Source organism: Colias philodice, chromosome 7, assembly GCF_061535455.1.
Source record: "Colias philodice isolate Cphi_HAF_F1 chromosome 7, ilColPhil1 Martin Lab GWU primary, whole genome shotgun sequence".
Classification (NCBI taxonomy): domain Eukaryota; kingdom Metazoa; phylum Arthropoda; class Insecta; order Lepidoptera; family Pieridae; genus Colias; species Colias philodice.
The window spans coordinates 10,777,749-10,839,613 of record NC_143092.1 but is presented as its reverse complement, the minus strand read 5'-3'; the positions used below and the strand labels follow the sequence as shown (position 1 = coordinate 10,839,613).

General features: G+C 31.5%; 1 protein-coding gene and 3 non-coding genes across 4 annotated transcripts; all 4 read left to right on the top strand.

Annotated features, from left to right (window-relative positions):
* The first annotated feature begins 37,384 nt into the window (after positions 1 to 37,384).
* Positions 37,385 to 45,497, top strand: LOC149487347 (uncharacterized). Its single transcript, XM_089697610.1, has 4 exons — positions 37,385 to 37,472; positions 39,780 to 39,957; positions 44,746 to 44,835; positions 45,047 to 45,497. The coding sequence occupies exons 1-4, from the start codon at positions 37,461 to 37,463 to the stop codon at positions 45,181 to 45,183; spliced, it is 417 nt and encodes a 138-aa protein (XP_089553736.1). The 5' UTR covers positions 37,385 to 37,460; the 3' UTR covers positions 45,184 to 45,497.
* An 8,601-nt stretch (positions 45,498 to 54,098) lies between these two features.
* Positions 54,099 to 54,170, top strand: TRNAP-UGG (transfer RNA proline (anticodon UGG)). The gene has a single exon. It is a non-coding gene; the product is annotated as a tRNA-Pro (tRNA).
* A 2,053-nt stretch (positions 54,171 to 56,223) lies between these two features.
* On the top strand, positions 56,224 to 56,295 carry TRNAP-AGG (transfer RNA proline (anticodon AGG)). Its single transcript has one exon. It is a non-coding gene; the product is annotated as a tRNA-Pro (tRNA).
* Positions 56,296 to 61,367: 5,072 nt separating this feature from the next.
* On the top strand, positions 61,368 to 61,439 carry TRNAP-AGG (transfer RNA proline (anticodon AGG)). Its single transcript has one exon. It is a non-coding gene; the product is annotated as a tRNA-Pro (tRNA).
* The last annotated feature ends 426 nt before the right edge of the window (positions 61,440 to 61,865 follow it).

The window sequence follows — 61,865 nt, the reverse complement described above, 5'->3', positions numbered from 1 at the left end:
GTTTACAAAGCGGGCATATTTTTTCAATATACGATCTCTTGTTCAATTTCATGAACGTGTTTTCTTCCGTTTTAATCGTAGTCGTACTTAAACCGGTTGTAGATTTTTGATGCATTTCGGTTTTATGCTTTTTGGAACTAAAACTGAAAATCTTTCGTTTCTTGTTCTTCTTGGGTGTTGCTAAGGGAACGTCCAATGAGGTCCTTGCTTGGTCATGGGAAAAAAACGGGATCTTCATATTTTTGAACGCACTGCAATCATCAATCAATTTATGTATCTTGCATTACTAATACAAGTTTTGATATCATTGGGTAGTAGTATTCTATCGTAAAATATGAGTAATTAAGTTTAACCATAGCTTTAGGAACATGTATGCATCTTACAAGTAATTTAAAAATATAAATTTAATTTGATGTACATTTTCTAATATTCATTTCAAATATTTTTTTTATAGGTAGTTCAGTTAATTTGTATACTAAAGACGCATTTTATGGATGCAAAAACAACAATGTATTATACAATGTATAATAGAAAATATTACCATTTCTTTTCTAGATGCCTGTTATCGTTGTAGAACTTAAGTATTTCTTTATTATTTATAAGCTTGTTCAGTTTGTGTGGATTGTTGGCTTGTTTATGCTCATTTGATTTTGTATTGTATGAACTTTCTTCCAAAGCATCATTATCAATATTATTATATTCTTGGCCTTTATCGTCATATTCTTCTAAGCTAGCGTCAACTAAGGATTCAAAACTATTTTTATTAGATGGATTTTCTCTGAAAATAAATATAAACAGATTAATAAAGTTCCAATTATAGCAAACAAAACCAAGAAAAAGTTTAAGATTACAAATTTAAGTGAATTGTGTGTTTCTTTTCTACAAATTTAGTTTATATCAAAGTAGTTATAGTTTCCATACTGTAGCTATCAAATTTTATGTTTTTATAATTTATTTTGCTGAATTAGTTATATTTTATTTGCATTCAAATTCTCGTAAAGAGCAATAATAAGCGCAATGAGAAGCTGTATTATTCCTAGTAGTAGTCAAAATGATAAATAATACATTATAATATTATTCTTATGCATTACATCTATTTATTACACGACTTGCTTTGCATTCTTTGCTCTCATACCTCTTAAACTGTTCCTCAAACTGGTAATTATTTCCTATCCTATCATAATCAGGACTTTGAATAAAATTGGCTATATCTATTTCTGCAACTTCTTTATCATTTGTCCCCTCATTTTGGTCACTATCCTCAAATCCATCCAGAACATCTGTGTTAGAACTCTTAGGTACTTTATGGACACGGTAATGTGGATTCACATCTAAATAGTCATAACAAAATGCAAAATTTATAAACAATAAACACAGAAAGTGAATATATCGTGACATGTTTGCGTGACATGCTTGGAAATGCGTCAAACTTTTCATGCAAGTCATGTTTTTTCGTTTACCTATTTATATGGGAACTTTTTGGGTTATTTTAAGAAAATTGGATGTGGTTGAGCTGTGTGGTAGGTATATGGTTTTTTATCCATTATCATTGCATGATTTGATATAAAATATTAAGCTCAATTACTTATTCGTTGCATGACATTATTATAACATTTATTACGTTTCTATTTTGCAATACTATTTATAAAAGAACTTCATCTACATCAGTAAACTTTCTGAATGTGTTATATGAATTAGTTCTACTTTCAATTGATGATTTGGATGAAACACATTCATGCAGTGAAGAAATATAGGTACTTACATTATTCTAAAACATCCTTAATTTATTTACATAAATTTTAGAATTTCTGTTACCACAATTCATGCAAATAGACTTTTAAAAGCAAAGTAGCAGTTTAAGTTACAGTTATATCATTAGTCACAGCTGCAATCAGGTTATCAAGCATAACTCAGTTCTACCATAGTAACTATTTAGTAGTATGTGGTTCTACGACATTCTGCTCCTCTTTACTCAGCAAGTTACCTATACTTATTGAACTATTCACGATAGCAGGATCAGGTAGGCCGCTATAAGCGATAAATCTTCGCAATTTATGGAGCACCTCCCCCTCAGTGTAATCTCGTTAAACGAATGGGAAGGGTTGGATAACATGTTATTCCTAATATGTAGGGGACCGACTCATTAACCTACTGAACAAATGACGCCGCGGTGTTCCGAACAAATTCAGCCTTCAGATAGAAACCACATTGAGTTTACTTTAAAATGTGTTACATTTCGTTTCACTGTTTGAAGTGAAATATCCTTAGGTAGCTACGTTGAGAGTAGAATTTCAAGGTCGCGTCATGGCAATACCGCCATGTTATGGAGTAAGACGACGATTTTGGTCGGTATCTATGAATCTTGCCAGAAAAATTTCACTTCTGAATTATTTTTATTTTTATGTAGTTGTCAAATGAGCTGATGATGATGAGTGATGGGGCACCTGATAGCAAGGGCACATATTATACAAGCGTAGATAGAATATTTTAAATCTGATTCTAGACTACTTGCAAAGGAATTTCGCTTTTGCAAATGCTTTGCCGAATTTTATAGGTATGGGATAAGGAAATAATTGACGTTGAGAATAAAAGAAAGGACTGGGATGGGTGAGAAAAAGAATACGCTAAATTCTTCAGCTACAAACAAATCTATATTCATTTAAATATTGGTAATATTTCATTTCTTCGTCTCACTGGACTCACTCTGAAGACTCTCACCTGAGTTCCACTAAACGTAATGCGATGGAACATAATATTTGTCGAAAATTTTGTACTTATGATAAATTCTTAATTATTGTCAAGAATAATAAATCTATTACAGCAACTCAATAGGTCGGATCGTATGTATAGAATCTTATCCATACTAATATTATAAATGCGAAAGTAACTCTGTCTGTCTGTCTGTTACTTAATCACGCCATAACTAAATATACCGGCCGAATTGATAACCGCATAAAATCGCATGGAGAGCTTAATTTTCATTAAAGGCTCTAATCGCACGGAAAGCTTAATTTTCACAAAAAGCTCTAATCGCACGGAGAGCTTAATTTTCACAAAAAAGCTCTAATCGCACGGAGAGCTTAATTTTCATAAAAAGCTCTATTCGCACGGAAAGCTTAATTTTCACAAAAAAGCTCCAATCGCATGGAGAGCTTAATTTTCACAAGAAGCTCTAATTACACGGAGAGCTTAATTTTCATAAAAAGCTCTAATCGCACGGAAAGCTTAATATTCACTAAAAACTAATCGATGGAGAGCTTAATTTTCATTAAAGGCTCTAATCGCACGGAGCTTAATTTTCACAAAAAGCTCTAATCGCACGGAGAGCTTAATTTTCACAAAAAGCTCTCATAGCACGGAGAGCTTAATTTTTCTCATAAAGCTTTAATCGCACGGAAAGCTTAATTTTCACAAAAAGCTCTAATCGCACGGAGAGCTTAATTTTCACAAAAAGCTCTATTCGCACGGAAAGCTAAATTTTCACAAAAAAGCTCTAATCGCACGGAGAGCTTAATTTTCACAAAAAACTCTAATCGCATGGAGAGCTTAATTTTCACAAAAAGCTCTTATCGCACGGAAAGCTTAATTTTCACAAAAAGCTGTAATCGCACGGAGAGCTTAATTTTCACAAAAAACTCTAATCGCATGGAGAGCTTAATTTTTACAAAAAGCTCTTATCGCACGGAAAGCTTAATTTTCACAAAAAGCTGTAATCGCACGGAGAGCTTAATTTTCACAAAAAGCTCTAATCGCATGGAGAGCTTAATTTTCACAAAAAGCTCTATTCGCACGGAAAGCTTAATTTTCACAAAAAGCTGTAATCGCACGGAGAGCTTAATTTTCACAAAAAACTCTAATCGCATGGAGAGCTTAATTTTCACAAAAAGCTCTTATCGCACGGAAAGCTTAATTTTCACAAAAAGCTCTAATCGCACGGAGAGCTTAATTTTCACAAAAGCTCTAATCGCACGGAGAGCTTAATTTTCACAAAAAGCTTTAATCGCATGGAGAGCTTAACTTTTTACAAAAAGCTCTAATCGCACGGAGGCTTAATTTTCATTGATGTAATTTCACTTATTTCGATGACATTTTTATGATTTTGAAATAAAAAATTGCGTATGGCAACGAAAAAAAAACGTCTTGCAATAACAAATTTATGTCTGATGGATCTATCTAAAGGCAAAAGATTAAAAATTACGCGTTAATAAATGACTTTAAATTACGGATATTTTCCTGTGCGCACTAATAAACGCAACCACTACCGCCAGCCAGACAGCGCGGACTCTAACCGAAATAGCAAGAGAAACAGTATATCAAAAATCCAACTTACTAAAATGACTTTTTTTAAAACGTTAATAGCTCCCGTACCATAAAAAAGATTTGACATTATTATTTACTACATATTATTTATATGTGCTATTTATTAAAAAGGTTTGATGTCGGTGCACGGGCTTAATACCACAGTTGACAGATATATACTACGTACATACAGTTAGGAAACTAAGCCCCCCCCATGAAATTATGACGTATAGCTATAGGGCTGTTACTTTTTGATATTTAACCGACTTGAAAAATAACGGAGAAGGTTATCAATTCGGCCTGTATATTTCTGTTTGCTTTTTTTCACAGTTGATTTTGTGGTAATTTGGAGATTAAAACACGTTAAAATACAAAAATGGTGTAGCCTAAATATGAATTTACAAGAAGAAACAATCCGAATTAATACAGCTTGTAAAAGTAAATACGTTTTTATCAGTGCTATATTTCGAAATCTAGTTTTGTTATGGACGCCGAAGGCTATTTAATGTACCTAAATTATTTATAATGCTTGATATTTGTATTATACATATATTCAATAATTATTTTAAACCAGAATTTACAATACTTGTATGTAGGTATACCTACTAAATTATTTTTAAAACGATAAATTAAATTAAATTAAAAACACAAAATATGCAAAAATAAATTAAAATTATTATTATACGAGCATAGAACCTCTACCTTTTTGTTTTAAGAAGAAAAAGAAAATAGTTTGACAGGCTTAGTGCTTGACAAAGTGGAGACGCCACGTATCGATAAAAATACAATAAGTAATTATAATATATATCTTTTTCTTCCCTAATATTTACGTAATTATGCACATAAATTTAAACAAGATTTTTTTAAGGTTTCCTTTTTTTATATTTTCGTGCTCTTCTAGATTGCGTAAAAAATAGATGCGATCTTTAAACAGACTGGACTCCTAATAGGTACTATTTGTAGCTATCATTTTGATAGAAAATATGTCAACATAATATAAAACTCAAATTCAAATTAAAAAATAGTCTCTTTTTAACTTGTAGTCAGATATGGTATTTACAAATATATTTATTGAAAGGGCTACAAACTGAAACAATCGATATTTATTTAATGTGAATTGACATCACTTTAAACTTTTTTCCATACTATATTCAAAATCTGTGGATGTGTCACCCGCTACTATCGATCCCCCTCAATACCCTTGTAAACACGCTTGATGGGGGGGGAGCCATTTCGAACATTTTGTATGAAGTTTCCTACTAAGTGCTTAATGTTCGGCACCAACTTCAAACCTATTTAATAAAGGGGAATAATAAAACGAGCGACTGAAAATAAAGAGAGCGACTGATTATGAGATACTGATTTAATAACTTGAGCGGTATGAATTTGAGTAATCGACAAATAAACTAAACAAGCAACGAAAATTAGTTGATAATAAAATACAGATTGAGTGTACTAAAGGAGGATTGTGATTAATCCATTTGATATATCAGAATTCTAACTGTGTGATTACATTACTATATGAGCGACTAAATTACTAGTTGAGCGAATAGATTACTAAGTGAGCGTCTAAATTACGCTCATCTAGAGCGACTAAAAACACCAGAATAAATTGTTCAAATAGTTATTTGATAAAACTTTCAAAAACAAATTGAACTGATAGTACCTACTCTGTCCATTATAGTATTTTTCAAAGTGATTTTTCTATTCGAAATGCCTCAATTAAGATAAAATGCCACTCAGTATAAATAAATACATATAAATCATATGCCAAATAATGAATATAATACAAGGCGTAATTTTGTCACTCAAACAATTATTAGGTCGCTCAAATATTATGAAGCTGCTCATTTTGTATTTTATGTAACGCAAATTAATGTTTGTTAGTTGCTGTTCTATTAATTTTTCATCGCTCGCAGTCAGTCGCTCACTTAGTAATTCTGTTACCCCAATTAATTATTTTTGATAACAAAAACTTTAATTTACAGTCACTCGTTTAAATACTACCCTTTAATAAATAGCACATCCATACTAATATTATAAATGCGAAAGTAACTCTGTCTGTCTGTCTGTTACTCAATCACGCCTTAACTACTGAACCAATTTGCATGAAATTTGGTATAGAGATATTTTGATTCCCGAGAAAGGACATAGGCCACTTTTTATTGCGAAATATGTACCACGGGCGAAGCCGGGGCGGACCGCTAGTCAATATATAATTAAAGTGTTAGTGTTCCAAAACTATATTAGATTACATTCAAAATTATAATCCCAATAATATTAATGTAGTTAATGAAATCATACTTAATCTACAGTTAGTTGTGGAACTTCATTTAATTTTCAAATGAAGGTAGACGTAATTTAACTAATTTGTGAGTTGTTTCAACATCTACATATTTGGCCAACTCCAATCTAGTCTAATAAGTAGTTTACTAAATTATTTGCTGAGTTAATTAGGTCTACTTCACTGGCATTTGTTACCTAGAATATGGATATTATTTTGTTTAATAATATTATGAAATAAACTCAAACTCATAAACGTTTTGTGTGTTTTTTGTAAGTGTTTATAAAACATGATTTTTTTTAATGATAACAGCTGATTGGTATTTTCTGTATGGTTGGTTCTATATAATAACAACCTAATTTGAATAAATAGATAAAGAATAATACAGGTAAGAGGTAGAGGCGTTTTCATAAGGAACTTATTCCCAGACAAGCCTTATCTAATTTCTAATTTTTTACCCAACCCGAAATTCAACCCACGACCTCTCCCTTTCCCAACTAGATACTTTTTGAGTAAAACAAAACTTAATACAAAACACATTTACACTCGCATGTGCCCCTATCAGGTAAAACTCCACAAACCTCATAAATAAATCCCTTTAACAAACTAAACAGCAAACTTTTGGAAATAAAAGAACATTAACAATTGGTACAAAAACGTTGAAAGCCCACCGCGAGTTTAAATCTAATTTAGAAAGGCTTTACGTGTCAGGAGTGAGCACCGGCCCAACAGGTAACTCAAACACCAACTTAATTTAAGATTCGCGACGAGGTTAGAACATGTACTAATGGAACTCGAATCTAGATTCACATTAGGCTCATTTGCGAGACGAACAACATACAAAACAACAAACTCATTTCCCGTCCGATTAGGGCCCTTCTGGCCTCCTCCACTCAAGCGACAGCTCAAGCCGTGGTTCGTGATCCCCGTCAAGGGGGGACGCCCTTGTGCATGTCGCTACCAGGGTGAACCTTCAGTTCACCCCCGCGTCCGCGTTAAAATGTAGAAGCCCTTCTGGCTAACATTGAGAGACACCACACAAAAAAAAAACTCATTTCTTTGTTGTTTCAAAAGAGTATCAGTTGATATAATATCACAGAACTATGTAGTATGTACAAGGAAAGAAAAAGAAAATACATTAGGAATTGATAATGTAGATTTAGGGATGCCGATTAAAAATGATAACGATTGTGGTGAGTTGCTGTTATTGATCATGATAGTTACATAGTTTAGATTGTACACGTTTCTACGCTACCTCTATTTTTCCAACTACATTGCCACTACATCTCAGCAATTTCCCTCAAAATTATATTTTAAACTAATTTATTATTCATTTCATTTATTCAACACCAATTTATTATTCATAAATTGGTGTACGTGACGTCATGCAATTCTCTCAGGTGAGATTAAAAGTGAGATTAAAACGAAATCACACAGTAGGAGTCATATCGGAGTGGTATTCAAGACGGTTTTTGAACTGCAACTCAAATAATTCGCCCATTTCGCTGTTAGAATTTTAGATTGGAAACTCGAAGGCAACTCACGCAAACTTAAGAGACTCTTTAAATATGACAGTGCCTTTGTTTTCATTTTAGGTCGAGCTAAAATCGAATTACTATTGAAAAACTCGTTGAAGTCCGGAAAAAGGTTTTCTAAGTACATGATTCGTAAGTAGGCCAGATTTACGTTTATTTATCTCGTTTAATGTTCTATGAGAGCTTATTGTACACATTATAAATCTGAAAAAAATAAAAATGTCAAAATTCTTAAATATTACGCCTTCAAAAAATAAAGAGCAATTCCGTCGAAACTTTACATTGCTATTTTGATGGAATTTATGTGTTTTGAACCTGCTGAAAATAAATTAAGTTGGTAGACATTTAATGCACAGGTAATCACTTTTTATGTAAAAATAATATAAATGAATAAAAATTGCAATCAATGCATGGCAGGAGTAAACCGTCGTTTTTGGGAACGTGAGCTAAAAAAAAACAAGATAGGAAATAATATTATAATGTATGTACTTATTATATTATATTATTAAATAAATTTATTTGTATAAATTATGAAAAATATATTGGCGTGGATGTGTAAGTATTTAGAATGAAGTGAATTAGAAGATTTGTTTATAATTATGTAAACAACTTGTTAGTTTAGTGTTAATTCAATAACACACGTGTGATATTTTTAATATTATCACCGATTTATGTGTGACCTCATTATCACATATTTTATTTTTATTTATAGCATCACTTCATATTAGTTCCAACTTTAATACTAGATGGCACTACCCTCCTCTTACATCGCGCTATTGTTTTGTTTTTGAAATAGCATATTATGTTTGACTTAAGAAATTTCAAATTGCCATCAGGAGGGTCTTAACTGACTCGACTGAACAGCGAGTGATGAAATGGGAAATGATCACCATTGATTACACCCCGCTCCCTTGTGTCTCAACTATCGCAGAGGCACTTGGTGAAGATCTGACGCTGTTTAATGGCCTAGATTAAATATTAAAAATATTAAATAAAAATAATAATAATAATATTGATGTTTTGCATTAAAACAAAACATGTATTATGTGTTGAATAAAACACACAGCGTTGGATGAAGAAGCTGTCTATGAATCCTATGAAATCTCTATAAATAAGGTCACCTTACCGACTTTCCGTGTATCTTTCACCTCACTAGCAAGTGCGCGTCCCTAGTAAATGTCATCGCTTTTGACGCGCCATCATCTTCAAATGTCAATCGGCATAGCATCTTCATCAGCAAGCAGTAAACTGCAACGCTGTGTGTTTTATTCAACACATAATACATGTTTTGTTTTAATGCAAAACATCAATATTATGTGTCTTTCTAAAACACACAGCGTTGGATGAAGATGTGTTTGATATCTGCTGGTGAAGAAAGTCATATAATAAACGCTATGTTGAAATTAAATTACAATCTTGTTAGTATTGTAATACCTAAGAGTGCTGTATTACAACTTAAATTTCATTCCTTACAGAATGATAAATGAACATGTTATTTTTTAAATTCTAAAAACAATACCAAAGGGTTATGTAGCAACAACAAAAAATTGTTCTTCTTCCATTTAAGAGCCATATATCCTCTAAATTTTAAATTGTTCTCCTCAGATAATCTTTGCAATAAAAAAAAAATACTAATGAACTGACTAAGTCCTAGAACCTAAGAACTTATCCTTGAACAAATCAAAGTTTAAAATATAATAAAATAAAAATAGCATCTTATAAATTATAACTCAGTAAGATCAATATCACCAAGGATAAACAATGGAGCCTCTAAGGCTAAATATTTATATATTTTATTTATTTAATCATCTATATTACAATGTACAGTATAATATATATTTGTATGGATGCGGGGTAAAGTAAATGCTACTGTAAATAACATCTGTATATAAAATAACTATAATAACGAATGTTAACACAACTGTTCCTTAAGCACTAAGCATGCTTGTTACACATTGATCATTACCAAATTAATGACACTGAATTAAATAATTAATTAAATAGTTTAAGGTTACCTTAAAGTAATCCAGACTCACTGACACTGGCTAAATTGACTGGTCAGCAGTAAATCTTTATTGAGACTGTATGCTCCTCCCACTGCCCCAACGGGATGGTGCCCTTACCACCCTCTTGGAGCCACTGCTGGACAGGGCTGCTATGTTTACTGTCTTTAAAATCTGGAAGGACCTTATCCAGCCATAGGTAAAGGTTTGTGTTGCAAGCTTAAAGGGTCCGCCCCTTTATAGATAAGAATCAACTATCTAATTCTAAGACTGAAAAGATTTTCAGTCTTATAAGGACAGATGTCCTTTGTTATTTGAATCAAGTTTACCACCTGGGTCATATGTGTTGATAATGTGTTGTTGTATCAGTATTCTGGCCAGGATATAATCCTACCTTGCTGTGATAAAAAACTCTCTTTTGAGATTTTCAGAAGTCATGTTCATGTCAAGAGCTTCTTGGTCTGACACCAGTAATAGCATAAGAGCTCCTGAGAGAACAAGGTCAGATTGTTATAGACCTAAGCTAATGAAATAGAATCTGTGTCTATTAGATTACACGCATTTTTTTTTTTTTTTTATTAGCCTTGTACTTATTGTATCATGCAAGTCACCTCCTGCTTGGAGGATCATGTTGGCACTGTGGAGGGGCACCTCTACTTAACAGCTCCTTCTTCCTTGCTTTACAATGGGCTGTTTTCTCCCCCCCCCCTTCTTCTGACTGAGCAGTTGGAAGGCAAGGCCATTCACCAATGCTCTGAGTGTTCCTGACTTTCGGGTCGGTAGTCAATAACCATAAGTCACCCTTGGGTGCTATGTATCTACCCCGGTCCTGGGGTACGAGGTGCGCTAGTACACTTGTAGGATTACCCTAGGAAGGGAATAGTCAGTCTAGGCGTCAGCTTCATCAACAACTGCAGATGTCGCAAAATTCGGAGCAGTCTTTGGACAATATGCCCTGGCACTAAAGCACTCCTTTGTGTAGCGAAATGGTCCACATCTGGAGCCTCCGAAATATATTTCCTGTTGTACAAGGCAGGAGAAGCCACTCTGGTACAGGTTGATTTCTTGAGAGGCAATCTAAATCAAAAGCCATCTAGGCGTCCTGGAAGCGTGCCAAGAGTTATCCTAACTTCTCAGCTAGGTAAAGTTACTCAGTTGTGAGAGCTAAGGGAGTAAGCAACCTTTGTATGTGGGCGACCAAAGTCTGATTGCTAGCTTGGGCTAAAGGATGTGCGCCCCCTTTCAATTTGCTCAGAAGCAATAAAGAATTGCATACCTATGGTACACTACATATAACTCAGAAATTTTAGTGCCAAGTCCCTTGCTTCCCTTTCCACTTCTCTGACAGGTAAGTACTGTTCAGATGTCCTACTCAGCCCGCATCCGCGGCATCTGAAGTTAGGAAGTGACGAACTTGTTCTTTTACAAAGACATTTCTGTTTATGTTTCTTTTCCACAACTCTTAAGTCTTGTATAGCATGTAGAGGGAGAAAGCCTTTCTCTCTTGGTCTGCTGTGAGCGAAACTCTAGAGAAATACCTGGAGGCGACAACTGTACAGTCTGCCACCTCTCAGTGTTAGATGTATAGAACTGTCTGCAACTCTTTTTTAGTGCAAGACATGATTACTAACTACAACAGTATGCTTTATCTTTGAGGCTTCTGGGACTGGCAATAACACAGACATATTTTCTATAGTGTCACCCATGAGGCACAAGTATCCAGGTTTACAATGTACATTTTGTAATTGATGTGCCAAACCTGCTTTTCCAAAATCTCTATGGTCTCCGCGACCTGAGAAGTTAAATTGGAACAATCCTTGAAGACAAAAAGATAATTGTCCAACTAGAAAGCTGTGGCCCATTCTGTGGCTTTACTAAAATCTCCATGGTCTCCGAGACCTCTGAAGTTAAATTAGAATAATCCAGGTAGTCTAACTAAATGGGCAGCCTGGAAGAGATCACTGATAAGCAATAAGGTTGCCTTATGGGCTATGAATGTTTCCTTTTCTTTTAATATTATGATCTGATTATAAAATTTGTAACGGTACATAAAACTGTTAAATAAATAAATCAGAAGGCTGTGACCCTTTTTGTGATTGGAGTACCAATCAAGCTTTACCAATATCTTCATGGTCTCCGCGACCTGTGAAGTTAAATTGGAATAGTTCTGGTAGACTAAAAGATAATTGTTTAACTAAACCAGAAGGTAATGGACTTTATGTGGCTGTAGAGCCAATCAAGCTTTTCCAAAATCTTCACAGTCTACAAGACCTGTGAAGTTAATTTTGTAATGGTCTTAGTAGACCAAAAGTTAATAGTTTAAATAAAACAGAAAGCGGACACCTTCAGCCTGTAGGGTCTCCGCGACCCATTTGAAATTGCTGCCATATGCAGGCAGAAAATAGGCCAATGATACCTGATTGTACAAGTCAATTCTGGCTTTATAAAAATTCAATTACTGCTACCAATGATGTATAATTTTACAAGCCAATTCTGGCTTTGTAAGAATTTAATTACCGTTATAACCTGTGATATGTATCAAAATTACCTGGTTAATACCTAGGTGTCTAGGTGTCTCATGTTGAATATCAACCTGGCGGAGCCATCAGCTTTTATTGACAGAAGCATTTCTGAATGTAAGTATGGCATATATTTTTCTGGGATTTTCTAAACCAGTTCCTTCAGCATCACTAACCATACTAATCATGACTGAGGACACCTTTCTTGAACATATTTTCAGTACATATTACATAATATCTTTGTAGAAGATACAAAATAAAAAATACAAAGATCTTGGTTACTTTACCGTTGATATTACAGAATTGTTATCACACCTGAGTGTGTTAATTCTAAGGCAAGCTCTTTCACTTAAGTAAGAAAGGAACTAGAAAAACATCAGTATCATCGGTAACATTATAACCAAGAAAGATGTCATTCAACTGTACGGGGATATGGTAAATAATAAATATGTGTCCTTGATGATGATAATGTATATAAACATATCTATCTCTCCTAATATGCAATGTCTATTTCTTATGATTTTTCAATACTATTCAAATAAGTACCCATAGAATCAAAGCTTATTCTGGTCTCAATTGACTATGAAAACAAGCTCTTTATGTTAAGAATTATTTACCCTAAACTAGGTAATCTCAACTTGTAGTAATCAGTAGCTCATACTGAATATTGTGTGAGACCGTTGTTCACATTATACATTCTATAATATCATATCTTAAGTAATGTAAAATCTATATGTGACATGTATCAATCTTGAAATGATATTACAATAGTTGCGTTATGTAAAATCTCTATGTGACATGTATCAATATTGAAATGATATTATAATAGTTAATTAACAATTTCTTCTCCTTAGAATATTGTGATAGACAGGTTTTGTACCTATCTAAAATCTAAGTACCTCTTAATAATTGTCCTGAATTATTTGTGTGGTCAGTGGGCACTAAGTAAGTAGTACCCACCCTTGTTGAGGTAGTTACAATTGAATGGTCAAAGTGATTGAGATGCCTCACTACCTGCTGAGTGTTGGGGCTTGTTAGCCAGAGGGGATCATGGCTGATTCCTTATACCTAAGTCCCTTCTACCTAGGTAGCCTAACGCTATTTCACAAGTCTGGTTAAAACTTAAAAGCAATACTTGACACAGTAACCAATGTGCCTGTGTATGATAAAGAAACCTGATGATAATATAGTGATCTCACTATAGGCATGCATTGTGTTTTATTAATTACCTACATCTAAATATTGAGGTATTTGTGTCAAATACTGTGAAATGTATGCCACGTGTTGCATGGAATTCTATGCACGAGTCCAGACATGTTATGACAAGTCTGATTGTACTTACGGAATTTCTCGTTTCCCGGTCTCTTGGGCAGTGACGAACCTTTGCTTCTCTCGTCTTCCGAGGACGAAAAATAGTTCCCGCCACTATTATACATACCAAAGCACCGGTTTTCGAATTTTCTTCCGACAATGTGGTCTTTTGTGCTTCCTATTGGAACTAATTTTTCGTTCCTAAACCACAAATTACTACTAAAATTTAACACTGTGTGTTTTATTTTACTATTAAGCTAGTAAATATGATTACTTTTACTAATAATTCGAGAATTACATTCTGCGCGATGTTAATGCGCACGAATTCATAAACGCTATGCCGATTGACATTTGAAGATGATGGCGCGTCAAAAGCGATGACATTTACTAGGGACGCGCACTTGCTAGTGAGGTGAAAGATACACGGAAAGTCGGTAAGGTGACCTTATTTATAGAGATTTCATAGGATTCATAGACAGCTTCTTCATCCAACGCTGTGTGTTTTAGAAAGACACATAATAATAAAATAACATATATATAAAACATAAATAATTACTAATTACATATTATAACCCCTAGGGCCTAGATACAAATGGGTAATTAATTACACCTAAGTAGGTAATATATTATATGCTAGGAAATGTCTCCTGTAACACAGGACATTTCCTAGCATAGGAGACATTGTTCAAATATTGCAATTAATTGTACCTACAGCTATGGTTTATGTTTTACTTAAATATGTAAGTTATCCCATAATTGCATGTACATGTGTACATGTATATTTTTTGTTGTCAAATAAAGAATTTATTATTATATTTATATAAGTTGGAACTAATATGAGATGGCAGGTCAAATACTTAAAAGAAAATTCTGTAAAAAAAATTCTGTTCACATTCTGTAAAGAATATTATTAATCATCGGAAAATAAATTTAGTTTTTTTTCTATTTCATACAGAGTGTCCCCTATTGGTATACTAAGCGCGAACGGACTAGTTACGGATAGTTTTGCATACACTGATCACGTATAAAATACTTTAACAACAAAATTACGTCAAAAATTGTTTGCTAATTTTTTCCTGAAAATCCATGTTTTCTTCTCTAGCTTAGCGCAGGAGGCATATACCGCTTCGCTAAAGTGAGCATTTCATCCATGGACGTATAAAAAAAGACGGACGGTATATCGCTTATACATGGAGTGAAGCTTAATAATGGCGGCGACACATCCATGTGTGTGTGCCATGTTGCCATGGCAACAGCTGTGTTGATGACAATGGCGGCTGTATTTTTTTCTATAAATTTTGCCGTAATAATTTTGTCATTAAAACATAAAAGAAATAACTTGCTTCCCTGTGGAATGAATCCCTTGTGTTTTGTTATTTAAAATTGTACTGTTGCGACACCATTTAACCACGCAAGACGGCATTTTAAATATTTTTTAATTTTTAATTAATATTTTTTGTGAAACAGTGACGCAGTTAATCAGTCGGTAGTTCACGACGTAATGGCGGCCGACTAGCTTACTATGGTGAGAGTGTGTGCGTGTTCATTGTCTTTACACGATCGCTAGCTTACTACGGTGGCTTCACGTTGTTTGTTCGTAAAACGGCGTCCGTCTTTTTTTATACGTCCATGATTTCATCTATAAAAACATAATTTTAAACGATAGCTCACGTGCGGGTGCCAAAGTTGAGCGGGTTGCTTGTTAGGGGTGTACAAATAGAGTTTTAAGAATTCATCTATTTGTTAAAAAAATTCGTGTTATTTTTTACGCATATGCAAAACTATACATAACCTCCTCGTTGCTTATACCGTTGTTGGGACACCCTGTATATAGGAATGCTCCACTTTAATAAGATTTTGCCATATTGGATATCTTCAAAATACATAAAAAGACGATTACGCATTGCTATGAGATGTTATATAAGTAATTAATTAAATCAAAGATCCTCTGTTAGCCTTCATTTTTAATTTCGATGACATAATTATGATTTTTAAGGCAGGAGGTCCAAGGTTCGAGCGGTAAAACACTAAATGTTATTTAAAACATAAATTACATACGAATGGAATTTTACTACATAATAATTATATTAATTTTGTTTTTTATAACGTATATAAAATAATTAATTAATTATTGGATCATCGAATCTGTTACTGATAGTTACTTCCTGATCTTATTTATGGTAATTATAGGTATCATTTTATGAAATCAAATTATAAAATTAATTTACTATAAACAGAAAATATTATGAAATTGATAACAGAAAACACTCAATATTCTTCATAATTGGTTATGTTTGATATAAGTCTCAAAAACGGCTGCACAGATATTGATGATTTTGTAGGTAGAAGATAGTTTTAATTCTCGTTCAGCAATATAGATTGCTATAATATTTGTAATACATCCATAATCCATACTTATATTCCTCTTTTATATAGTTTTTGAAAATTTTCGAGGATTGAGTAAAAAATGGATGTAATTTTAATTGTAAATTTACGATATAAATTTTTATTACGCTCTTGGCGTGCAAAATAATAATTAATCATTATTTGCTACTTTATGAGGAAAATTATTATGTAGAGCAATAAACCTTCTGTATAAATTACATCGAATAAATGAGTAATTATATCTGTAGTAGGATATAATATAAAAAATATTTTATTGATGACAAAAAATTGAGTCTAAATCTTCTGAACCTGTTTTTAAATACTTATTCGTAATAGGATTTATTATAGAACTAGCTAGCCCGCTTTGTCTAAAACATAATAAATTATATACTAAAACCTTCCTCTTGAATCACTCTATCTATTAAAAAAAAACCGCATCAAAATCCGTTGCGTAGTTTTAAAGATTTAAGCATACATAGGGACAGAGAAAGCGACTTTGTTTTATACTATGTAGTAGATGGAAAAATTCAATTATTTACGTAGGTACTTTATATCTAGACAATAACCGCATTTTAATCTTAATGAAAAATTTGTTTTTAACAAAAATTTACAAAAGTGCATTCATTTTAAACAAGTTTTGTCCCGCGGCTTCATCTGTGGATAAAACCACAGGCTATAAAACTCCCTTCTCCTATTTTGAATGTTTTAGGGTTATATAAAAAATAGTAACTTACGTTTATATTCAACTATTTTGATTCAAAATTTCATCCAAATCGGTACTGTAGTTTAATCTTAAAAGCGTAACAGACATACGTACAGTATTTTAAAATAGTAATAATATGGATATATAGAGCTATCATTCAACATCAATTATATTTAAGTACATATTTATAAGTTTTCATTGTCTTGATATTTCCGCATACGCAGTATTCACGTAGTCCGTGGAACTTTGTAATAAAAAAAATATGAAAATTATTGTAAATATTACAAGAATGAATGATTTAACTGAATTGAATCCATCAGGCCCCGGAATCACAGACACAATAGAAAATCTATTGTGTCGCGGTCGGATCTGGCCGTTCGGGGCTCAATGGGTTAAAGTGACATATAAATAAAGCTAAAGAAAATTGAAATGATTATTATTAAGGTATCCTATCCTATCCTATGAGGAAAGTATCTAGTAGATTGATATTTGAAAATTGTATAAAATTGACTGCATATTTTTCCTTGCAATCTAAAAAAATCTTTTTGTAAAAATGTAGAGTCAACGTGTTTGTGCTTGCTATTACCGAACCAAAGTTCTATTGATAATTTTATAGTAAATCCGTAACACCCTTTGCATATAAAATTTTATAAAAATTGGTCAAGCCATTCCAAGAAGTATTAATTAATTTTATTAATTCCTTACTATAGAGATAAATAGATAAAAATGATACTTTGGTTTTTTAACAATAGGACTAAAGGGTCTTCCAATCGTAAATACTTTTTAAAACCTTTGGTCTATAATACAACAGAATTAGAGCATACGAATCAGTGGTGCGTTGTATGTTACACGCAGGTTGCAGGTTCAAGGCCGTTCGTTAAGTTTGCAGAAAAAGAAGTACATACTTATATAAATTGCCTTGATTTCATACATAAAATTATTTTTAGTATACTTTACTAAGTTTATACGCTAGTTTTGAGTTTGAGTTTAAACTTAACAAATATTTGTGATTTTGTATGTATGTTTGAAATATTTTCACATCACATAAAAACTAGGTACTTGGCCGATTTTAAAAATTCTTTCACAGGCTGAAAGTGAAAGCTTCGTTTTTCCTAAGTCACATAGGTTTTATTTTATGAAGTGTTATTGGGTCAGCCCAGGCGGAGCAGGGACGAGCGGCCAGTTATAACAAAACAGGAGTAGAAATAGTATGAATACTGATTTCCGAATCGGTGGTAAATGTTAAAAATATGTAATGTCGATTCAAAAGTGCTTCTAGAAGAAGTCTAATTGAATAAATAAATGTTTGAGTTATGTATAAAAATAATATCACTACCATTCACTACGATCAACGAAAAAATGTTGCAAAAATAATAAAAAAATATTCCATTTGCACATAACGTTACGTGTGTCAACTGCAACTACTACGTTAATAAATATATAATATACGTGGTAATAATGCTATGACCTTAGGCTGACCTCTAGCAGAAAACCACTAAAACATTCTATTGTTTCGTGTAATTAGCGTTAATTAATTATCCACAAGTATGAGAATAATTACAAGGGACTTTCACAGGTTGATTATTTTTATAGGAAATCCTGGTAGTAGCATAATTTTTTGACAAAAAAATATGATTTTAATTACCTATCTGGTTTTATACAAATACAAAATTCTTTAGTTAGAGCCTTATAATATTAAAATAAACATATTTATATTTTATGTAATAAATGTGAAGTAATAATTCCTTACATCAATTCCTTACTCTATTTCAGTGAAAATCACAGAAAAGGCGATGAGCCTTTAATTATTGTATGTCTGTAGCATCGTACCTCCCAATCGAATGAACAGATTTGATTTGAGTGAGATGTATTCGTATGTACGCAAGAGCCAATTTAAAAAAAAGTCAAATAAATTACAATATATTTGTAGTATATTAGTGAGGGTAGACACAAATAATGTCATCAATCGTGTGTCAGTTTGTTGCCGTAAATAAAAGTGATTGCATCATCCGTGTGTTTCAATCTAAATGAAGCCTCCAATACCATAATATTATTATGTCGTGTTTTTATATTATATTTTATAAAAAAACAACATTAACCTCGACAATATATCTATTGAATTTGTGCCAGGGAATCAGCATTTTACTAGCCTCACCTATATGTTTGTATGTTAGACTTGATTTTGACCTACTTTAAACAGGCAGATTTAATTCAAACTTTGTACATTTATCAAGGATCGGTTAAAATACAAAAATTTTATGAGTTTAAGATTTTTTTAACTAGATTAATTATTTTTAATACAAATTATATTATCTTGGTACCTATATTCACAGTTGCAGTCATCAGTCATTATTCCATTGAAAAGTTACATTTGGGGTTGCATTTTTTAGAGGACGCAATTTTATTTTTTTGATGTGTAGGGGGGTTCAGTGTGAAGCTATCACCAAGTTTGTGGGGTCGCCACCCTTGTCCCACGGCCGCCATCTTGAAAATTGCGGTTGATATGGTTTTTACGATATATCTCTTTAACTATTTATTTGATAAAAAAAATTGTTAACATTGTTTGTTGCAAATTAAATTCTCTACAACTTTGATCCAGTAACTTTTTGTCGTAGAACTATAAATAAAAAAGTTATAAGCGAAAATGTTCAGAAATTAGAGATATTTATATTTTTCAATAAAACTTTTTTTTATCATTTTACGAAGAAATGATATAAGACCATTATTGTAGATTATTTTTTGAGGAACAACTTTTATATACAACATTTTTTCATTAAGTAAATAGCTAAGATTTTACAGCGCTCCGAAGGGAGTACTATTTTTCAGTACTCTTAACTATACAGTATACATATATTATGTGTGTACTAATAATAATTTGTCATCAGTAATTGTTTTTAATATTTTTAATAATTAATAATTAATTTTGCAATATTATTAATAATTAATTATTGACTGAACTGACTAGAAGTCTGGAAGCGCGTTTTTTTTACGTCGAAAAGCAGAGCTGAAATGTTCTGCAGTGTGCTTCCATTGTTCTGGAGTCTGGGAAAAGAGCCAATAGCCATTATATGTATAGTTAGGAGTACTGAAAAATAGTACTCACTTCAGAGCGCTGTAAAACCTTAGCTATTGACGTAATGAAAAAATGTTGTATATAAAAGTTGTTCCTCGAAAAACAATCTACAAAAATGGTCTGATATCATTTCTTCGTAAAATGATAAAAAAAAGTTTTATTGAAAAATATAAAAAGCTCTAATTTCTGAACGTTTTCGCTTATAACTTTTTTATTTATAGTTCTACGACAAAAAGTTACTGGACAAAAGTTGTAGAAAATTTAATTTGCAACAAATAATGCTAACAATTTTTTTTATCAGATAAATAGTTTAAGAGATATATCGTAAAAACCATTTCAACCGCTATTTTCAAGATGGCGGCCGTGGGACAAGGGTGGCAACCCCACAAACTTGGTTTTAGCTACTCACTGACCCCCCCTACACATCAAAAACATAAAATTGCGTCCTCTAAAAAATGCAAGGTTAGGCCTAAAAAAGGTAACATTTCAATGGAGTACATGGTTTTTCATGTTACACAATAAGTAAAATAATAAACTACGCAGTGAATGAATCAGAGTAACAAATGACAATAATAATTGTTGTAATATTGTCTACGGAAAAGCCTACAACATAATTGGTGTAATAACTTCTCACGTTATGTTTCGCTTCATTGAGCAGTTATATTTTATCGTGGCCTTGACAATGTAATTGTTATGAGTGACTCACGGTGTACTTTCGGTTTGAAAATGTTTTGTTTAGTTGCTATTTGTATTTGCGATCTATATAGTAATTTTAGATGTTTGAGTTTTGAGTTAGAGTTCGATAGAGTTGTCTTTGTAATTTGCCCCGCGGTTTTATCCACATTGTTCCACTTCTGTTGGTCTTAGTGTGATAATAAAGCCTATAACCTTCCTCGATAAATGGGCTAACGCTATAATTTTTTTTAATAGGACCAGTAGTTCCTGAGATTAGCGCGTTCAAGCAAACAGACTCTTGAGCTGTCATTTTGTTTGTTTAGCAATGCAGATATATATCAAAATAATATGTGTACAATAGCATGTAGAATTTTTAAAATATATTCCAATAATATAACATTATCCCAGAATTAGACGGGCAGCTGTGCATTAATGCATTTGTGTCCAGTTGTTTAATTTTTCTTGTTGTCTTCAAGATTATATCAAGGTTTTTGACCAAAGAGGTACAACCTTTCCGGAAAATATTGTGAAAAGAGTTTCAAAATTCGTTTCGGAATTAGGAATTAGTTAGAATACCTATAGAGTATTATACACAATCAGCCGTAAAATACCACTTCCAGGAAACCATGATGAAACTTTTTGTGAAAACCTAAAGCTAGACTTAAGTGTAATAACATCTATTTCCCAATATTTTTATACTAAGATTCAGGAAAATGCTTATCCCTTATTTTCATGTAATTTTCTCCACGTGTAAACATTGGGACAATAATAATCTATAGGTACTTCTTAATCTTAATCTTAATACTATTATAAAGGCGAAAGTTTGTATGGATGTATGGATGTATGGATGTATGGATGTTTGTTACTCTTTCACGTAAAAACTACTGAACCGATTACAATGAAATTTAGCACACATATAGAGGGTAACTTGGATTAACACATAGGATAGGTTTTATCCCGGAAATCCCACGGGAACGGGAACTATGCAGGTTTTCCTTTGAAAACGCGGGCGAAGCCGCGGGCGGAAATCTAGTAATATAATAAAGCTGAAGAGTTTGTTTGTTAGAAAGCGCTAATCTCAGGAACTACTGGTCCGATTTGAAAAATTATTTTGGTGTTAGATAGCCCATTTATCGAGGAAGGCTATATATCATTACCTACGCTAAGGCCAACAGGAGCGGAGCCACGCGGGTGAAACCGAGAAGCGCAGCTAGTCAAATTATAAAAATATATCCGAAATAGATCGTAATGGTGGTACACGGATGTAAAATTAAGCAAAAATAAAACATCTACAAAGAAATTAATTTGTGTTTCAGCAGCTTGATGTAATCCATTTCAATCTGGGGAAGTGCTTTAAGGGCTGGACCTCAAATGAATATTAATTTAGTATTAAAATTGGAAAGGCATCGGGCTAATGTATATGGTAATTCAATTGCGTCTAGATTAATGGATTTTTGGCTTCCCTGTTTCGGAAGCTTGTAAGTCATTGATGTATAGACTCTATAGAGTGTATTGTTTTGTATAGAAGTGTGCTTATGATGAGTGAGATAAGATTATTTAGAACTTGAATATATATTTCTGTTGAAATTTAAGATGAGTGAGGTTATAGATCTATGATCCCTTTTTTTTGGCAGGAATATAGAACTGTAAGTAGGTATCATACATTTGATAATTGTAAAAAATACAACTAACAAGGTTACTGCTGAAAACCCATTTGTATGCGTAACAATATATTTTACAGGGCAGAGGTCTCTAACCCACGAACTTTGGTACAAGTGCCTAACATTTGGGGGAGCTGATACCAAAATTGGAAGATCTCCTTAAAAGATAGAAGGAATTTATAATGCAATTTGCAACAACCTTCTTTCTGTATCTTTTTATTTGTGAGAGTAGACAAATGAGCTGTTTATTACATAAACATGGACTACGCTAAATAAAGGATATTTTTACATCCTACGCCAATTTTCAATCTGCTCGTTATTAACTATGTGAATGGATGATCGCTAATATAAATTGAATTTTTACCTGATTACCACACTTATTTTAATTATTATGACTCACATAATTTACAAGGTAGGTAATGACTGATTGTATACTTTTTTGACGGTTTCATTTATTTAATGTTCAGTGAAGAATCTGTACATATTTAATTTCAGTTATTTTTTCCTGTGTTGTACTTTTTAACATCTTTCTCTTCAAGAAAAGCTAAAAAGAATGTAAACAGTAAATTAAAAACAGATAAAAGGAAAAAAAATGTTAGAAAAGTTACACAAACATCAGGTTTCATAAAATAACATTTTCTTTGTCTTTATATAATTACTTGAGCGGTTTGTTACAGCTTGTAGTGTCTTGTAATTTGAAGTGAAATCTTGGAAAATACACATTTCTATAAACCTAGCTGTATGGCATACATTTATCTGGTTGTTTTTGTATCTATACTAATCTATACTATTATTATAAAACTGAAGAGTTTGTTTGTTTGAACGCGCTGATCTCAGGAAATACTGGTCCGATTTGAAAAATTCTTTCGGTGTTAGATAGCCCATTTATCGAGGAAGGCTATAGGCTATATATCATCACGCTAAGACCAAAAGGAGCCGAGCAATGCGGATAAAACTGCAGGGCACAGCTATTCTTGTATAAGAATAATAAAATACTTTTTGAATAATAGTGAGACTAATTTAATAACTTCAGCGATTTATTTATTTATTATATTTTATTGTACCTAGTGCATTATTCAAAATGCAATCTGCATAATTAATATTTAATATTATTAATATCGTTGCAGCAAATACGTATAATGTTAGAGATTTTAAAAGATTTAAGACATTCTTTTGTTTCAATTTTGTTACAAGGTACTTATTATTAAGTTTAGGAGAAGTTACAAGAATGGGAACAATTCTTCGTATTCCTGAAAAAAAAACAAGAAAAATAAATGCTTTTTATGTATCAATAAAATTTTAACACGACACAGCAATTCTGACGTAGTAGTGTAAGAAAAACCTCTTTATGTTACGAAATAAAACAAAGAAACCTCAATATGCGTAATTAAGTCACAATTAGCTATTTAATGTGAATCAACGTACTGTTAACTTATGTTGTAATTATTCTAACCGTCTGTTTAACATTTTTAAATCCTTTCAAACGACCTTCCGTGATTTTAAGGTTAGTTAAACGTGGTTTAAATGATTAAGATATAGTAATTAGCTAGGTAATGAGTTTAGGCGTTTTTCTTATATACTAGCTTACCGCCCGCGGCTTCGCCCGCTATTTGTAAAACCTAATAAATGAGATACTAAAACCTTCCCCTTAAATTACTCTATCTATTAAAAAAATCCGCATCAAAACCCGTTGCGTAGTTTTAAAGATTTAAGCATACAAAGGGACATAGGGACAGAGAAAGCGACTTTGTTTTATACTATGTAGTGATGAACTGAACCTGGGAAATAGTTAAGTGACCGTAATTTACATGTCTTTTATGCAGTACCTTATATTGTTTGTAAGGATCTGATTTTCCACTTAAACTGTTGTGTATCCTTTACTAGGTGATGTAAGTATTTAAAATTGCATAAGAGAACGCAGTCGTTATGCAGTTTTTGGTGCAACACAGACAGTCGGGATAAAAACAAAGAAAAATATGTGACACTCAACAGGTGAAAGGATTTTCATAATGGGTTAATAGTTTCGAGCAGTTTTTCTAATTGTTAATTAAAACAGATATCTAATAACTCTATATTTGAAGCTGATCTCTTTATAATTCTACTAGCGACCCGCCCCGGCTTCGCACGGGTGCAATGCTGATACTATTATACACTACAGAGAAACTGTGAACGTTGTAGGTATATAAAAACATAGCGGCCCGGCCGGCCGGTACCTACCGCCGCAAATGCTACGTCCCGCAATTTTTAAATCTGTAATATCTTCGAAAATATTCACTTAAATCATACGGTGTAAAGGGCCATATAGATCTATATTAAATGAACAATGTATTCAAGGTATTTAATTGGTTAAGGATTAATGCTGTATTGGTGAAAATCGCTTCGAAAATTAGCTATTATTTGTCGTAAAAAGTAAATGACAAAAAAATGTTATTGTGGGTTATCCATAAGAGATAGACATATACCATCGCGGACTTTTCTGTAGACCTTTTCAATGTGTATAATACTTAGTACATTATTTTGATAAAACTCGTAGGGTTCAGCCTGCGTTTGCAATATAAGCGGAAAAAATGTAATTTTTTACGACATCCCATTAGAAACCTCAAAAATAACAGTACTTCTCCACTATTTAATGGATGTTATTATACATATAAACCTTCCTCTTGAATCACTCTATCTATTAAAAAAAACCGCATCAAAATCCGTTGCGTAGTTTCAAAGATTTAAGCGTACAAAGGGACATAGGGACATAGGGACATAGGGACAGGGAAAGCGACTTTGTTTTATACTATGTAGTGATGATGATATGCAAGTCAAACGTTTTTTATCTATGAATTTATATAAATTTTTACTAACAAATTGTCTACAAAAGCAAAAGTGAAAATGTATATTATAATATAAGCCTAAGTTGGGGTTTTTTTAAGTAGTGTTTTAGCACTTACGATGTCAGATTAGGCTAGACTGTCGAGGTTAATGGGTCTTATGTTTGTAAGAAAATACAGTTTTATTTCTTATTTTTTGTGAATATAACTCATAAAGAAGTGACATATTTGTGTACTAAGCTCCTTAAATAAGGGAAAGTATGTTATTAAAAAAATCTGCTTTGATATTTGCATTAAAACATATTATATATTCTTGTCACAATTAATTCTCTACTTATTAAATAAAATATAGAAAAAATTCAAGGACACCATTTTGGTATTACATCCGTTATTTAAAAATTGATTAAGCCCAATGTGTTTCTGTCTGCAAACGCCATCTTTCAAGCTAATCAAACAAGCTATTTACGCACTTACGTATACTTGAAAAGTGAAAACATACCCCTCTTTTCCTCGCAGTTGGCTAAAATACCAGAATAAAGAAAACATTATGAAATAATGGGATCAAGGTGTCGAATGTAGACTCAGCAATGTTACACATTTAAGAAGCTAGTGCGAATCGTTGAGAAATTAAAAACATTTTGTATATTTTGAAACAGTTTCTGAACTGGTATATTTTATTTATTTATTTCACAACCGACACCGGTAGGCATTAATATGTTTTGTTTCCATAACAACTTTTACTTGCAAAATGATGAAAACAACTTTCAAATGAAGTTCGATTGACATCAGTCATTGTCATGGTTTCATTTACAAAATCGAACATATACCAACAGTAAGATATAAGTACTAAAGTAGTAAATTAAAATCAATATCTGTTAAAATTTCATCAAAATGGGTTCACTGCTTGATGAGGAAACATACAAAATTAATTTCGCATTCTTGTAAAACTTTAGATTAATGTCAAATTCATAGCGTTAAATATATTAAGTTTTTAACTTTTCTCGCTTCTTTCACTATACCAATTCGTTTTTACAAACATCTTAAAATATATAAGTTGCTGAGTTAAAGAATCTACTAGCACTTAAACCAAAGTAAACACTATTTACTAGATAAACCCACCTGTTCTGAGGAGCTCTTTTCTTAATCGCTAAGAAAGCGTGTCTTAAGACCAAAGTATTTCAATGCGATAAAAGCCGAAGCCATTCATAAGACGTATACGAATAGCCTTTTAAATTTTTTAAGAATTATCTCTAAAAGGGGATTTAATAGGAAAAGTTCAGAAAGAAAGAAAGAAAACATTTATTCCAACACACATAAACACACAACAATAGCATTGTCAATCTCTACTAATATTATAAAGCTGAAGAGTTTGTTGGTCCGATTTGTAAAATTCTTTCGGTGGTAGATAGCCCATACATCAAGGAAGGCTATAAGCTATCATCACGCTAAGACCAACAGGATCGGAGCCACGCGGGTAAAACCTCGGAGCGCAGCTAGTTATAAATAACAGATAATAGAAAACATTCATGCGTGCGCTAAAAAAGGACGGAGATAGACTATAGTCGAAATAAACACAGTTATGAAACGAACAAAGTCACGGGTTCAAGCTAATATATCATTAACAAGAACATAATTTAGTATAACAAATAAAAATTAGGAAAAAAACATATCGAAACAACAAAAAATTATAAGCACTTCAACGCCTTATCTTTAAATAATATAATAATTATATTCTCTAGTGCATACATAATTATATCCAAGTGCTTTATAATAAACCAACCATCACATCTGATATAATAAAAAAACGGTCAAGCGCGATCGCACTCTTTGTTTCAAGGATCCGTAGGTAAAATTAAATACCTAGCTTATATTTTTTAATGTTTGACCTTAAAATTTAAACTAACGTATTAGAAATGTAACTAAACTTAACTTAATTATAATTTAATCTCGAACGCAAAACTTTTTTATTTCTGTAAATTTTTAAAAATGTCTTATTAAATTGTCAATTTTTAATCGTTTCCATACAGACGAACTTACATGAAATGCTAATGTTGAAGTATATTGTGTGCAATTCTATTGGGTGTAACTATTTAACTAATAAGTTTTTAGAATAGATAATGTAGAGAGTATTTCTAATGATACATTTTTATGACCCTGTCTGAAATCAGAAGTCAGGATACCTATTATTATTAAAAGAATTTGACTACATAAATATTTATAGGAACAACAATAAACGAAACACAATAACTTATAACGTAAGAAGTCTTTATGCCATAATAAATAGAGCCATGTCACGTAACCCTAAGGGGCAATTTATGTGAAATCTATATATTTTTTGTGTGTTTGTGTATCATTGACCGACAAACACTTGGTTCTCACAAAAAGTGAGGCCGGACTAATTATTTACACACTTACTCATTGTTATGGTTTTGTCAATGTTGTTGCATAATCTGTGCTCTTTGAGGCCATAGACTAAGTAATTGAGGTAATAGAGGCGACATAGATACACTGTTTGAATTTTTTTTATTACAAGTAATTTGTGGTTGATTTTTTTTCTGGTTGTTTGTGCGACGTGCTTATAAAGTTGTGGTCGACTGTGAATCAATAACAGATACTGATTTGATTTGATGATACTTTGAAATAAAGTGTATATATAAATCTCGTGTCACAATGTTTGTCCTCAATGGACTCCTAAACCACTAAACCGATTATAATAAAATTCGCACACCATGTATAGTTCGATCCAACTTGAGAGATAGGATAGTTTAAACATGTAGGTACCACGGGGGAAGCCGGGGCGGACCGCTAGTAGGTAGGTAGCATACTAAAATAGCTAGGTAATGCCTTGTAAATTAAATAGTTAATAATTAATAGTAATTTTTATTTACATTGTAATTAACCTATACAATATACATAGGTATATACTTAGAGGAAAGTTTTTTGTTTGTTTACTTGAATTAAATTCCGAAACTGAACCGGTTTTGAAAACCACCACTGCAACTGATCAGAATACTGATTCATAGGCGATTTTGTTTTTATCCCAAGACTAAACAAACGTTGGGAAACCCAATGAATAAATAAATCAGAGAAATGATTCTTACTTAATGTGAAAAGAAGGCTAAATAATAATATCGGATATTCACAGTAACATAATACACAAATATACTCGTTAACACAGGCTATTTTTACCCGACTAAAAAAAGAACTGGTTAAAGTATACAATCATTTTAATTTATTTACATAAACCTGTGTATATAAATAGATTATGAGATCTTTTTAACCGACTTCAAAAAAAAGGAGGAGGTTATCAATTCGGCCGGTATGTTTTTTTTTATGTATGTACACCGATTACTCCGAGGTTTCTGAACCGATTTACGTGATTCTTTTTTTGTTCGATGCGGGATGGTGTCGAATTGGTCCCATAAAAATTTTATTCGGATAGGCCTAGTAGTTTTTATTTTATGAGCATTTTTGTCTGTATTTATAAATGTTGCAAGTGCAAGTTTGAAGTCGGTTGTTTTTAACGCAGTTATCACTTGTTATACAGGTTAAAACAGTACAACTCCTAAAAAATATAAGTTATTAAAATTCCTATCAAATGAGACAAATTATTTATTGCAAGTGAAAATGTTAGTCAGCTCCTTGACTTTAAATGTAATTAATCAAAATAATACAGATTTAAGCAATTGGTTTACGAAATAACCAAAGCATATCCTTTTTTATGATCAACCAAAAAATTAATGTTTCTTGTTTAGGTAATAACTAGTTATTTTTGAATCAAGATCATATCTAAGTAATTAAGTGATTAACATACAGAACTTGTTAACTTGGAGAATTGAAAAATAATTTCTATTAACAACCAGATAATTACAGTTTTCCTTAACGATTTAAATCTACAAATTAAAACTAGGCAAATGCACAAGATCTTTTTTTTTTTTAAGAAACCTTTAAATCACTAGCGGTCCGCCCTGGCTTCGTCCGTGGTACATACATAGCCTATAGCGCTCAGGGATCACGTATGGGATATGCCAACGGTGAAATAATTTCTCAAATCGATACAGTTGTTCCTGAGATTAGCACGTGCAAACAAACAAATTTTTGAACTTTATTTTATAAAGGATAGATAGATTCTATCACTCTCATAGGACCAAAATAATTTTGGTAGATCTTTTTCGCCTGAAACAAACTATTTTTTTTATGTCCAAACACTGTTGCGTTTAGGTATGTAACATCATAAAATAACTTTATGTCACTTTATGTTGTTTCATTTATTATTAACTAGCGACCCGCCCCGGCTTCGCACGGGTGCAAAGCTGATACTAAATAAACTACAGAAAAATTGTGAACGTTGTATATAAAAACATAGCGGCTTGCTCCGGCTTCGCACGGTTATAAAATACATAGCCGGGCGGCCGGCCCGTACCGCCGCAAACGCTACGTCCCGCAATTTTTAAATCTGTAATATCTTCGAAAATATTCACTTAAATCATACGGTGTAAAGGGCCATATAGCCATATATTAAATAAATAATGTATTCAAGGTATTTAATTGGTTAAGGATTAATGCTGTATTGGTTAAAATCGCTTCGAAAATTAGCCATTATTTGTCGTAAAAAGTAAATGACAAAAAAAAGTTATTGTGGGTTATCCATAAGAGATAGACATATACCATCGCGGACTTTTCTGTAGACCTTTTCAATGTGTATAATACTTAGTACATTATTTTGATAAAACTCGTAGGGTTCAGCCTGCGTTTGCAATGTAAGCGGAAAAAATGTAATTTTTTACGACATCACATTAGAAACCTCAAAAATAACATTACTTCTCCACTATTTAATGGATGATATTATACATATAAACCTTCCTCTTGAATCACTCTATCTATTAAAAAAAACTGCATCAAAATCCGTTGCGTAGTTTCAAAGATTTAAGCGTACAAAGGGACATAGGGACATAGGGACATAGGGACAGGGAAAGCGACTTTGTTTTATACTATGTAGTGATGATATTATTGTATTTATTTTGACAAAAAGACACTGGTTTTTATCTTTTCAATTTATTAATTTATAGCAGTAGGTCTTTAATTTGCATAATAATATTGTTTAAATTCTTTATTAAACATTAACCAAATATAGTCACAAAATATACAGAGAAAAACAAATAAAACAGTAAGAATGCATACCTAAAAAGGGCGGCCTTATTGATAAAAATCAATGGTATTAAAGAAATATTCAATTATTTTTAAACCTGCATATTTTTACAAATAGTTTAACACATTTTACGCCACATTATTTAAATTTCCTTCTTCCGGTAACTTATATATTTTACGAATTACTATTAAGATGTTTATGTTTCACACAAAACCTGCTCAACTTATTTTGATGAATTGTAGTAGATTAATAAGTTATGTTCGGGAATTACAAATGATTTTATCCTGATAACAGGCGCTCGAAGTCATGGTCTAAATCTATATTCATCCTGATTTCTCTAATATTTAATTTATATTAAAGGTCAAATAGAAATGAAATAATATATTGAAAATATATTTAATACTTTACGACCGACACTATTTACCTTTGGATACAAATAAGAAATCCCAATAATAGGTAAATATTAGTTTTGCAAGTAAAATAATTCTAAAATATGGGAGTTATTTAGTTCATTTGTAACAAAAAATAGTAATTAATAAAATAACAGAACACAGAATAGATGATAATGCATGTGGCCTATAACTTTATATCATAAATCATCTCTATATGCGTTTAATCATGTCGATTCGTTTCCGAGGTAATGAAGGGGACGGACTAACAAACAAATCCAATGTAATATTACTTTATTATTGTTTACTTGTTAATTTATGTTATAAATGACGAAGTTTGCAAGTTTGTTAGGTTCTCAATCTATACTAATAATATAAAGCTGAAGAGTTTATTTGTTTGAACGCGCTAATCTCAGGAACCACGGGTCCGATTTGAAAAAATATTTTACTGTTAGATAGTTCATTTATCGAGGAAGGCTATATATTGAAATCACACTAAGAAGTCAATAGGAGAAACAGCTCTATAAATTAAAATGGTTTAAAATGTCGCTTAAAATTTCATTCATATCCTATTTTATAAAATTATGTAATACATGAAATTTATTATAAAATTGTAGACTAAATTTCTATAACTTTAAATAATATAATAGATATTATTGACTTCACCTGTATTGAACCTAGTATCTCTTCGCAACACACACTAAGCACTACACGAGGCAATTTCAAACTTTTTATTAGGCATCCGTATTATATTAATAAAAGTTTGAGGGAAAAATTAATATGGAGCATGATTCGCTTCGTGGTTTATGAAATTTAAGACATTACTAAGAATCAGGGCCAAAAAATTACAATTTAGGTTTTTATACGTTCTTGTAAAACCTAGTTTTTTTATTACATACCTTTTATATTGGCTGCTTATTAATGTTAAATTTTATTAAAATAAATACCGATGTATTTTTCTTAGAAACGAATAAGTTCTAAATAAATAAATTCGTGTCCGAAAAATAATTACTTTATTGATGTTCAATTTGTTATATAGTGTGATTTGATGAAGTAAATAACCAGCAAATAATATATTAAAATAAGAAGCTTCTTCTTGTATTGCATAAAGTTATAACAATTATTATTTTAGAATGTATGTTGGAATTTATTTCACAGGCTTAAATTATTAGGCTTTAGTTTTATAACAAGATATATAACAATTATCTCAACTACAGATCTCAAAAAATAATTTACGTAAGAAAGATAGAAAGAACGTGATCTTTAGACAATTAGAAACTGTGTAATTTATCATTGTATTTTGTCAAAGAACTAAAAAAACATTATTTGGATGACATTAAAACTATAATGTTACTGCTTTAAAAAATGGGGATCTTTGCTATCGATATTTTATACATAGATATTATTTGCTGGTGTTGAAATTTATTGTAAAATCTTGTTGTCTCTTTGTGTGTGTGTGAGACATCATAGGCCCTGAACGGATGAACCGATTTAGTTTAGTTTTTTTTAGCTGGAAGGTGGCATGTCTTCTTAGATTTCATGAAATTTGGCCAAAGATTTTGTCCGCAAAAAATGGAGTCGTGTTTCATGTTACTTTCAATTTACATGTTAAAACAATATGTTTCATAACTTATAATTATTATTTACTAGCGGTCCGCCCCGGCTTCGCCCGTGGTACATATTTACGTTTTCTCTACATAAAAACCATCCTCGTACTTCAAGGAATATAATAAAAAAAGAATTATCGAAATCGGTTCAGCCGTTCTCGAGTTATGCGCTTACCAACACATTTTGCGATTCATTTTTATATATAAGATTATTTATTTTATTCAACTTAATAATTCTACCATGTGAACGAAGACAGTATCACAACTAGTTTAATATCAAAGGATACGTAATAATATATCTCACCCGGAATTACATGCAGTAAGAGGATTCGAATAATTGCTACAAGCTAGATTCTATTACGATACACTATACTAGACTATTACCTAGGTATTACCTATACCTGTTATTATAGTATTACCTGTATTATATTATCTGTGGCATTACTTAGTATTGCTGTGAAATAATTCTGATCGATCATACTAATTAACAGTTGTGTTACAGTGAACCATGGTACAGTGGTTAGTTAGTTCGCAAGGTCGTAGGTTCGTGACAGAATAATTGTAATTTTATTCAAAAGGTAAGTAAGGCATGTATGAAAGAAATGACTAATTTTAACAACCAATAATCTGTTAGTTTTTGAAGGATTCGAGTTTTCGAATTTAGGGAAATTATAACATTGGAAAGCTACTATTGTTATCTCTCCAAAACCGGAAATATAATCCAATCCATACTAATATTATAAATGCGAAAGTAACTCTGTCTGTCTGTCTGTTACTCAATCACGCCTATACTACTGAACCAATTTGCATGAAATTTGGTATGGAGATATTTTGATACCCGAGAAAGGACATAATTATTAATTATGCTACCTTTTATTGCGAAATATGTACCACGGGCGAAGCCGGGGCGGACCTCTAGTTTAATATAATCGTAAAAATAACGTGTTGCACATGTCAACATACTAGGGCGTCCGTATCTACCTATAGGTACTGAATCGGAGATTAAAATATATTCGTACCTTTTAAAAGTATATTTTTGTGCAGATAGTATAGAGTAATAACTCCTACTTAACTATGAAGGTACTGTATGTGAAATATACGTCGCCCTAGTAAGTACTACAAAACTATAATACATACTCTGATTATAATTATTTGCAATATCCATTCAACCTGCTATTCTAACTGACAAACATAATGTCCTTCAAGAAAAACATTCACATGCCATACGAAAATTGATCTAAAGATTTGTCGAAATATAACACCACTGATTGCTTCCGGCGAAGGATGTTGACCAATTTCCCTCTTTAGCTGCGACACGGTGTAATTATGAGTTGCTGGTAAAGTATGGATATCGGAGATTGGCGGTATGGCTAGGTTTGATAGAAGTCGTCAATATTATGGGAAACTCATACGTAGAATATCATCACTACGGACTATAAAACAAAATCGCTTTCTGCCGTTTGTCATCTTCAAAATTACGCAACAGATTTTGATGGGTTTATTTTTAATAGATAGAGTGATTCTCTGTGAAACTTTAAGTACATAATTTATAAGGTTTTAGATGAAGTCAGCCAAGCTGGGAGAAGAGCTAGTTGTCTAATAAAAAAATGGCCAAATTTTGAAAACTTGAAATTCAAAAGAAGCTCCTTGATTTCCCATTTTTTGCATAGTATTTAATAGGTTTATAAATTGAACTAAACTAAATTATTTAGTTCAATTTATAAACCTTTTGAGTCAATTTTCATCAAGCCGTTTACTCTAGACAGCATTATATCAGAGTTTATAAACATACATACACAATTTTATCGATTAATTGAAATGACAAGTACCGATACAATACATATGCACGTTTGTTACCCAATTACTCCAATATGTACTACTTAACAGATCTTTTACATAATTTTGACGTAATAAAAATAATGAAAACCTGTCCAATTAAAAACAATGTTTACTACGGCGTTCACCGAATTTATGTATTTAATATTTTGAAAGCGTATAGAAAATGATAATATTTTCTCTACATCTCATTATTGTGATAAAATATTATGGAAATTACGATATATCAATTTCTCTCTATAACTAATATAAAAGTTATAGTCAAATCGTTTCAAATATGAAAGATCATTTTTATTAAAAACTAGCGGTCCGCCCCGGCTTCGCCCATGGTACATATTTATGCTTTCTCTACATAAGAATCATCCTCGTACTTCAAGGAATATAATAAAAAAGAATTATCGAAATCGGTCCACCCGTTCACACGTGATGCCGTGACAACGCGAAACGGGTTTCATTTATATATATATTATATATGTATAGATGTATAGATTAAAATATGTGTGTCGCCGCTAAGGTGTCGCCCTGTTTATTTTCAATAGCGCAAAATTTACCGAGCCGGTTTGATTAAAATTGGGTACATATTTTGATAGATTGGAACTTAATTTACACGTTTATCATCAGAAAAAAATGTATTTTAATTATATTTCGCCTATGACTGCATTACATATACATAGTCAAAACTTGTGACCTATTTTTGAACTCTAATGCAAGGAAAAATACAATTATTATCTTTTATAGTCATTTTTAACTGACTTCAAAAAAAAGGAGGAGGCTCTCGATTCGATCAGTATATTTTTTTATGGAGAAGTTCATAATAGGCCTAATAGACTTCAGGTAATAAATGATGTCTAGATTTAGATCCTGCACAAAAACTTAAAGTTCATACAACTCATTCACGTACATTAGGTCACTTTGGGTCACTTAAATCTTGGCCAATTTTGTGCATTAAATTATGATTTATGTCCTTTTGATTATATAACCAAGAAACATTTATTTATGAGGAAAATATAAATAAACCATTTTCAAAATACATTAAATACAAAAAATATTGTGTCTTATAAGAAAAGGTCGTGTTTCAATTTATGAGGCAATAATAAATACTTCAAAATCAAAAATCAAAATCAAAAATTACCATTTCAGAAAGTGAAGAAGAAAATTTTCTTATCACTACATAGTATAATACAAAGTCGCTTTTTCTGTCCCTATGTCCCTTTGTATGCTTAAATCTTTAAAACTACGGAACGGATTTTGATGCGGTTTTTTTTAATACATAGAGTGATTCAAAAGGAAGGTTTTAGTGTATAATTTATTAGGTTTGAGACAAAGCGGGCGAAGCCGCGGGCGGTAAGCTAGTTAAGTCATATTTTGTTAAATACAATATTAAATTAAATTTATCTAGCCAGTCCAGTAAATAGACAACCGGTCTGATTTATAAACCTACATGAAAGATATAGTTAATGTTTAGTTTAATTTATTTTTTCTGCAATAAAATACGTAATTATTCATACTTTTATTTTTATTACAACACTTAACCATTGTTGCAAGGAGCAGGTCAGAACATTCATATCGTTGTAGCTTGCCTTAATTTCAAAATTTCATACAGCAAGAGGCAACCAACCGTTAATGGAGATAAATTTAAAATTAAGTCTGATAATATAGTTACTAAATATATTTTAAACACGCCTATTATGGTTATAATACCTAAGTAAAAATATTTTGTTTCCTGAAGGAACGCATTTTTATTTTTTGTGACCTCTATTCTCTTTATATTCGTGTCCTAATCTATTTAAAAAAAGACGTGTGGCACTCGGGGACTGCCGCGGTAAAGCTATTGCATGCTATGCCTTCAAGCCACACCTCCGTGCCCGTCGGAGTGGGAGGAGGAAAAAATAGGAGCGTGAGGTTTTTTCGTTACGGAATTTCTGGATTCGGTCCCCGCTCTCAAGGCCCGCGAGCCACGTAAACGTAAACGTTAAAGATTGTGAGCATGGTTCTAAGGATAGATAAATGTATATTTGTATGAAATAAATACGGATGATTATAACTCTTTCTCGAAAAAGCCAATCTTAATGAAATTATATTATGGCATAGACAAAAAATTAATATTCAAAAACATCATCGCATCCTCTCATAGGCTTCTTTTTACCCGGAGAAAGGTGCAGAAAAAGAAATTACTGGGTTCGATTCCCAAATATGTATTACGAAATAAACTTAACATAAAGCATTATTTATTTGAAGAAAGTAGTGAAAGATACCTTTTGTCCCTTTATTCTTTTTCTTTATTCTTCTTATTCTTATCCTTAAATATAATCGATTTGTGAATTATATGAAATGCATCAGCCCCATACCTCAAAAGGGGTCAATGTACTGTTTACCTATTATGTATAAACGAGTCTGTCTACATCATAATGTTAAAATAATTTACTGTTATTTATATTTTAAAATAATGTCTATCAAGTTTGTTCGATTAATTTATACCGTTGTAACCCAAAGTACCTATTCATTTTATAATAAATTAGAATAAAACTTATACTTATTGTTATATTTATAAATATTATATTATATCTATACGATAATAAATAACAGCTATAATATATTATTTAAGTCAAAGTATTTATTGTTTATAATAATTAGATAATAAAATAATAAGGTCTACTTTTATTGCAATATTCAAGTAAATAAATATTGCATAACATGAGTGAATGAAAATGAAAAACAATAATTATAGGTTTTAATTTATTAATAATTAAAAAATTGGACAATTCCACAATGATGTTCTATGTAGGCATATTATATTTTGCTTCACAAAAAAACGCAAATTACGCAATAAAAATCCTGACTTAAATGAATAAAAGTTTATTTATGTGTGATTAATAACATTTTCTAATTTAAAATATAACAAATTAAGAATATCATAAAAAACACTATCCATATTTTTGATTATTCTATAAACAACATTATAATTTACCACCAAAAAATATAAAAACCTCCCACAGCTAGGTTCCTACATTTTACAAATACATACTTTTATAACACCATTAACCCCAACTATTCTGGACCTTAAAACCTTTAAGTGTAATAAACTCCGAAGTTCCCACAAACTGAAATAATAACAATAAGTTGGACCTTGAAGGAATGCCCATACCGCAGTATATAAGCGCTACATAACTTGCTACAAGCATCAGTCACTTGACAGTGAAAATACAGACAACATGAAATTCCTGGTAAGGATTTTTGTTTATTTACCACCACCTTGGATATGGATTTGCTAGTTTTGATAGAGTTGATAGATCGATAATCTATAATAATCATAAATATTTTTTTTTTACAAAATTACATTCATTTTATATTTCGGCCTATTATAACTTAATTTTAACTTTAAATTTTTAAATCCTACAAAATAATAAACATAAATATTTTTCCATTTTAACCTAAAAATAATTGATCCTTTAAATTACATAAAAAATTGTATTTGGTGAAAAAATAAAACGTTTGCAATCCGTCAAAATTTGTCAAAGTCCAACTTATTAATATTGATTAGTACTTTTACAAATGAAGCGAAGCGAAGCGAAGGCGGTATTGTAAATAACACGAATACTTTCAAACAATAAGATGTAGCAACTGTAACAATTGCTATTGTAAGTTCATTATCTAGCGTATCTAACTATTATATATTTGTATTAATTGCTATAATTACAGGAATACTTCTATGGTAATTAATCAGTATCGATTTAATGATTTTTTCAGAAAAAATCTATAATAACTAGATTTTTTATAATATAATTGGAAAATTTAAAAAAAAAAAACATTTACTTGTGGCATTTACATTAAAATAAATAATATAGTAAACTCTTGTAAAGTATTTGCTTTAACATTTTAAAATCTCATTCAATAAAACTAAATTGTTTAATTCTTTATTTTTAAATAGTAGGAAGTTATGCGTGGCTGATTATTTTGTGAACATTTTCTAACTGTCTTTATTAGGCAAAATATTACATTATAATTAACTCCGAAATGAATTGTTCATAAAATTAGGAGAGTACTTATTTAAAAAGACTTTAGTACTCTAAAAATTAAAAATATAAACAACATGTAAACGGATATAAATCGTTTATTGCTTTTTTTGAATAATATTAATGTTGTTTTTCAATTAGGCCAAAATTTAAGGTTGTTTATCCAGCATAATTTAATCGAAACGTCATGTTCTGAATTAATTTAAAAGTAGACAGGTATAATATAAAATTTAAACTTCACGAAAATGAGATTCTTACTTAGTTACAAAATGCAGTCTTAAAGTTTTCTAAAGCGTCTAATTCGGGAAATAAGAGAAACAAAAGACAACTCAAAAGGAAACGTTAAGAAATATTCCACTCAATGAATAAAGTGGCATGTAAAGTCGTGTAACAAATGTTAGTTTGAATAGGTGCCCTAAAATGGTTAATGGCTGCTTGGGAAATACTAAAACACTGTATTTACTCAAAGGATATCCTGCGATAGGAAAACTCAAGGCTTACTTTGTGCAAGACGTACAATTTTACGGACAATCGATTTCAATGGTATTGAAATAAAATAATAATAGTTTAAAAAAAAACTAAAAAACACACTTTTAGTTCGGTTTTCTATAAAAAGCGTGTTTTTTATTTTTTTTAAACTATTATTTATTTTATCAAATTAGTGTATTGTCATCGGTCCTCAATAAATCTACAAAGTTTGAACGAGATCTGGCCGTTTAAAGTGGGTCAAAATCGCGCCCAAAGAAGTCGGTTACAAACATTCAGGTGAAGCTAATATAAAGCGTGTAAAAAAATGATACCTCTTTCGTCTATTTTTTTGTATTGTTGGTAAAATTCAATATTTTACGATCCAGACATATAGACAGATATATATATTACGATCCAGACATATAGACAGATAGATAAACACAAATGTCAAAGAAATAATGAAAACTAATTCAACATATTTTATTGCATAACTGGATTAACCATAAAACATTAAATAAATAATCGTAAACAAAAATACCATTAAATTAAATCAAAACATTTATCACAATGTAACAGATAACTAAATGACCATAATATATCAATTTCAAAAAACTAATATATATATAATTAGTTCACTCAACTGAGCTTGAAGACGAATGACTTGTTAGTAGTACCGGTTTGGCTCTATGTTTGGGGAAAAAATCGGTAATTAAATACACTATTCAACATCAGATTATATATTTCTAAATTAATTGATCTAAATTTATTCAAAAACACTGCTTAAAAGTTTAGCTGAAAGAAAAAATGTAGAAAAAATCTCCACGTTCAAAATAAAATTATTTATTTCAATAAAAATATTACACCATAATTCATAATATCATAATAAGTGCATTTTTAAGTATTAACAAAATCAACTTTTACTACATTAAGGTAATCTTATAAAAAGTACATGAATGAATTTACATCGTATTTTAAAATTGCAAACATTTCGTCATCGAGTCAGAACCGAAATCCCATCTTTCCTGTTTTAATAAATATTTTCCAATACAGATTGTAGCCGCTCTTGCCATCGCAGCAGTCGCTGCTGAAGATGCCGCAAAGAAGACTGAGAAGCGCGGAATCAGCGGTCTCGGTTACGGCGGTTACGGCGGTTATGGCGGTTACGGCGGTTACGGCGGTTACAGCGGTCTCGGTTACGGAGGCTACGGCGGTTACAGTGGATACTCCGGTAAGAAACTTACTGTGCTGTAAGAAAAAATATAAATCTTAATTTTGCCAAAACATTAGAAGAAAGAAAGAAAATACGTGTAATCACAAATACTTAATTACAATTTTTCACTTATAACTAGTACACTTTTGAGAATTATTACACATTACTAGACATCGGATTATATGCACTAACAAAATGCCAAAATATGCATGCAAATATGCACTAAAAAAGGCCGAAATATGCACTAAAAACGACTAATATGCCTAAAATATGCACAATAAAAAATCAAAAAACCTTTATTATTTTTATATATTTAAATCAAAGATTGTACAAAACATTGAAATTTTCTTGAAATTAAGTATAGTTTTTGTGCCAATATACAATTAAGCATTCTTACCAAATTTTCGAGCGCAAATTTGTGACGTTTGTCACCCGCGAGCCCAGTGTTGCCACCTTAGACCTTTCCGGGCTAAATCTAGCCCTTTTTTGGAATTCAACCCGTGTTTTAAGTTTTTAGCCCCAAAAGGGTAATCTAGCCCTATTTTGAATCGCTCAAAATTTACTTAAAATGGAGCCCATTTTGTAATTTTTTGCCATTTTACCATGCCAAAATAGGGTTTGTTTACTCGCTGAGCGTTCTGATTGGCTACTAAATGTTAGTCGACCAATCAAAACTCCCGCTACTTAACGAAATATGCACGATTGGGGAAAAAGGCTAAAATATGCACTAACGCCGTAATTAGAGAGTTTTATGCATTTGCATATGCAAATATGCAAATGCATATAATCCGATGTCTACACATTACTATGTACTCTTAAACTTGAAACGTTCTGTTATTATAAGGACTGTTCTATAAGAATTTATAAGTAATCCGTTTGTTTAAGATAATCGTTCAACAAATATTAGGTATAGGGAATCAATTCGTAACTCTATTGATTAACGGTAAAAATAATAATAAACAAGATAAAAGTTGAAGCATTAAAAATGTTGTTGTGGTTGACTTGATTATGTCATAGTAAAAAAATTGCATATGCTAAATTTTTAGTATCGTTTGGAGACCGGTTAAGTAATGTACATAATTTTAAAGTATACCTGTTTAATTCTAAGCATGAATAAGAAAATGTACGAAATGTCTACGAACAATAGAGTTCCTTATATTTAAATATAGATACTTAATCCAATACAAAAGCACCCAAAAGTCCTATCGCTAAATCTCGCAAATCTCATTTAAAATAACAATCCTTTAGAATCGATTCAACTCCTCGATTTGCGAACACTAACGAACTACTAATTTTATTCATTGCCAATTAAAAGCAATAACGTTTTAGCAAACAGGCTGTTTATACGCGAACGACTATGTGAAAATTGCAAATTTAAAAGTCGTTTTGTCACATGTATTTAAATTCCTTTTCACGGCCTTATATGTAATGCCAAGATACGTAATATCAAGAGCACGGAAAACTGTTTAATATTAGTCTAACATAGCATCTAAAGTTACAAAATTTAAGTAAGATTTAGAATATAGAACGTAATTGATGAAATTAGTGGTTATTAATTCGCGCATTTAGGTTTAATCACAACTAATAGGACTATTAAAGATCATCAATCATGTTGTTATATTAAAGACTAGTGTATGTGCTACAAGTATGTGTTTTAAAGATAAATTTCTGAGCCTATAGCTGAGTTAAATATGATGGGAATTAAGTATAAGGAGAACGACGTAAATAAATTGGATGTTGATTGTTGGTGTAGACATTATCTTATCGTTAAGTTTTTATTATTCATTTGATGAGGTCTATTTAAATTTATATAATCATTGGTGTATAAATAGCCTTCCAATAACTAAGAAGATTAGTCGCCAATACATAGTTACCCTTAAATCCAAAGCTAGGAACCGATTAAGCTCAAACTGTCGTATAAATTGGAAACAAAGAGGAGCATTTGCAATAAAATGTCTTGCTCCGATCGGTTAGAATTAGTGTTATTTGTGAGATCTGCGCTTGCGATCTTTACGTATTAAATGGAGACTTAGTTTTGGAACCTATATTTCTTATAAGTTATAACCAATAATTTTTTACAGCAAATAATTTTCAGAACTATAATATAATATGGTTTTAACGGACTCATTGATACAAGTAGATGACTTAAAAGCATTCTTAACATAATTATTATACTATAGTTCAAAATTGGTATAAGCTGAGAATTTAACGGGAAAATATTGTTGAGTCTATATCAGACAATCCCTGAGACCTTTGCAATACAATTTGACTCATTTGTCAGACAATAAATGCAAGAAGTACACATTTTATAATACGCATACGACAAACAACAGTTTAAATTCAACCGTCAATACTAACGTGGGAAACTCACCCTTGACACACATACACATAGTGATTATATTAATATCCCGGTGTTATTTCTTATAGCTGTAATTTACGTGAGGGCAAGAATAATTGCTCACGCCAATTGTCAAGGGACATTGCTTTTTATGTTAATCAGCCGTAGATGACGGTGTTTATAAGTTGAATTAATTATCAATACAACAATATTAAATATTACATCTATACCTACTAATAATAAGCTAAAGGCCTGAAGAGTTTGTTTGCTTGAACGCGATAATCTCAGGCACTAATGGACCATTTAAAAAAAATCTTTCGTCATTAGATAATATGTACGTGATTACTGAGTTCCATAGGCTTTATAATATTATAATACCACGGGCAAAGACGGGACGGATCGCTAGTTAGAAATCAATTTAAAAAAAATCGCTTCAAGAAGTAATTATTATATTTCTTATATTTTCGTTAAGGGATTTGAAGGACATTTATTGAATTTTTTGTATCTGTAATTTTTAAATTTCTAAGAAAACATTTTGTACTTATTCAACAAAGCGTGAAGTATTTTTCGGTACGGAATTAAGACGAAAATTAATTCCTCTTACTGTTACTGCTATTAAAAAGAACAGATATTTATTATTATAGGTAAATTATAGGAAATAGTTTATAATAAGACCTCTCTCTATATTTAAGACTGTTGAACTTAAAAAGATAGCGAAAAATTCCCACCTTTTTATTATTTAAGTATTTTATCTGTGTATCTCTTATAATTTGAATACCACAAGAAAAATATTCAGTTTGTAACAACAAGAATCCTAAAGCAACAGTAATGAAAAATTCAATAGTTTCATATCGAAAGTTTACAGCAGATGGAAGTTTTATTTGGAATTTTTTTAATTTTCTAAATATCTACATACTTTACGAGTATGAAATTGAAATTTTCATGTTTCTACGAGATATTATCAAAATTAAGCTTGCAATTTTAATAAAGGGAGTGGATGTTTAAATGTAATCCGTGAATTCACTGTTCAAAATGTCAAAATCTTAGTTATTTATGCTTTAGTCCGTAAAATATTATCAAAATTCACTCCCATTTGATCCTTTTATGAGTTTTTAATGCAGAGACATAAAAATAATGCCCTTATACAAAACAATTTAAAAATATCTCGGAAGTAGGTACGTACCTATTGCAATCATGCAACTAAATTGATTTTTTGTAGATTTGATTTGACCTTAGCATTGACAATGTACCGCTGATGCGTGAAGCGTGGTCACTGACCAATGACCAATAGTTTTTATTATAATTTAAACATTTTGAGACAAATTTATATTATCTATTACATTTATAATATATGAGACTATTTTGGCGAGGACGATCATAATTAAGAAGCATCTCTTCCTGTTTTTTAATTAATATTACTTAGATATACATTAGTGATCAAACCTTCAAACAAGAGGAAGCTTAATAAATGATTACCAATTAAGGCAGCCATTACAAAAATGGATGTCATTAATTTAAACGGTGTTTCGTCTCCTTCACTCTCGTGCTATTTTATATAAGGAAAAAAGAAAAAAAAATAGTGATTAGTTCAAGCATCGATTAAAAAAGTTTAAAAGTAAAGGGCTGAGAAGTGCTAGTAAGTATTTGAATAAAACATTCCTAATTCCGGTTTGAGATTGAATCTTTGTAAAAAATTTAACGTCTTTTTCGATCAAATTATAATGAAAATCGATTTAAAATAGTCCAAATTGACTTGAATCTTTTATGGACTTTATCGGTTACTTTCCTTGTTCGACATTTTTGGAATAAATTATTCTAATTCTTTTCGGTTCGGATAAAGTTACTTGAGTTGATCGAGTTAGGAATAGAATACGAGTCACATTTTTCTTTTGTAATGTCGTATATGGCTAAATTTTTATGTATAATTCGTCGAAATAGAGACATATATCGATGAGCACCTTAATAACGATAATTAACGAAAGTAATTCGATAATCAGAATTACGATTAATTAACTTTAAGTACAATAATGTCTATGTTTATTCCTTCGTTTCGCTCAGTGTAATGTGACGTACCTATTTTATTTCAGGAGTAAATAATAAATATTTCAGGACAATTTTCACACACGGCACAATCTGATCCCATACTAAGCTTTCGCTTGTTTATTGGAAACCAGATGGCTGATAAACATACATAATTTTTAAATAAATACTTATATAGATAATTAACACCCAGACACAGAGCAAACATATCTTCTATTAATCCATCACACAAATATTTGCCTCGGGTGGGAATCGAACCCACGACCTCTGGCTTGGAAGGCAGGGCCACTGCCCACTACCAACCAAGCCAACCGGTCAGTCAAAGAGTAGTTGTTTAACCGTAATTTTCACCAAAAATTTGCACATCCTTAACTACAGATCTATGATAAGAATAAACATTTTAACACAATTGTATTTTGTTATTCCAGTCCCAGTCGTAAGCAAGATTGGGTACACCACCTCTCACGGTTACGGCGGTCTTGGCGGTTATGGCGGTTATGGTGGATACTCCGGCCTTGGTAATTATAACTTTATATACCTATACTACTACCTAACCTACCTATACAAGTCATACAAAATGTTTGTGTGCGTGTTTTGTTCTCTCTTCTTTCTTTACCTTTGAGGATTGAACCCTTAAGTTGATAATGTTTTAACTACACTTGCACTCTATCACTATGTCATTTTTATGAAACATACCTTTTATACTTATCTTTTTTTGTCTAATTCCAGGTGGTTATGGAGGATATGGCGGTTACGGCAGCCACGGCAGTTACTACGGTTCCCCGGTCGGTTACTCCGGTTACTCCGGCTACTCCGGTCTCGGCTACGGCGGTTACGGTCACGGTATCGGCTACGGATACCACTGAGCCATAACCGTGCAGCGAAACTAGATGGCGCTGATATATACTTTCGAATGTTCTACTGTTTATGATTTGTTACTTAATGTTAAATTCTTCATAAATAAGGCTATTTTGAATTCTTATTTTAATACTGTTAAAACGTAAAGTATTACTAGCGCCATCTAGTGTTTATAGTCTATAACTTGTGTTCATTTCAAATACTCTGTGGGAGAGCTTTCCATGACATTTCAACATCTTCACAACTCCCCTTTTGTGATATTTTGTACAATGATTTTATGTATAACTTTGTAAATATGTAATAAATATGCTATGTATACATATTTCGGTATTTTATTTTCATATTTTTACCCACTAAATTATTGACTTATCCTTTTTCTGGACCTTACTGAGTTTAAGATTGCATTTAAGTTTCAAAATTGATTTAATAGAACTGAATAAAACATTGAAAAATAACATTTTAATCCAAATAGTAGAGCTAAATTCAGAGCCATAATGAAAGGCGTAGAAAAATAAATTTTAATAAGCCTATTTCATTACGATTGTTGTAGTAGTAATGAGGTACACTGAGGTACACATCTATACTTACCGAGTCTGACTTTTTAGCTTCTCAACTATATTATATTTTCTTGTATTTTTGTGACATGTTAGTTTCATAATTTTTTCTTCAGTAGACGAATGCGTTATGAACACTGCATAAAATTAATATTATTAATTGCTCTAATTTTGTATGTTTGACTTTATGAAGGCTTTGTCTTGAATACACGAAATGGCAAACAACAGTAAAGCAATTACTGATATTAGCTGCTAATCCGACGATGTCAAGTCTAGTCAATTAATTACAATATAATTTAATAGAATGCAGTTTAGATCCGATGTCCTGATTTAAATTGATTTAATTAGAAACTAGATTGTTTGTTATGTGGGATGTACCTACATACAGTTTATGTATGTAAATGCTGAATTCTTTAACTTTGAAGATTCCATGTTGGACGTTTCTTTGCAAGTGCAACTGAAAAAATAATGTTACGATAGAAATTCATGTAAAAATTTTACAATACAGTTAATTTTTTACCTTTGATGCGAAATCAAAATATTTATGGACAATTTTACTTTTTTGCTTTAAAAAGTAAGGTGTATATTTTACCCTTTTTTTAAACAGATTTTTTTGTCACAGGGAATCGAACCCAGGACTAGCTTACGCACTTACTGTAGGTACTGTACCAAGATTACACAAACAGTACTTATAAAACACGCACATTCTGGCAAGTTATATAATGAAATGACTAAGCTCCAGGCTCTTGAGATAACCTAGTTACTTCGTCGCTCTTCACGCCGCGTATAATATGATTATAATAATTAATGGTCTTATATGTACTAGCTGTATGTATATGGATTTGCTTAAGATTTGTTAATGTACGAAATCTATAAAATAATATAAAAGAAAGTGCTGTTAACACAACTTATAATGCAAATACAATCAAAGGGTATCAAATAATAGATTTATTGGTTGGATTAGGATGATATCTAACTGTTTATAATTTGTAGATTTACTAAGGGCAGATTTTTCAATGCTTGGATAAAACTTATTATATCCGTCCAATTAAGTATTACACGATAATATTAAAATGTCACGTAAACTGTCAAATACGGGCAATTAGAATACGTTTTTAAAATAGTAGTTTTATACATTATTCGACGAATAAGTTTTAACCAAGGATTGAAAAATCAGCCCTTAATTGTAAATTAAGGTAAATAAATACTAGCTAACTAACTAATAAATAAAAGATATATTCTCAAGAAATATCAGGATTATGCAGGATCTTACAGTATTTGAATAACATAAACGGATCAGGCTGAAATTTAGCATGCAAGTAGATGTTAGGACGTAGGTATCCGCTAAGAAAGGATTTTGATCAATTCTAACCCCAAGGTGCTAATAAAAAAAACGATACCTAATTTAAAACAATACTTCTTAACGCGGGCGAAGTCGTGGGCAAAAGCTAGCTATAAAGTATAGAATACGTTACAACATTTTTGCTACAACAAACTAGCTCCAATAATATATGTATCGTTAGGAAACTTATCCTAACTACAACAATATTCTTGTACAAAATATTGAACTGTACAAAGGCAAATAGAGCTTTGAAGTAAGTTCGTATCGCCGATCGCGCAAATTTTGAAATATTTTTATCATTTGTATGTTACTAAAGTGAGAAACAATTTTATAGCGAGTTATTTTTATTTAGTGTTTTATTTGAAAGGAGTCTAATTGTTTAAAATCGGATAATTTTTCGTTGTTTCTAAACTAAATATTATATACATTTGTATTGAGTGATTGAATTATTATCGTCCGTTTAGTGTAAAAATGACAACGCTCACCACTTAGACTGACTGCGCCTTTATCACCGTATCTCAAAAATATGTAAAGCTGAATAACCATTAGAATAACAAATCAAAATCACGCTTTTGAGTATTTTTAAGTAACTATGTGGATCATAAATGGTGGGTCATGAAGAGTATAAAATGTATAATATCTATATCTGTACTTTTAAAGAGGCGCGTGTTAAAATGAATATATTTTCAAGTGAACATAACATTTTTCCTGCTAAACTTTTTCCCTTGCAATGTTAACTTCAATAATATAACACATGTACAATATAATGTAGCGAGTAACTCCAGAAAGCTGAACCGTGCAACATATTGGAACAGCACAGCGAGCTTGTGGTCGCGATGAATGCATTTCACGACATCTCATCTACACGACATTGGGGCCATAAAACAAGCGTTTATTGGAAGAATTATCATTATCAGTAATAAATACAATTTCGATGGTAAGTTAGTAACGAGTTTAAGAAATTGTATTTCGGAAACAGTAGAAGAAATAATCATTAGTAATTTTTCGCATTTTCTACGACGGCTTCTAGTCATATTGTACACAAATTTAGCAGAAACATTCTTCACTAGAATTAATACGCAATAATGGCGCTGTCAGGCCTCAGCGAACTCTTCAAAAGAAAACTCTGTTGATTGATAATTCATTCAAACTTCTACGCATCCGAGAAACTGATACACATAGACTCGTATGTGCCTGTTATTCCATGAATATCTCAATTCAAAATTTTGAATTGAAACACAAACGACGATAAGTATTTTAGTGTCTAAACTAGTACGTAAACACACACTAAATAGGTTTAGAGACATTTATTTCAAAGAATTTTACAATTCACTTATTCTAAAGTTTCAAATAGACAATAAGATTAAAATAAAATCTGCAGATTTTTTTTTTCATTTTAAATAATTTCACTTTTCACACATAGCAAGATCAAATTCATACGTTTAATAATTTAACCACTTCACAAATATTTATACTTGGTAAAATAAATATATACTTATTCTAACGCGTGTTTAGGAGCCACCCTAAACTCTAAACCTCTATCGTCTTCGCCAGTACAGCGGAACCTCTTCCAATAAACCGATACATGTGTGTGTGTGACCTATATCTGTGTATGTGTGCTTGTTAATAGTAGACTAATTGGTGTTCGTTAGTTTAGTCTAGATAGATTTATGTTCAATTGTGATTATTTTAAAAAGTAACCTACTCAGTCATTTCAAACATAAGAAGAGAAGAAATGGAGAGTACCTATTGTTTTAGGAAAACACAAATTTTAACAAATTTTAAAAATGGAATACAAATTACGTCCCTATTCATTCATTCGTGTTTGATCAAAATTGGATGATTTTAAAGTAAATATCCTTTTATTTCCTCCTTGTTATCTTCAAGGATATGGCCACACCCTAATTCAGGGTTATAGGTAATTTTCACGTATACATTTCATTTTCATTTACACAAGGTAGGTAGAATTAATACCTAGTCATGTATCTTATACTATAAAGAAATCATTAACACATTGTTTGATAAAAATATAACGCCTATTTAACAGGTACAGCATATTTTACATGTTTATTATATACCTCTAAAGAGAAAAAACATAGTTACGTAAACAGACCAATTTCTAACGACCTATCGCTTAAAATTGTATATAATACAGCTACCCACAAAGTGACACTTTAAATTAATATGGAGCAGAAGTTATTTAAAACTGTAAATAATGTATGTCATGAAGAACGGCAGCCATTTATATTACAACCCTTTACCTGCCGTAAAGAATTAATCTTAATTTTAATTAAGTGAACAAAAGCACGTGTAATGCGGTGATTTATAAATGTCAAGTAATATACTCTGTGCCTTTGTTTAACTAGTTATTTTTACGGACTTTGTCTATGGTTTTTTTATCTTATAAAAAAGAGTATAGAGTAGAGTCTTCTGGGTATATAATAAATACTATATCTTGAAAATATGTGCTAATATTCATAATAGTAAAAAAGTTAATATACCTACTTATTTATCTAAATATAAGTATAATGTAACAGTAATCTATGAAAAATATTGTTTCATTTTGTGTTTTTTGTAAGTCAAATTAGTTTGGTAAAGTAAGATTTGATTTTTCTCAATACCACCACCGTTTCTAACAAGTATTCAAGAATATTATGATTCGGTATCTTTTAAAAACAAAAACTTATATTTCTAGCAAAAAAATAAAAATATTCCAATTCATATTATGTTACCTTAAACGTTCGGTTTGTTTTTGTTATCACATGGGAACATTGGTTAACTTTAGATATTATGATAGTGGAATATTTTGCGTGTTTCTGGATAAGGGTAAGCATTCTACCAATGTGTTCAGCTTACAAAAGATTATTATGTTAAATATTCAAAGAAGATATTATAAAAGTGGCCCTTTGTGAACCCTTCGAAAATAACGCGGTACGGAAAGGAATTGAGGATTTTATGGCATTGATAGTTAGAATGTACGAAAAACTATGCATAGTTTATAATATTTGTAGTATACATAACAACATAGGTATTATAGTATTTGTATTTAGTAATATGTACTAGGATTGCCTGGTAGGTAGTCAAAATTTGAAATTCGGAGTAGGTACGTCCCTACGTTCGTACACAGTAGAAAATTTTAAATTTTGAAAATGTTCTTAGTGTTGTTGTCGCTATTGATATTAATTATACCTATAAACAATATTCATTTTACCCACGTTGTATCTAGGCGTTTTGTTAGGTAGCACAATTCATACCAAGGTGAGACCATTTTCAAAGAAATATATGTTAATAATATTTTTTCTATAAACACGTTTCACCGTATTGTAAATTTAGTATTTAGGGCGCAAAGGGAATGCCTGAAAAGCCTTTGTCAGCGACACAATGAAGATATCAGCGTCTGAATACAATAGTTGAATATATTTAAATTTAACAAGATTTCAGCTCTATAGTCTACTTTTTATTAATGTTGAAACGATGATTTCTACTGATATATTTTATTTATTTCATTTAGAGGTAGGTATGTTAAATAATATACACAATATACGTAAGAAGTAGTAATTGTGAAGTTTGTGAATTATTTTGGCGTAACTCTACATTTTTATACTGTGACTTTTTATTATATGCGATTGAGAAAAATATACAAGACTTTTATATAGCTTTCTGGATACTGAAAGACAACGCTGCGAATTTTATAAAAAATTCGCAGCGTTGTTAGTGTTGTTAAAATATTTGTAATTATATTTTTTCTTGTTGATTTGCTACCATAATGTACCTACTTATATTTCTCTAGAGTTCAAAAGACTCAGGAACATGATGTTCAATCGATATACTAAAAGTTTGTTACCTACGACAAATTTATACATGTGTATACATATAATATGACAGCTTACTATATAAATACACGAATCAAATATTGTAAATAAAAATACTGTGAAGAAAATGTTTACAGATACGAAGTTTTCCGGGCTACGTTCTAGCATAAATTTGAAAGTTTATGTTTGTATGCGAATATCATCAGATCGATCTGAATTTATTCGTATATTGAATACAGTTTGTTATCGGTACATGGGAGGGGCTGTTAACTTGTAGGTACCCTTTTGTGAATCATCGTTTGAAACCCTATTTTAGGCACCAGTCTCTCACAATACGAAATTTAACGTTTCCGATGTATTAGCTAGTAATGTAGTGAAAAGACGAATAGCGCTATATTTTGTTATTATATTTCCTAGTTAGGTATATGTGATGAATCCTAGAGTAGCACACACCCACAAATATAAAATAATTATAATCCCAATAAACTGCAAGTACCTATAAAAAAGGTGGTAAATGTTAAAAATACTTATGTAATGACGATTCGAAAGTGCTACTAAATAGTAGTCTAATTGAATAAATGAATGTTTGAGTTTGAGTTTGAGTTTGAGTTTATATTATAATGTATATAAAACATACTTTATCTAAAGATACGAAGGTTAAACTATAATACCAGAAGCTTGATAAGATGAGCACAAGTCAGCTTACCAGAGCAGTGAAGCTGCCAAAATGCATTGCATTTTTCCGCAACCTGACTTTATGTTGTCAAGACGGAGAACTATACCGGGTGTAATCGTTAAGTGGGAGCGTTTCATAGTAACTAAGCTGCATTTTTGGATATTTATCGTTTGCATTTTAAAAAGTTATTATTGTTTTTACTCATTAGGTATAGCACTTTCAATATCAGTTTAAAGTTTTTTGATATCTGCAATAGTTACGGAATAATTTGGAAAATCCAAAAGTGCACGCCTCATAATTTTTTTTTAATAAATATTTATTAATTATTGTTTTTGTTTATTTAATAACAATTAAACCACATCGAATCAGACCCTGAAAAATGAAAGGGTTCTATTCCTGAGCATACTCAAGCGTAAGAGAAAAAAAAAGACTCGATTAGTAAAGTATTTCGGTCGCTATCGTGTTAACAAGAAAAAGGATCCGCACATACAGACACACGGACGTCCAAGACAGAACTTTTTTAAACTGTTTTTTAACTAGTTTAAATAACAAAAATGACATCAAAAATATCATGAACGTTAAAAATAGTGTTTTTTCTTAATATGTGTGTGTATGTATTATCTTACAAGTGCAATGTATGATACATAAAGACATTTTAAGTTTGAAAAATCAGATGTTTTGCGCGAAGTGACAGTAGTACCCACCTCAACGCTTCGCTTATGAGGCGTGCAATAATCGCCTGTGCACACTTAACGATTACACCCTGTATAGACAAGCTATATAGATAGTGGTGTATACGAATTTATGTGAGCTGTCGCTTGTGATATTGTCTTTTAGGTCAGGTTTATGCTAATTTCTTAAGTACCTATATCGATACATTTTTCGGTATATTTTTAAAGACATTGTGAAAAAGTAGAGCAATGCTATTGAGCAATGTGACATGAGCTTTTAACACAATTTATGAAATGAGATCTATATAATAAATCCTCTTTTTCATGGGTGAATGCATGCATGTTCTTTAATTTGGCCTCCCTTTTTCACAATTTTCATCCACCTTTCCTTCCATAATGGTTTCCACTAAATTGTTATGTGAATTGAAATTGTTATTGTTATGTGAAAAAAATGACCATTCATCGTCGCTCTGCTTTTTAAATTAATTTTGAATAATGTAAAGTACTTATACAAGAAAATATATAACCATATATGGCCACGATAAGTTAAAAGATTGACAAAATCAATCCCAAAATTACTAATCTTTAAAATATGGCGCTAATCGCATTCATCGTTCATTAATTTGTTCATTCATTTATAAAACGTATTCTATACGAATTTTAAAGATATTACAGACCTGATTTAAAATCTGAAATACCTTAATACCAAGTCTCAGCTTAGCGGGTCTCCAGGGAAGCTCTAGGAATGCTGTAGGAATTAGGAATAGAATTTCTGCCCCAGGAGAAATCGCGACTTCATAAGATGTATTAAACTTGTAACCTTTGAGAATGTAACTTATCGTGTACCTAGTCTAAATCCCGTTTTATAAAATATTTGTGGGATTTTGTTTTTTTTTAGAAAATTATAATTGTAACAGAAGTATAAGCCAATTGTTTAATCAAACTGTGTAATCAGGTGTTATAACACAAATCTTAAAAATTTGACCACGTTTGACGTATACTTACTTAAAACTAAACTGCTAAAATATTGTTTTATTGAAATGCTTTAAATTAATAAGTATATGAATATCTATATACTAATATTATAAAGCTGAAGAGTTTGTTTGTTTGAACGCGCTAATTTCAGGAACTACTGTTCCGATTTGAAAAATTATTTCGGTGTTAGATAGCCCATTTATCGAGGAAGGCTATAGACTATAAATCATCACGCCAAGACCAACAGAAGCGGAGTAATGCTGGTAAAACCGCCGGGCACAGCTAGTCTTTAATAAGAAAATTGCCTACTTCTGAGAACTACAGCTGACCAACATGCTTTCTTGGTGTTAGGAACCATTAAAAGTATTAGTCCTATCTCAACAATAGAAACCAAGTTCAAACAAGCTATATTACCATAATTTTCTATAATCTATTGTCTAACCATTTAAACTTTGCCAAAACAAACGGTCCTAATGTATCTGCCAATATCAGAAAGCTCTAATTGCTTGTAATGTCTTCTTAATTGATATTGTATAGGAAACTGCGCAGTGTTCAAATAATACTATGTTTTGAATTAGATGCTGCTATTATTCGATATCTTGACATGTTAATTATGGTGTATTTGGTGTATTGAGAAGACAAAGAGAAGACATTTCAGGATACAGTATTGCTTTGTTTGGTTTAGTCGTTCTCTCTTTTTAACCTCGTTATTTTGTTTTTTTTTTTGCAATAAATAGGTTAGATACTAATTTGCTCTACTATAACTAAAATGCACTTCGGAGCGGAGTGCGGAGCACTGCGGGTAAAACCGCGGGGCGTAACTAGTACCTTTTATAATGAGTTGAGAAAATATTGTAAAAAATATAGCATATTAATTTGATTGAAAGTCAACTGGCTCGTTGGTCTAGGGGTATGATTCTCGCTTTGGGTGCGAGAGGTCCCGGGTTCAAATCCCGGACGAGCCCGGATATGCTTTTTGTGTCAATTTTATAACAGAAATTAATTCTGAATATTATAACAGAGAATAATATAACAATAATAGTTCCGGACTCATTTTACACTTTTGCAAGAGACGCTTAGTAGTCAAGGTTAAAATAGAGCCTTAAAAATATTTTAATTGACTGACCTGTCTTAGAAAATAGGATATAAGATAAACCCAACCTGACTTGTCTTATAAAATATATGAGAAAGCCAAATATTTATATTTAAGAATTCAGCAAACAAAATTATTAAAGTATTATAGTTAATTATTGAGGAAGTATCTAATTCTTGTAAATTCAAAACCACTGTGTTTAATTGAAACAGAAATTATTGTAATCAACAAAACTTTAGGCGTTTATACACGAAACGCAGCGTTTTCTAAAAAAATAATAACTTTAATTAAACTCATGTAGGTAGTAACATATTTTTACATCACACATTTTTTATGTAAATACGTAAGCCAGTATTTTATTAGTAGTGAAGCGAAGCGCTATGATGTTAGTACGATAGTTCGGTTTATAAGTTTACGGTTTAGTGTTATAAAAAAATCACACTTATTTGAAAGAATAACGAAAGTCCTCGAAGGAACACAAACATTCATGATTATAATATTTTATGATTAGTAGATTTCCTTCTGCAAAATTATTTAGTAATCGGTTTCATTTAACTGCTTATAATTATTGCTCTACCATAAAACGCTCATGTACAATCAGCCTAAAGACCACAAGGGCCATTTAAGGAACGGCTGCTGGCGACCGCAAGGAAATTCCGTAATGGTTTGCGGCCATGTGCCCTTCAAGATGGAATTCCGCCCTTGTGGCGTTCCGTAGATCGAACTGGCGGAAATTTATTTCAGAAAATAAGTCTTAATGATAATAAATAACTTGAATAAATAAATAATATACTACTCCAGAATATCTTTGTAGATTTAGAAAAGATCTTTCTTCCCGCGCACTACAGACACCTGGAACAAACTACCTCATGCGGCTTTTGCAAACGGCTATGAACTGGGGACCTTCAAGAAGAGAGCATATTCCTACCTGAAAGGCCGGCAACATACTCACAATGTCTCTGGCACTGTGCGTACATATGGGCGACGTGGAGCACTTACCACCAGGTGACGCGTCTGCTCTGTTGCCTCCTAATGCATAAAAAAAAAAGAAATAATACTTACCTACTGAGTACTGAGGTAGAGTTACATTTCCTTAATCGAAAATATTATATTAATGAAATTTGCTATAGTGGTAAATGAAAAAACTATGCTTACTTAAAGAAGAGTCAGTTATTATCTTTTATACCAAAACAAAATTAAATTTTCAGACTGATAAATGGGCTATAAAATTACAGGAAATTTTTGATAGAGTCGTAAATAATTTCTATGCATTATTACGATTCAAAAGCCCTTCTTTTTAGTTTTATTTTAAAAAAAGAGTAGAAATCGACCGGTAGGTCACCTTAAGTGGAAATCGAGCAGAAAGTTCGCCTGATGAGGGGATCACCGCCGCCCATGAGCATTCACAAAGCTAAAGTCAAACAAAATTAATAGATGAATAATTAATAAACGTTGAATGCATGCATGTGTAGTTTTATTCATTCCTGCGCTGCGCTAAAACTTATAAAATCATTTATTAAAACCTTCCTCTTGAATAACTCTATCTATTATCGTGGTCTCCTCTGAAAATCAGTGCAGCAATACATTTTAAATAATGGTTGCTGCTTTGCTGACGGGGAGTCCTTTTTGCCTCCATTGCTATCTTTTTTTTCTGTTTTGTGTGTTTATATTTTTTTACATGGTGGCCAATAAAACGCTTTCTTTTTCTATTTCTATTAAAAAACCTCATCAAATTCTGTTCCTTAATTTTAAAGATACAGACACATACGGCCGAAAGCGATTTTGTTTATTCTATGTAGTGATAATACTCGTGAACAAAACTGCAGGTGAAAGCTAGTAATTGAATAGTAAATACGTAATTTACGAGTAATATGTGAAAGGTATTTGTGATAATGTGAAATTGTATTTACAAAGTAATGTCAACCGGCTCGTTGGTCTAGGGGTATGATTTTCGCTTAGGGTGCGAGAGGTCCCGGGTTCAAATCCCGGACGAGCCCGGATATCCTTTTTTTGGTTTTTTTACATTATTGACATAGATGGGGTTTTATGCTTAGTTTAATGGAAGACAAATAATGGTAGTTAATATACATATTTTACAATGGCTAATATTTTTAACGTTAATTCCAATAAGCAGTAGCAGATATTATATCTGTCTAGAAAAAAAAAATGTTTATACTTTAAATAAATAATTTTATTATCTTTTTTAAGTAACGAAAGACGTAATTAAATCAAAAGAAACGACATAAAACATGGTTCTTCTTACATTAAATAGAGTTTAAAATATTTCTAATCTAATTTTAGAAAATATTCTATTCCCTGTATATTCGGCATCTGAGTATCCAATTATATATTCTAGTTAGGGTTTATAACGTATTCCGTTCTGTTTTTGAGAAGGGCATATATTATTCAAGAGTTTAAGAAACGTGTCAACCCTATGGGTAAGGGCTGAGAACCACATTAGACGGAAATTTTAAACTTTAGTATGCTTTGAGGTTCTTGTGGTAAAAAAGGTTGTAACAAATTTAATTTAAAAGTGTTAGGTATTAAAAAAAGCTACTGTGTTATTATGATATTGGCTATTGCATAATATTAGGCTAGCCGTTCTCCCCGGGTTCGACTGGTCGTAAGTTCTTTTTCATAAATTTGCCAATGTGTCCAATAGAGATTTTGTGGTGTAACTAACACGACTTTCTTTTATACTACATAACCATTGATAGATCGAAAATGAACCGACATATGCTTTTAGTAATTCTGGTTTAAATTGATGCAGTTAATGAATCCGTTTCGTATCCACTGAAAATCAGTGTGAATCTAATTCCTTGTACGTGCTTCGACTCTATTATAATTTACTGAATGTTCACTTCATTTTATATTATATTGTATATTGTATTTTGTGTCCATTGGCGTAATATATATTGTTTGGTACACCAAATAATAACATGACGTATGAAACGTTATAAATTATAATGTTAATCAGGTGTACATTAGCTTTAGATGGTAACTTGTAGGCTTATACGAGACATAAAACCAAAAGAACTATTAATCCACATTTCTACGATATTTTATTAGCTATAAATTAACCTAATAATTGCTTTCTTTTCTCAGATTGATGTGTCCGTAATTACTGCTTAGGCGGGTCCACACAGAGCGAACAGCCTCGCGAATAAATGCATTGAATTAGCTCGGTCGAAAATAACAGCACACGTCACTATCACAGTTTCATTATTTTTGATCGTCCACATATAAGTACCGAGCGTGTTCATTTCTTATTAATATGTATTTTGTATACATTTTTGTATAAGTTTCGTTTATACGAAAGCGCGTATGCCGCCATTTTCCAGGATTAATCAGATACCAGATTGTAGAGCTTCGCGCAGCGATTGCTTCACTAGACTGCTTGTTTAAATGTATCCGCCTAATGAAATGTGGCAATAGAGCGAGCAGGCTTCCGCAGAAATAGCTGCATGAGCAGCTCGGTCAGTGTGTACTTGGCAGGAAAGCGCGTGTGCCGCCAAAGAGCCTCGCGCGGAACGTTCGCGGGGCCGCTCGCTCTGTATGGACCCGCCTAACGAAATTTAGCAATCAATGCTGCGATGCGAAAACAGTACCGACTTTCAGTTATTCGTAATATCATCTGAATCCAGCCTAAAGTCAGAATGCAAAATGCAATCTGCATCGCAAATTAGTCCGTCTTTGTTCTCCACATTTTTCCCGTTAATTGTATGTTTAACTTACTCTTTTATCCTTTTCGCGGGTTCATTAAGTTTTTATTTGCTCGCCGCTCTGTTTACGCGTATGAATGGTGATGTATGAAATTGTTGTTCACGTTTCATGGAATTATGAACTTTTTCAACGTGTTTCATGATTTATATAATTTTATTGAGTATTATTTCTGGTTTGTGTGATTGTGGGGAAATTAATTAATGGCCTTATATATCTGAAGACCCTAAACAATATTCAAACTCATAATTCATAAAGATATTGTAAAAAAAATACTCTTCATTAGCTGCATATTCATTATCTTGCAAAAGAAGCTGCATAAAACCCCTATTTTCCAGTCCATATTTTTAGAATTTACGACACTGACACCGTCGTGTTCATTATTTCAGTATTTAGTTTCCACTGGACACTAATGTGTTTTTACCGTACACCTTGCGCAATTTGTCCTAATTAGGAAGGCTAATTTCGTTTAAAAATCGCTAGTGCTTTTCTTGAAATATGCTCTTCTGTTTTATGCTTGCTTCTCGTTTATAGTAAGCCTTATTTTTTAATATAGTGAACTGAATGATTACTCTCAAAAAGGTTTCTTAATCGTGTTAATTTTTAGAATTGCAGTATATTAATTATTTTAATAATATCCCAAGTCTCGAATATGAATTAACTTCTGGAATTTCTAAATTAAAATAATTTCAACTGAATAAAAAGACGTTAAAACATTTTATCGTAATGCAATTCCTCCATACAATAAAAACCACGAATAAAATAGCACTATCACAACCATCACTATTTTTATAACCCATTGACCACCGAGCGGCCCGATCGGGCCGAGACACAATAGATTTTCTATTGTGTCTGTGATCCGAGGACTGACGGATTAAAACATAAAACACGTATGTTACTGCGAGAACTTTCTAGATCATTCAATTGCTGATTTCGCTCCACGCTTTACATTTTCCTTTAAATTACTCTTTTGAGAGCTTCCAGATATATAATGAGTGTTATGCACTTTGGAATGGGTTAATGCAGTGGATGTTGCCTAGAAGATGCACTATCTTATAATATAAGTAAAATAATATTATTGATATTTTAATATAAAAATCGCAATATGTACCAACAGTCGCTTTCTATGTCCCTGTGTCCTTATGTAAGCTTAAATCTTTTAACTCTTTTAAACTACGCAACGGATTTTGATGTTGTTCTTTTTAATAGTGGGTGAAGCAGCGGATGGAAAGCTAGTATATTATAATATATGAAACGGAAGGGTTTTCATTTGAGTATTTCTTTTAAGATTTCAGTTGGATTCCGACAAGAGACTATAAAGGAAAAAAATCCAAAATGACGGAGAAGGCAGAAACCTACTTATCCGTAAAGAAAATCGATCAGTGAAACAGATGTGAAATACTTTTAAGATCCTTACGCAGCGCGATTTTCCTTCGTAAAAAAATTAGATAAGTGAAGTTCAAGTATTTTTATTCTAATACATAGTAAATTCTACCTACTTAATATCAAAATACCAACAGAATAGGTAACATTATATTTTAGTTACTCTTCCTCATATTATAAGATCATTATAACCCCAAATAGAAGATAAATTATTGAGCTCTAATAAAGACCGCAGTCTAGCACAAAAGTACAGCCTAAAGAAATCATAAATCCGCTGCCAACAGAAGAATAGAACTAATTCCTCAAATCCTCATACAATGGGTCTTCAAAACTGTAATAATATGAAGTACATTATGAGATGAATCTTTTCTTAGCGGACAATATGCCTGAAATTGACTTCGGACTTCGAAACAAGTCGTCTATTATCCGGGGGCGTGGTGTGAGACACGATTTAGCGCGTTTATGATACCTGATAAGGACTTTTCTTTTTTGCCGCATTCTCAAGGGAATAGTTTGAAAGTTTATGAGATAGTTTGTGTAGTGTTTCATATGTGTTATACAATTTTGTAGAATAATAAATATTTTCCCTTGTTTTAAGCAATACAATCGGATGATTACATTGTGTTTTAGTAAGCGAAACAAGTTGATTTTGACTGATAATATCAGGAGTAATTTGTTTATTAACTGTTAAAAGAATTATTAAGAGAATACTGCTCAATATAAATGAAAATATATAATGAAACCCGAAATACAGAAAGTGCAAATAATAATGAAAATGAAGCTTTACAGGCTCGGAGAAAATACTCGTCATCTGTAATTATTATCACATGGTTGACTGAAAGTGTCGGATATTTTCCTGGAAATGGTCCAGCGCTAATGAAAAAGTTATGTTTATTGTGAATAATGTTTTATGTAAAAATACAGAAAAATATAAATACTCAAGTCATACATATTGCGATATAACAATATGAAGACACTATATCTTATTGATAAAAGTATTAAGCTGTAAATAAGCAAGGACTCGAATCACAATCACACTCAATCACATGGATATTATATTGGCGATATTTATAAGTATTAGGTATTCATAGTATTAAAAAAGTCACTTCTATCCGTCTGCCTATAAGTTAAGATTTTTTAAATATAGTGGTTCAAGAGGAAGATTGCAATATATTACTAATTATTTGTTAATTTTTTTGACAATGCGGACAGACGCCCGCGCCAGCACGGAAAATCGCTGAAAATCGCTGCATCTTATGACTTAGACTACACATAAAGGTCAGAAGTTGAAGAAGTGTTCCCGCTTTATGACACAATAGAACCCAGCACTGCACTGGCACATTTCCACTGCAGTGTACACGATGTTTTATCGGGTACGACTTGTCGGAACGACATTGAATTATAATTTGTATGTAAAATGTTTGAAGAAAATGTTATTCATTTTATATTTATTAGTATATTGAATGTTTGAATGTAATATGTTAATTGAGTTATTTTTAATGATTATGAAAAATCACTGAGCTGAAATCTGATTTAGTAATACAATTTTTAAACACTATAATTTATTCATTACTTCGTATTTTTAACGTTTTAACTACACTGCAAACGTGACAATGCTGCTTTTGCACAAAACCGCAAAGCAGCATAATATTGAATAAGGTAAGTAGGTACCTACCTATATTTTATAAGATATAAATTAGAATTAAGATAACTCCAATAAAATAGGTTTAATGTTTAATGATAATTGATGTCGATAATACAATAGAAGTTAGAAATATCCGTGATATTATGTGATATTATTATTAGTGGGATTAGCTTTCTTGATACCGCTATCATTCAAATTTCGTCACAGTTATAAAAGAATTAAGTCATAAATTTATTTGAACGCAAATTAGTGAAAGGTAGCTAACATAGCTACCTTTCACTAATTTGCTTAATAAAATATAATTTCAAACATTTGCCAAGCGGCTCGTTGGTCTAGGGGTATGATTTTCGCTTAGGGTGCGAGAGGTCCCGGGTTCAAATCCCGGACGAGCCCGCAGACACTTTTTGTTTTTTTTTGTAATTCACACTTACACATTATAAACATGAGTTAGTTATTTTTCTAAAATTTTTAAGGAAGTATAATTTTATAATATTATGTTACATTTAAGATCCAGTTTACGTTTCTAGTTTCTACTATAACTATTTCAAAAGTAGACATATTAAGTTTCCAAGAAATAATTCAATTAGCAGAGCAAATTTAACTTAGCTCGAACTAAGCACTAAGTTAAATTAGTCCCTAAGCATCAATCACTTAGAAGTGTATCAATCCGAAATCGTTCATTTGCAAAATTGATTTGTTTTACAGCATTTTTCCGGGAACGCTAGCTTTTGTATGATTTTTCCGGGAACGTTTGCGGTTGGTTGAATTTTTTATTACATGACACTTTATTTGTTACTAGCTGTGCTCCGCAGTGCTCCG

Bases quoted from the DNA above. Each gene is read 5' to 3' on its own strand.
- LOC149487347 (XM_089697610.1), top strand. The intron at 39,958-44,745 runs GTAAGAAACTTA...TTGTTATTCCAG, and splicing joins CGGTTACAGTGGATACTCCG to TCCCAGTCGTAAGCAAGATT. The intron at 44,836-45,046 runs GTAATTATAACT...GTCTAATTCCAG, and splicing joins TGGTGGATACTCCGGCCTTG to GTGGTTATGGAGGATATGGC.